At 38.1% G+C, this 72,089-nt stretch overlaps 1 protein-coding gene, 1 long non-coding RNA gene and 1 pseudogene across 2 annotated transcripts; 2 read left to right on the plus strand and 1 right to left on the minus strand.

Annotated features, from left to right (window-relative positions):
* The first annotated feature begins 31,192 nt into the window (after window positions 1-31,192).
* LOC145795603 (TMV resistance protein N pseudogene) lies at window positions 31,193-31,720 on the plus strand (annotated as a pseudogene).
* A 953-nt stretch (window positions 31,721-32,673) lies between these two features.
* LOC114309184 (disease resistance protein RPV1) lies at window positions 32,674-37,126 on the plus strand. Its single transcript, XM_082877418.1, has 3 exons — window positions 32,674-34,241; window positions 34,494-34,925; window positions 35,015-37,126. Exons 1-3 carry the CDS (start codon window positions 33,093-33,095, stop codon window positions 35,648-35,650), a joined length of 2,217 nt encoding a protein of 738 aa, XP_082733544.1. The 5' UTR covers window positions 32,674-33,092; the 3' UTR covers window positions 35,651-37,126.
* A 1,138-nt stretch (window positions 37,127-38,264) lies between these two features.
* On the minus strand, window positions 38,265-45,080 carry LOC145794952 (uncharacterized). The gene is made up of 4 exons (XR_014334964.1): window positions 44,663-45,080; window positions 40,427-40,603; window positions 38,783-40,314; window positions 38,265-38,704 (listed from the first exon to the last, which is right to left on the minus strand). It is a non-coding gene; the product is annotated as an uncharacterized LOC145794952 (long non-coding RNA).
* Window positions 45,081-72,089: the final 27,009 nt, after the last annotated feature.

Consider the following 72,089-nt stretch of genomic DNA (forward strand, 5'->3'; position numbering starts at 1 on the left):
ATGACAAATTGATAGCACTTGTATAGTCTACTTGCAGACACCGACCTAGGGATCACCAGAGTCGTATTTACCACCCTTGAAATAAATTGTTAAGTTTTGAACAATTGAAATTGCATGATATCATTGAGCATGATGGTTTTCAAAACATGAAAATATGATTTATCTTCAAAAAAGGCATAGCATGGCATGTGCATTTCATCTCTTGAGACTTGTATAAAATGCATATATACTTTGTGTGTAGGTAATTTTCTGATCACACTGCCCGCCTAGTAATTAGCTGGAGAGCACTGGCAGAATAGATGGCTTCAGCAAACTTGTAACAGAAAGAAAAGGCTCTGGCGGTGGCTCTTCCACCCGGGGGCACTCCAACGATCAAGTCAGTATATCTCTCAAAGATAATCAAGTGCTAAACTCACAAGCTTAAGCATAAAATTACGTACCTTAGACCCATGGGGGTGCCTCTCTTTTATAGTTAACTCAATCCTAGTCTTACTAGAAGCCTGACTTCTATGGACTCCAATTCAGTACTTACTTTGGATTCCTCAAGAGATAAAGATAAACTCCTTAAGAGCTTTATCCTTATCTTTGCAAAAGTCTTTTCTTTACTCTAGGATTCTTGCCCCTTATCCATTATCCGCTTATCTCGGATTCCGATATCTTCGGAGGCAACCTCGACCTAGCCGAGATAACCTCGGCGTTACGACCAGGACACGTGGCACCTTGGCTGACACGTCGGCGTCACCTTGCCACGTGTTGGTATTCAGAAAATACATCCTCACACTTTGTTAAGAACTTCCTACTGGGCTTTATGCTCACCCTACGAGATTTTTGTGCAGGAAAAGATTTTATGATCCCACCCAATTAAGGGCGTGGAAGTATGTATGTTGGGAGTACAATACTCTCATTTTGCTGTGACTTTGTGTGTAAGCCAATGGCTGTGTTTGTGTGGGTTTGAATAACCGTTTTGTATAACCAGGCTCTAGCTTTGGAAACTTGCAAACCCTTGGGGGTATTTATTTGTTTATTTACTTGTTGTTGGATTAATGTATTGTTGCATGAAGAACTATTGTATCATGTAATGTAAGTTTGGAGATTTATATTCGATTTTCCTTGAAAGAGCCATGATTGTTGTATTATCATTTGGGCTAGAAATTTGGGGCATTACAGTAGTAATCTATAACAGCCCGGTATGATGATAACCAGTCCATACCCAAAATGACATCAAAACCAGACATGTCTATCAATACAAAAGAAAAAGGAAGCCGGCAATCGACGACCTCTATGTCACAGCCCCGACACCCCTGTTTCAAAACCATCTCACTCCTAACAGGTGACATAACACAAATAGAAAATGCTAACTGTGTCAATTCCAACCCCAAAATATATGCAAATGCAGAAAAAATAAATGAATGGGATGCACCCGTATCAATCAACACATTAGCAACCGAGTTTCAAAACAAAAAGATACCTCTCACAACAGATGGAGTCGGTACAAGATCTGGTGCTCTAACAGCATACACGCGCCTCGTAGGTCTCTGATCTACCTGCTCACCTCTCGGAGCATAAGACTGCTGCACTGGCTGAGCCGAAGAGGCTCCCTGATTGGCCCTCGAGGCCTGTATTGACTACGTTGGCTGGTGACTTTGTGTCTGCCTCGGACCAAACGCACCAGATGTGCCACCCAACTGTGGGCAAAACCTCTTTAGGTGCCCGCCTGCCCACACTGATAACAAGTGAGCAGCTGGCCCCTGCCCTGACTCTGGCCCTTAGAACGAGCCGAAGATAAAGCTGCTCGTTGCCTTCTACCCTCTGTGGGCAAGCTGGAGACTTGTGGCCCAACTGACCACATTTGTAACAGGTGATGTCTTCCTGACCGCCTCTCCTAGAACCCAAACTCGGCACTGGAAAGGTAGATCTCGAATGCGCTCCGGGGGATTGCTAAGGGTTAGAACCCCTCAGCCTCTTACTGTCCCCCTGACCATCCTGACTCCTCTTGGAGCCCTTCATCATCTCTTCCTCTGTATGCATAATAGTCTCAAGATGGGCTGCAGCCTCCACAAGATGCCCATAATCCCTAATCATGGACCCGACCACTCTAAACATGAGTCCGGTCCACAATCTTTTTTCAAACTCCAGACAACGGCGTTTCTCGGTCGCCACTAACTCCATTGCAAACCTCGACAAACTAGTGAAGGTGACCTCAAACTCGGCCACTGGTGTATTCAACTGCACCAACCTGGAGAACTGATCCTCAACTTCTCTCTCACCGTAGCAGGTAAGTACTTGTCCTGGAAAGCTTCAACAAAGGCCTCCCAAGTCCCTCCAATGCGCCCCCGCGCATATTTCAACCACTGACTCGCGTCTCCCTTCAGCTAAAAGGACTCCAAGGTCACCTTCAAACCTCCGTCTTTGATGCCGAGCATCTCAAACGTCTTCGTCGTCTGCTCAAGCCACTTATCAGCCTTCAGTGGCTCCTTGGGATCACCCAAAAACTCGTTCGAATTCGACCGGAAAAACTTCCTCTTCAGAAAAGACGGCCCAGATTCAGCTACATGTGCCTGGACTTGGTTCTCAGCTCTGAGAATGTCCATAGATTCTCTCAATGCTCCTACCATTTCACGGGCTAAGGCGTCTATGGCCTGTTGGCCTACTGGTTCGGCCACGTTGGCTTGACCAACTCCCTCCTCTTGCACCGGAATTTCATCCGGTATAGGCATCTTGTGCCTCTTAAACCTACCACGCCTACTGCCACGACCTCATCCTGACATCCTAATGAAGGTAACAAAGAGATTAGCACACTTACAAATGTGCCGAAGCTATCTCACTCGCGTCCTTATACAATGGACAACTGTAATTCACTCCATCTAAGCATATAATCACATAAACACATACGAACTCCATTTTCGGATAATGACCGTCCCGTGGCGTTGCTAGAGTTCCAATTAGAAACGACAATGATCAAGTGCCTTTCCAACAGGACTCCTAGAAACCCATGCACTCGATCAACATCCTAGAAATCAAATACCATACCCATATAACCATATAAGCATGTTATCATGTAAGCATATAACATCTATAGTTAAGTCTCTAACAAGCGAGACAAATCCATTGTGGTACTAACCATTTCCCATGTACCCAAAGTATTCAAACCCGGTACACTTTGATACCAAGTTGTAACGCCCTTAAAATATGATATAAATCAACCATTCATAAGATCTAAAAATATGATAGAAATGTCATAGTTTTATTCATCAGAATCTTCATTACAAAGGATATTACATGCATTACACTTTCATAAATGTTCATCTTGAAACTATAGCCTGTAACTCTAATTGATAACAACAAAATAAATGCCCTACGGGCTTACATCTTCCCAAGACTTCGCTTGGTTACAACAAAAGAAGAGTCCAAGTCTCTATACAAACAAAGCCCTCGACTTGAATAAACATTTAACACAAACAAAACAACAAAAATGAAGCCTTCAGCTCTTAAACCTCCCAAGTTATGTTCTTGGGGGCGACATGTCACCTGTACCTGAAAATGATTTCCCAAGTAGGGTGATCCAAAACCCAGTAAAGATATGCTAAAACAATACATGGGATTTAACTAAGATATAAGTATAAGATAAATGTGCAATATTCTTAACCAACACATATTCTTTCCAAGACCATTCAATATAGATAACCAATACTTCAATTCATTTCGGGTAAATCTATTAACCAAATTCATTATTATCAAAACAACCAAAATGAGACTACAACTCAATGGTTCACAATTCAATACATTCATCAATCCAACACTTCTGTTCCTTGCTATTTTACGGAATCACATCCGAGGGAACCGACACCCATATGTATATAAGATTTCGGGACTTTCACCCTAGACACTCCGGCCAACTTAATTTTCAATGGAGTCCATCCCCTATCGCCTCCCAAACAATGGAGTACATCCCCTATCTCCTCCCAAATAATGATACATATACAATGTATTTAAACACGTTGTCATATACAATGACTAATTAAATCACATATTCAATGGTTTAATCAAACCGTCATATTCAATGACATAATTCAATTGATTAATTTTAATTCACCTAATCCACATGCAATTTCTACAACAATCATAACTATCCTCCACCGATAGCCCAAAACAAATATTTCTAAATAAATATACAATCTATCAAACAGATAATTTATCAAATTTCCATAGGTGAGTAATTTAACAAACCCAACTACACCATTCAATCATATACCCTTCCAATTTCATATTTCTTATGTCAATTTCATTATTTATTCAAAATAGTCATTTAAGACAAATTAGTGCAAAACCTTCCCCTTTTCCCAATATCATCTCTAAGACCCAATCTCACCATTTATTTTCTTATAATACCATAATCAAGCCCTCATCTACATATATGAAGCCAAATATTGGAAACCCCTCTTTCAAAATTTAAACCTAAACCCTAACTTCACCCAAATCCCACCATTTATACAAAATGACAAATATCTAGGTTAAAACCCATATTACCTCAAGCTTAGATGAGAGAGAAAAGGGAAAGCTCAAAAGTCGGTGGTGACTAAACCACGTTTTGCGCCGATCAAAACGAAGCCCTTGACAAGCTCTATACTTAATCTCAAAGGAGCAAGGTGAAAAGATCACTCTAGGTGAGTAGATCTAGAGATTTAAGTGAAAAAATTTGAGTTTTAGAGAGAGAAGAGAGAAATCACAGTTTAAGAGGAAAAATAGGAGGAAAATCATGAGAGAAAAATGGTTTGGGCCTATTTATAGTAGTAAGGAATAGCCCTAAGGTCAAATAAAATAATAGGCTCAAAAATTCCCTTAGATAGGGCCCATTTGGACCTCAAAAATCTGAAAAAACACACAGGGGTCGACCTTTTAGGTAGAAAAGACAATCTGCACAAGCAAGAGGGGTCGACCCTTAGACAGAAGGGGGTCGAACCTATTTTCCAGCAACTAACACACAAACATAAAAGGGTCGACCCTCCCCAGACTGGTGTTTACCCTATTTTCCAGCAACACTTCTAGAAACTTCACCAACAGGTAAAGGTCGATCCTTAGGAAAGCTAGTGTCGACCCTAGAATAGAATTTCTAAGTCTCTAAGGAACTTTTGACAAGAATAAGTGCGAACAATCAAATCCAACAAGTTTAAATCAGATTATACTCTTCCAAAACCAACCCATAACAACACCAAAGATTTCCAAAATAAAAATAAAGGATTCGAATACACTTTCCCATAAGCTTTGAAGGATACAGGTGCTACACAGTTCAACACAATTCAATTCAACACCACTAAATGTAATTCAACATAATTCAAGGTGAACTCTTAAGTCTCCATTTCATCATTTTATCCCAAGGCTCATGTCATCCATATCATTAACAAATTTTTTTCTCCAAATTTCATTTCATATTATAGCATGATTTACAATGTCCATAATAAAGGTTCAATCGCTAATTTTACATAATTTTCAAACACTTCCAAAATTCAATTAAATTTGTATATATATAATTCAACCTTTCAATTTCATGATTCTACTTTCAATTTAGGCAAAATCATTAATTATCATCATGAATCAACTTAGAGTTTTTCAAGAAAAATCAAGACTTTCAAGAAAAATTAAAACTTCTCACACGACTACTTTTTATTCCAATTTTTCCATTGATTATACACCTAAGGTTCATAATTCACAATCTTAACCCAACAATTGAACCCCAACACTTCAAACCCTAAGCCCCCAAATCTCATGATGTAACACTATATGCTCAGAAATATAGATTTTGTATTTATATAATCAAAATACCACAAATCTATCTATTAATGCAAGTATTGAAGAAGAATTAGGACCTCTACCTCAAGAATCAAGCAAAAGAGCCAAGCTTTAGTGAGATTCCTTCACAAATCCAAACTTCAATCGTTGAAAAGTGAGATCTTCAAGCATTCTTCATTTTTTGGTGAGAGATCTTGGCCAAAACTTTAGGGAATAGAAGGTATTTGGGTAAAAAATCTAGGGTTTTTCGGACCTAGAATGAGACGGATGAAGAGAGAAGAGGAAAGTGCAAAGAATGATCTAGAAAATCACTTTTTAAGTTGTTGAATTTGCACAGTCCACTTGAGCGTCGCTTTCCACGCTCGAGCTTACCTGCTTCCAGCATAGATACTAAAACTTCAAACGGGTATAACTCCCTCATTCGGACCTCCGTTTTAGGTCGTTCTTCTGTCCAAATCGAAGCCCTAGAAACAAGCTTTCCAATGGTTTTAGTCTCACACCCAAATTCAAAGTGTGGAACAAGAAAATGGCAAAAGTGTGATGGCTGCTCGTAGAAAAATTATCCGAATTAAAGTTTTTGGTCCAATCTTACTTTACCATCATGTTACCACTTCAATCAATACCCCAAAATAAAATAGGGAGGCTCCAAACACAATAATAAAAGGTCAAAAACAATCTCACTAGTCTCAAAAATTCAAACTCAACCAGGCAGACCGCTCGAGCGCCCAATCTTGCGCCCGAGCGTGCAGACCAACAAAGCCTTCCGCTCGAGTGACCACTCCTATGCTCGAGCAGGAATTCACAACTCTCAGAATTTCAGATAGGCTGCAAAAGTGCTGAGAGCCTCTTAAGTCCGCTTGAGTGTCAACCCCCCCGCTCGAGCAAAGGGAAAAATTCTGGATCGTTACAATTTTCCCTTCTTAAGAAATTTGGTCCTCGAAATTGCATATGTTCTAACAAAAATAACAACAACCTTATACTCACCAATTCTTAACAACCCTTAGTCCAAAAATAAAGCATGAGAGCACCCATATATATCCACCAAACCTTAACAACTTTCAATTACACCCTACCTCAATTCTAAACCCAAAAGTACAAAGTGTCACACACACCCTTCAGCAAGGAGAGAAAATACAGAAGAACGTTCTAACACATTGATGTCGTTATGAGATTCTGGTAATCCAAAAAATGCATGCCATATCCATAGATCATAGGAAGCCACCGCTTATAAAATAATAGTTGGTTCATGGATGTGACCACAATACATACTTTTCTATGCAGTAGGACAATTCTTCCACTTCCAATGCATACAGTCAATGCTCCCCAACATTCCAGGAAACCCACGATTTTTTCCCACCGCTAGTAATTTAACAATGACATCTTTGTTTGGTGTCCTCAAGTATACATCTAAAAAAATTACAACCACTGCCTAAACAAACCTTTGTAGACTCTCTATTGCAGTGCTTTCTCCAATCCTCACATAATTATCTATAGAATCTACCGCTACTCCATAAGTGAGAATCCTCATAGCAGTTGCCATCTTTTGAAGGGAAGACAGACCAAGAATTCCAACAGCATCTTTTTTCTAGGCAAAATAAGGATCATATGCTTCCACCGTAGATAAAATACGAAGAAAGAGACATTAACTCATCTGGAACCTCCTTCTGAATAAATTGGGAGGATATGCAGGAGTTTTAGAGAAGTAGTCTTGATAAAGTCTCTTGTGGCCTTGAATTGGATTATGATAAATAATTGCATGACCTTCAATGGAACCATGATGTAATCCCAATCGTCTCTCATTATTTAGTCACTCTTCTTCTGAAGCAGCTATTGCAATTATCTCCAATTCATTATCAAAATCAGAGTCATCAATAATCATATTCATTACACTATTGTGAGCCATGGAAATTAAAAGAGGAATGAAAGTGAGAGATAAACTACTAAAAATAAATATAAGGTTGTGTTTTGCTTCTTAAACTTTGCAAGTTCCTGCCTAACAACTTCAATTTTCTGCAAAATCAAATTTATAAAACATATCAGACAACTTCCAAAATCAAAACACTAGCAACTTATACAATCTGTATTTAATTCATCAACTAATAGAAATGTCCTGTAAATAAGTAGCACTTCAATCCAACATACAACAAGCAATTATATTTAGCCATGGAGTACTTTAGCAATCATTCAACAAGAATTCCACTCAGTAATTAAATTACTACTAGTTCAACCGTTCAACAATAGGTAGTTCCAAAATAATTTTAACATATAATAACTAGTTCCAACACAAATTACATAAAAAAAACATAGTTCTGCCTACAATGTAGAATCAAATCCAACAATAAATAAAGTCAAAAACATAGTTCCAATAACTAAATCTTTTTTGGGTAGTTCCAACAACTAAACCTTTTTTTGGAGAATTTCCATTTGGCGGCGATGAACGTATTCTGCTTGCAATGAAGGCAGACCACTCGTATCTATTGACATTATTCGCTTTTGCTCCTTCAATTGTTCCATTCGCATCTTCTCTTTCTCATTGTCAACCTTTTCTTGTTCCGTTTGCGTCCTCTTTTTCTCATTATCAATCCTTTCTTGCTCTTGAAGATACGACCTTTTATACATCTCTATTTTCTTGTCATTCATTTTCTATCTTTTTTCCTTTAAATCCTTTACTAATATTAAAATAAGCGACCCTCCTTCATTTCCATGATCTTTATTCTTTCTTTTATTCAAACGTTCCTTTTCAATCTTCCTACCTAGTGGTCTTTCCAAGTCTACATTGTCATTATGTGAGGCATCATTGTCCCCTAAATTGATTGAATCCGGTGTACAAGGAGAACAAACGCCGGGAGTTGCCATTTTTTTTGGTTTTTGTTTCTTCATGCTATATTCTTCTTGCCATTTTGGTTGATCTTTTAACTCATGCCAACAATGTTCAAATGGAAATGACGATTTGTACAACTCTTTGTATAATTTCTTCATATCATGAATCTGAATAATAGATAAAAGAACACTAATTATCATGAGATCAGACAATTCCAATGAAAGCAAGTATAAAAATCTCAATGGCATTAATACCTTGTCTTTTTCAGTCTTTCCACTTTAATTTAACCTTTGGATTTGGGCAAAGCACCCACTGAACTTATTCGTGGCAAGTTGAATCGCTGACCAACGATTCATTAAAGAAGTTTGACTACGATTAGATGAAAATGTTTTGAACTGGTGGAAATACTCCCACACTCTTAGCCAATATGCCTTTGATTTTTGTTCATTCCCTTGCACTGGATCTAAGCTAAAGTTAAGCCATGCCGATATGAGCATACTGTCTTCTTTTGTAGTGAAGTTGCCACCTCGTTGTGATTTCCTAGTGGTTTCTATTTGAGGAGAAATTGGGGAAGATTGATCCCCTTGGTCAAAAGGTTCATCCATCAATTCATAGTCAATCCCATCATTTATTAGGTTGGTGGAATATGCACCATTTTGTTGATGATTCATCTATAGACAAGTTAAAGAAAATTATGCAACATATATGGGGTTGGAGTAATGACTAAACTGTAACGCCCCAAATTTCTAGCCCAAATAATAATACAACAATCATGGCTCTTTCAAGGAAAATCGAATATAAATCTCCAAACTTACATTACATGATACAATAGTTCTTCATGCAATAATATATTAATCTAACAACAAGTAAATAAACAAATAAATACCCCCAACGGTTTACAAGTTTCCAAGGCTTGAGCTTGGTTACACAAAACGGTTATTCAAACCCACACACATATAACCTTTGGCTTACACACTAAGTCACAGCAAAATGAGAGTCTCGTACTCTCAACACACATTTCCTCGCCTTTAGTTAGGCGGCATCACCACATCTTTTCCAGTACAAAAATCTCGTAAGGTGAGCATAAAGCCCAGTAGGAAATCCTTAGCAAAGTATATACATTTTATACAAGTCTTAAGAGATGAAATGCACATACCATGCTATGCTTTTTCAAAAGAAAATCACGTCTTCATCTTTGAAAACCATCATGCTCAATGATGTCATGCAATTTCAATTCTTCAAAACTTAACAATTCATTTCAAGAGCGGTAAATATGACTTTGGTAATCCTTAGGTCGGTGTCTGCAAGTAGACTATATAAGTACTACAAATTTGTCATTTTTACCAGCATTGACTGGAAGGCTCGACACCTATAATCTGTCATTTTTACCAGTATTAACTGGAAGGCTCGATACCTATTCAATTTCATCTACACCACTTGTCAAGACTTACCACCTTATTTACCCTAAAACCAATTCATGGAAACGTGTTTCTCAACATTCTTTTCTCAATGCAAGTTTTCAAATCAACTTTCAAAGTTTAATGTAATCAAATGAATTGATATGCCAATAACACAAGATGAATATAAATACTTTTATTCCAATTGATCATCCAAGGAATAACACGATTCCCTCTTCTCAAGTATCCTCAACAATTAGTCATTTGAAAACTATTTCAACGTTTTGAACAATAATTTCCAAAATGAACAACAATTTTCATATTCTTTGAAATTCATCATTTATATAAATATAAATAAGAAATTTTCCAAACATCAATTTATTTTGACACATAAAAAAAATATAACAATATCATTCATGGATTTTCAGTCTCTTTTTAAAAATCTCAAATTTCTAAGTTTCCTCATCAAAACTATACAACTCAAATTTTTTGAAAGAAAACTTTCCAAAATCGTTTTTTCTTCAATCAACGAAGATCAAAACCCATAAGATTATTTTAAAAGAACAAGAGACAAATCCACTTTCAAAATCGCTCAACTTCTTGAATCAACAATCAATTTTCAAAGCTATCGAAGGATGATTTCGAAAATCATCTAGATTTTGCAAAAATATATATATAACTCTAAGAAAATCTCTACCTCAAGTTTTGAAGAAGAAATGAGATAAAACCTCCAAAATCAACGGTGTCGAAACTCGATCTTCACCGCACATAATGAAGCCCTCGAGAAGTTAGCCGACTTTGATGAAGAACCTAGAGCAAAACTCTAATGGACCTTGAGAAATCAAGGTTTTGATCCAATTTGGCGTAGGAAAACGTAGAGAGAAGGGAGAGGAAAGGGTATTTAGAGAGAGAAAGACCTAACAAGAGTGAGATACACTCAGCCTAAAGAGAAGAAAAGACCAAAATTTACCATCGCACGTGCAGCGCTTCTCCTGTACTTGCACTCCCACACCTGCATTTATTGCAGTGGCCAAACAAGCCCTCCCCTGTTTTCTGCATGTGTGGCTCAAGCAATTTCGAATGTATTTTGTATTTTTACTTCGGGGGTGCTGCCCCTCGACCTCGCCAGGGCTCTGCCCTCGGACCCACCAAGCGGCACTGCCCCCTGGACCCTCGCGAGCTAACCGGGCAGCTCGATCCTCAGCCTGCCCAGTCAAAGTGGCAAAACATGAAAGAAAACATGAAAGAAGGATCGAAATCGGGGTCGCTACAACCTTCCCCCCTTAAAGAATTTTGTCCCCGAAATTTCAAATCAAACTACCCAAACAAAGGGGTTTCTAGCGATCAAAGCCACGCGATTTCATTTTCAAATCACAATACTAACTCTCAACTAAATTCCACCATTTCCACCATGGTTATCTCATTAACAACAACCTCCTAAATACGCATAAATGTGAAATTTCCTAAAAAGTAATGGTAGCTCTCAACAACCTTATGTTTAAAACAACAATGCACATATCAACATGTGGTTAACAACTTTGAATACGTTTCCTTCAACACCAGGGAATATTACAAAGGAAAGCAACTTAAGCATTTTCAAACAAATCCGAATATTTGGAGCAGACTTCCGCCTCCCGTTCCTACGTTGCTTCTTCAACCCCATGGTGTCTCCATAACACCTTTACCAACGGTATAGTTTTGCCTTGTAGCACTTGCTCCCGAGTATCTAATATGTGAACTGGTTGTTCTTCGTAAGAGGCATCCTTATCTACCTCCAAGTCAACCCAATCAAGAATATGAGAAGGGTCGAGTTCATACTTCCTAAGCATAGATACATGAAATACGTTGTGAACTCCCGAAAGTTGTGGTGGTAAAGCTAACCGGTATGCCACTTCCCCAATTCGCTCTCAAAAGGCCCAATGAACCTTGGAGATAATTTACCACTCTTACCAAATCTCATCAAACCCCGCCTTGGTGAGATTTTTAGAAACACATGATCACCAACTTCAAAAGATAAAGGTTGTCTCCTCTTATCGGCATAACTCTTTTGTCGGCTTTGGGCCGTAGCTAACCTCTTCCGAATGAGAACAACTTTCTCGGTTGTCTCTCTAACAATTTCTAGACCTAGTAATGGTGCATCACCCACTTCGGCCCAACAAACTGGTGATCTACAAGTTCGGCCATACAATGCCTCAAATGGTGCCATCCCAATACTAGCTTGATAACTATTGTTGTAAGTAAACTCAATCAATGGTAAGTGCCTTTTCTATGGCCCCTTAAAATCAAGGACACAAGCTCTAAGCATGTCCTTCAAAATCTGAATGGTACGTTCCGATTGCCCATCGGTTTGAGGATGATAAGCAGTGCTAAGAGTCAACTTAGTTCCCAATGCCTCTTAAAGGCTTTGCCATAACTGGGCAGTAAAACGAGGATCCCTATCCGACACAATAGTCACAAGAACTCTATGAAGTCGAACTAGCTCTCTAATGTATAACTTTGCCATGCGTTCAACTGAGTCGCTTGTGCACATCAGAATAAAATGTGTAGACTTAGTCAACCTATCAACAATCACCCAAATGGTATCATTGCCTCGTTGTGTTGTAGGAAGCCCAACTACAAAATCTATGGTAACACGCTCCTATTTCCACTTGGCTATCGGTAAGGGTTGTAACAAACCCACTAGTCTTTGGTGTTCGGCCTTCACTTGTTGACAAGTAAGGCACTTTGATACAAATAAAGCGACATCTCGTTTCATACCCCTCCACCAAAATTGACGACTAAGATCATGATACATTTTGGGGCCTCCTGGGTGTTCCGCAAGGCATGAGTGATGGAACTTCCGAAGTACTTCATCTCTACAAGATTCTGGTACAAACAAACGGTCTAGGTAATGTACACTCAGATCTGAGTGAACGTTCAAACCTTTCTCTTCCTTCCCATTGCACAAACAAACGGTCTATGACCTTACTTACTAAGGTAGGTTGAGCATTCAAAGTAAACAAGGTAGCACTCTCTCTGGACTCACCCAAGTGCAAATCAAACTTGCTAATAACATCTAACATATCCCATTCCCGAATGGCCACACTTGCCAAACTACTCATAGATTTTTGACTCAAAGCATCAACCACCACATTGGCTTTCCCCGGATGATAGTGTGACTCAAAGTCATAATCCTCCATAAATTCCATCCACTTCCGTTGTCGTAAATTCAAGTCTTTTTGAGAAAACAAATACTTTAGGCTCTTATGATCGGAGAAAACCTCAAACTTCTCACCATACAAGTAATGCCTCCAAATTTTCAAAGCAAAGATCTCTGCTGCTAATTCTAGATCATGGGTGGGATAATTTTTCTCATAAGTTTTCAATTATGATGAACCGCAGGCCACAACTTTTCCCTCTTGTATCAAGACACAACTAAGTCCATCCCCAGACGCATCACAATAGACAGTGCAATTCAAATCCCTTTTTGGAATTATCAAAACCGGTGCAGTAGTCAATCTAGTCTTAAGCTCTTGGAATGACTTTTCACACGCCTCACTCCATACAAATTTGATACCCTTTCTAGTCAACCTAGTCAAAGATGCAGCTCGTCTAGAGAAGTCCTTTACAAAACGTCGGTAATACTCCGCTAATCCCAAGAAACTTCGGATTTCAAAAACATTCTTGGGTTGTTCCCAATCTTGTATGGCATCTATCTTTGAGGAATCCACAGTTACTCCCTCTCTAGACACTACATGCCCCAAAAGCTTTACCTCAGTTAACCAAAACTCGCATTTCTTAAATTTGATATATAATTGGTGCTCACTAAGTAAACCCAGCACTACCCGCAAGTGAGTCTCGTGTTCCTCATCGGAGGTTGAATAAATCAATATGTCGTCCACAAAGACAACCACAAAACAGTCCAAGTATTCCCGAAAAATTCTATTCATCAAATCCATAAAGGAAGCCAGTGCATTGGTCTACCCAAAAGGCATTACAAGGAATTCATAGTGGCCATAACGAGTACGAAAGGCCGTCTTCTGAATGTCCTTCTCCCGGACTCTCAATTGATGGTACCCCAACCTCAAATCTATTTTTGAGAAGCAACGAGACCCTCTAAGTTGGTCAAACAAATCATCTATTTTGGGTAGAGGATACTTGTTCTTAACTGCAACTCTATTTAACTTGCGGTAATCAATACACAACCGCAATGACCCATCCTTCTTCTTCGCAAAGAGGGCTGGCGCTCCCCAAGGCGATGTACTAGGGCGAATGAAGCCCTTGTCTAAAAGTTCTTGGAGTTGAATCTTCAACTCATACGATTCGGCGGGTGCAAATCTATACGGTGACATGGAAATTGGTGCTGTTCCAGGCACTAATTCAATGGAAAATTCGATCTCTTGGTGAGGTGGTAAACTAGTAAGATCTTCTAGAAAGACATCCGGGTATTCACAAACTACCCTTGGTAACTCAACACGAGCCCTGTCACTCTCACTATCCAAGAGAGTTGCAAGAAGGCCACTAAGCTTTCTCCTACTATGAGGGTCAACAACTGGTGACAAGGCTCTATCAACTCGGTTCCCCAGAAAATAGAAACGATCACCACCCGAAGTGCACCCCGTAACTCTCTGACGGTAACAATCAATCACCGCTTGATAAGAACACAACTAGTCCATGCCTAAAATGACATCAAAACTTGACATATCTAACAACCCAAAAAAAAACGGAAGTCGACGCCTAACAACTTCTATTTCACAATCACGACAACCCTAGTCTAAATCAACTTTACCCCCAACAGGTGACTCTACTCTGAGTGGAGGCACTAACCGTGCTATTTCTTACCCCAATGCTGAAGCAAATGTAGTAGATATAAATGAATGAGACGCACCCCTGTCCATTAATACATTAGCCAAATAATTATACACAACAAAAATACCTCTCACAACTGAGGATTCTAGCAACTATTCTGGCACGATAACAGCATACACACGCCTCTGTGGCCCTTGATTAACTTGCTCCCCTCTCGGAGCATAGGCCTATTGTACTGACTGAGCCGAAGTGGCTCCCTGATCAACTCGCGAAGCTTGGACTGATTGAGCTTGCTGGTGGATCTGAGTCTGCCTCAACCCTGATACGCCAGATGCATCTCCTAACTGTAGGCAAGTTCTCTTCATATGCTCCGGTTGACCATTCTGTTAACAATTAAACCCTTGACCTTTATTCTGAAACTAAGGCTGACTTTGAGATCGGTTAGATGGTGGTAACATTAATTGCCCTCCTCCCTTCTAGGGGCATGAGAAGGATTTGTGACCCGGTTGGCCACACTTGAAACACGAGAAGCTACTCGATGCACTTTTTCTCGGACCAGCACTAGGCAAAGGAAAAGTAGATCTAGACTGCTGTGGTTGGGACTGGGATGGATAGGTGTTCTTGCTCTTCTTGTTCTGCCTATAGTCTCCTTGAAACTCCTGGCCCCTAGACCTCGAACTCCGAAGCCTCTCCTCCTCAGCTTGTATGGAAATTTCTACGTGTCTCGCGGTCTCCACAAGACGGTCATATTCCCAAATCATATTTCCGACAAGCTTGAACATAATTTTTGTTTTCAATTTTTTTTCAAATTCGATGTAACGGTGCTCTTCCGTTGCCACCAACTCTGGTGCAAATCTGGACAAACTAGAGAAGACCGCTTCAAACTCAGCCATGGGCATGTTGAGTTGTTTGAGGTCTTTAAACTCTTGCCTCGATCTCTCCTTAGAAGTGGGAGGTATGTACTTATCTTGGAAAGCAATCGCAAAGGCTTCCTATGTGGGCTTCACTCTACCCTTGGCATATTTCCACATTTGACCCGCGTCTCCCTTAAGGTAGTAACTCGCCAGAGTCACTCTTAGTTCACTATCTTCGATGTGAAGCATTTCAAATGTCTTCACAGTTTGTTCGAGCCACTCATCCACTTTCTTGGGCTCGGGACCACCATGGAACTCATTCGGTTTGGCCCGCAAGAACTCTCCAATAAGGAAACTAGCCCTTGACTCTGCGGTGTTCTTTCGGGCTTGATTCTCCACCCTCAACAAGTTCATAGACTCTCTTAAAGCCCCTGCCACTTCTCGAGCTAGGGTCCCCACTGCGGTTTGACCCGCTTGTCCCACCTGCTCGGCTACATTAGCTTGGCCTGCTTGCTCGGCCAAATTAGCTTTGCCGAACCCTTCTTCTTGCACTAGAACCCTATGGACCGGTACCTCATGCACACCTCGGCGAGCCCTACCACGCCTCCCGCCTCTAGCACCACAGACTTGACCCCTTCCTGACATCCTAATAAAGGACACAAGAGAAATAATTTAGCACATTAAGTCATATGTGCTCGTAACTTGACTCACACGTTCGACTACAACAATTCTATATATTTCTCTACCATATACACAATTCATTTCACTCCACATAAGCACTTAGTCATGTAAACACATACGAACTATTCTTTTACGATGAAATCCGTCCCATGAAAAACCAAGAATTCTGAGTAGAACGAGTATTGATTAAGTACCCTTCTAATGAGACCTCAAGGAATTTAACAGGCGCAAACAACATCCCAAAAGTCTAATCCCATACCCATTTAGTCACATAAGCATGTTATCACATAGTCACATAAGCATGTTATCACATAGTCATAAAATGCAAAACACTTCCTTAACATGCTAAATGAACCCATTGTGGTCAAACAACCACTTTCCATGAGCTCCAAGTATTCAAACCAGGTAGCTCTGATACCAAGTTGTAACGCCCCAAATTTCTAGTCCAAATGATAATGCAACAATCATGGCTCTTTCAAGGAAAATCGAATATAAATCTCGAAACTTACATTACATGATACAATAGTTCCTAATGCCACAATAAATTAATCCAACAACAAGTAAATAAACAAATAAATAGCCCCAAAGGTTTACAAGTTTCCAAGGCTTGAGCCTGGTTACACAAAATGGTTATTCAAACCCACACACATACAACCCTTGGCTTACACACAGAGTCACAGCAAAATGAGAGTCTCGTACTCTCAACACACATTTCCTCACTTTTAGTTAGGCGGCATCACCACATCTTTTCTAGCACAAAAATCCCGTAGGGTGAGCATAAAGCCTAGTAAAAAATCCTTAACAAAGTATATACATTTTATACAAGTCTCAAGAGATGAAATGCAAATGCCATGCTATGCCTTTTTGAAAGAAAATCACGTCTTCATCTTTGAAAACCATCATGCTCAATGATATCATGCAATTTCAATTCTTCAAAACTTAACAATTCATTTCAAGAGCGGTAAATACGACTTTGGTAATCCTTAGGTCGGTGTCTGCAAGTAGACTATACAAGTACTACCAATTTGTCATTTTTACTAGCATTGACTGGAAGGCTCGACATCTATAATCTTTCATTTTTACCAGTATTAACTGGAAGTCTTGACACCTATTCAATTTCATCTACACCACCGGTCAAGACTTACTACCGTATTTACCCCAAAACCAATTCATGGAAACTTGTTTCTCAACATTCTTTTCTTAATGCAAGTTTTCAAATCAACTTTCAAAGTTTAATGTAATCAAATGAATTGATATGCCAATAACACAAGATGAATATAAATACTTTTATTCCAATTCATCATCCAAGGAATAACGCGATTCCCTCTTCTTAAGTATCCTCAACAATTAGTCATTTGAAGACTATTTCAACGTTTTGAACAATAATTTCCAAAATGAACAACAATTTTCATATTCTTTGAAATTCATCATTTATATATACATAAATAAGAAATTTCCCAAACATCAATTTATTTTGACACATAAAAAAAATATAACAATATCATTCATGGATTTTCAGTCTTTTTTTAAAAATCCCCAATTTCTAGGTTTCCTCACCAAAACTATACAACTCAAATCTTTTGAAAGAAAACTTTCTAAAGTCATCTTTTCTTCAATCAACGAAGATCAAAACTTATAAGATCATTTTAAAAGAACAAGAAACAAACCTACTTTCAAAATCGCTCAACTTCTTGAATCAACAATCAATTTTCAAAGCTATTGAAGGATGATTTCGAAAATCATCTAGATCTTACAAAAATATATATACAACTCTAAGAAATCTCTACCTCAAGTTTTGAAGAAGAAATGACATGAAACCCCCAAAATCAACGGTGTCGAAACTCGATCTTCACCGTACACAATGAAGCCCTCGAGAAGTTAGCCAACTTTGATAAAGAACCTATAGCAAAACTCTAATGGATCTTGAGAAATCAAGATTTTGATCCAATTTGGTGTAGAAAAACGCAGAGAGAAGGGAGAGGAAAGGGTTTTTAGAGAGAGAGACCTAACAAGGGTGAGATACACTCAGCCAAAAGAGAAGAAAAGACCAAAATTTCGGACTCACCTACCACCGCACGTGCAGCGCTTCTTCTGCACTTGCACTCCCGCAGTTGCATTTATTGCAGTAGCCAAACAAGCGCTTCCCTGTTTTCCGCATGTGCGGCTCAAGCAATTTCGAATGTATTTTGTATTTTTGCTTCGGAGGTGCTGCCCCTCGACCTTGCCAGGGCGCTGCTCTCGGACCCGCCAAGCGGTACTGTCCCCTGGACCCCCGCGAGCTGACCGGGCAGCTCGATCCCCAGCCTACCCAGTCGAAGTGGCAAAATATGAAAAAAAGATCAGAACCGAAATCGCTACATAAACTTCCCAGTTGGAATTAATTAATAAATGCAGATCATGTAAATTAAAACACTAGTTGTTTTGTGAAAATAAGTTTCCAAATAAATAAATAAAATCAAACTTCTATTTTATTTTACTACTAATGTTTATATGGGGCAAGTCAGATTGGTAGTTGTATTCAATATCAGTTAGGAAAGGTTCCAGTTAATATTATTATGTAAACAATAAATATATTATTTTGGAGTTAAGTGAAGCTTCAGTTTTCAATTGAATCTGACAGATACGCAGACATGCTTCATGGTTTCAATTTTCATAAACAATTGAGCTATGACCCAAATTTTATCTAATTTCAACAGCCACACCCATGTGTGTCTCTATGATTCAGAATAAAATTAAAAAGTGTTTTCAACAGCCATACTTGTGCTGCTGTAAAAGAACAAAAATATCCTTTTTCAACTTTCATAAACAATTGTGCTGCGGTAAAAGAACAAAAATATCAATTAGAAAGAAAACACAAATTATCAAAACTAAACAAAGCCTTTGGAGAATTTAGATTTTTGAAGATCCAGACTATTCAAAGCCAAGTATACTATATTCTTGAAGCACTTAGGCCTTCATCTACAAAGTTAAGATTACTCACCCTATCTATGTGACTAATATACATATAGGTGTCCAAATCAAGAAGTGAAATATATTATTGAACTAAACTGATAATTGATTAAAAATGACACAGGAGGTAATGTTCTCAAGTTACTGGGTATTTAAAGCTTGGTTCTAATAACTTAGTGCAAGAAATTGGCATGGGTCATATATATTCTTCAAGGTGGGTTCATGAGAACATGTAGAGTTTTTAAAGAACTATCATTATTTCTCCCCCACTTTCATTCCCAATCCCAAACTCTTTTTTCACTTTATATTTATAATTGGACAAATTACATTAACGGTCCCTATAGTTTGAGGCTTGCGTTACTTTAGTCCTTGACTTTTCAATTGTGACACATTTGATCCTGAATTTTGAATCTTGTTCCAAATAAGGACAATTAACATACCATTGCTTAATTTTAAGGCAAAGTCGTCAATTTGATAAAATATAAACTAATTTGACAAAAATAAATGTCAAAAAAATATTTTAAAATTTTTAAAAATTATTTCTACCCACCAAAAACAAAATTATGTAAAATTGATAAAATTAATAAATTAATTTTTAAAAATTAATTTTACATGATCATCATCCAAATACATAATAAAAATTAATTTGGTTAAAAAAAAAGAAATAAATGTCTAAAAAATTTATCAATTTTATATAATTTTATCTTTAGTAGGTAGAAATAATTTGAATAAATTCAAAAATAAATTTTTAACATTTATTTTTGTCAAATTAATTTATATTTTATCAAATTGACAATTTTTCCTTGAAAAATCTAATAGTATCTTCAATTGTCCTTATTTGGAACAAGATTCAAAATTCAAAGTCAAATGTATCACAATTGAAAAGTTAGAGACTAAAATTACACAAGTTCTAAACTATAGGGACTGTTAGTGTAATTCACCCTTTATAATTTGTATGAATGCCAACAAAAACACATGTCCTTCCCTGTTTCTCCCCTTCTCATTTCATTCCCAAACTCTTTCACTTTATATTAATAATTTGTATAAATGGCAAAAAAAAAAAAATGTCCTTTTGCTTCTTATAGAAAGCAAAATAAAAATGATCCACAAATATAATTGTTAGTGCATTTTAATGTTTGACTATCTATAAGATGTATAATTGTTAATACCACATGGGTGCTCTGAGAGTATGTTATAACTACCTCTAAAAGTGAAACAAAAAAGAAAAAAAAAAGGAAAAACATTCTCTGAACTTTTCTTAATTTATATAATAAAAAATAAAATTTGTGTTAATGCTGTAGCTGCAAACATACTGTTCATTGATGATGAACCAGAATCATACTTACCTTAATATATTAACTATATTGCCATTATGTTGACTAAACTCACAATTTCATAGTATCACCAAGCTTGTACATTAAAAACTGAGGCCTCAAACGTCATAAGACCATCTATGTACTAAGTTAAAAAATAAATATGTAAAAGTATACACAAAAATAAAAATGGGACTCTTGTTAAAATGTTGGCCATGTAAGCTAAAATAAAATGAAAAAGTGAAAGGCAAGAGCATGGGGGGAAAAAAAAAATTAAATGGAGCATACAATTTTTATAGAGAGAAACCTATTTTGTAGATACAGAGGGAGGGAGAGTGAAGCATTGTCCATATTGCTTCCCTGCAATTATTACTAGAGTCTAATTTTCAAGGCAATATCACAGCCAAATCAATATTCCTTGCAGAAAATCATTTTCCTAACTCATTGAGCTATACAATTAGACTCTCTCACTCTCTCATAGGAGAGAGAAACCTACCTAACCAAGATGTTCATTTGCTATGAAATTTCAGTGAATTGTAGCTCTGCGGGTCTTTATCTAAGTTCAATAGTGATTGCATCCTAACATCTAACCCCACCATAAGTACTCAATTAATTTGACTACCCCACTGTGATTACTCGCTTAGTCCAACTGTTGACCATGATCTTTCTGTTCCTCTTGTCTGTAACAAGCTTGGCTACACCAAAGTTACCTGATCCTATGTCTCTCAAATCTCATACCTTTCCATGTTTGTTTATCACCAAACACCCTTCCCTTAACAAAAGACATGCGGACTAACAAAATTATTCCCTCATATGAGATGTCAACCATGAGAGTAGAGTCCTATATTGAAGGCTCTTGAGAAGGACATCAACCTGCGAGTTCTCAAGGATTTTTTTTCGAGTTTGACGGAGATGAAGCCCACCATCACCGATCCAGTCTAGCCCATAAGTTGTCCATTTACTACTTTCATCGTAAGTCTTGAATGGGCCTCATGCTAAGTGGTGATAAGGTCTACAAAGATTTGAAAGTGCTTACTATTTTTGTGTTTGATATAATCCTTTTTTTTAGAAAGGACGATATAATTGTTAAAAGACTTCAATTCATATATTGAATTATACACTATAAAAAATTAAAGTTTTAGAAATTAATATTTAGAGACAAAATTATTTTTTATGGACCAAATATTTTTGTTGCGAAAAATGTCGTTATTCTATTTTTAGTAACGGAAATTAGACATTAATGATGAATTATTATCTTTTTGGGACTAAATTTTTTGTCTCAAAAAATAAATCATTTTGAGACCAAATTATTTTGTCCCTAAAAGTCTTTTTATTAGTGACATTTTCAAAATTTTGATGTTAGAAGCCTTATTTTTTATTTTTCGGGACGACTTTTTAGCGACTATCCTCATGATGATAAAAATTGGTTTCTAATTGTCTTTTACAACAAAATTTTCACTTTTAAAGAGCAAAACATTTAGTCCCTAAAACTCTTATTTGTTGCAGTGATACAAAATGACTAAATTATTTTGTAAATACATGTTTTTTACACATTGACAAATATAGCAGTTTTCAAAAATATTACAATATAAAAAATAATAATAATCTTACTTACATTTTTCGTTATAAGCTCAAAATTTTCAAATCTGATGTTATCTCTAATTTACTAATGAAAATTGCTTCAAATCGTGCTATTGGGTCATTTTTTAAAGAAAAATAAGGAAGGTTATAAGAAACATCGAAAAGCTAAAACTCAAGTTTTGAAAATTTCCAAATAGATCATTGGTTAAAACCTTAGAAGACTGTAACCTAATGATTTAAATAAGAAGAAGAAAAGCAAAGGACATAGCGCAATTGTCAATAGACATTAACGTCAATCACATCTTTCCCCCTTATATTATTTCATTGAGTTTATTTTCTTTTTTGGAGGCATAATATGGTTTGCTCCAATCTTAATAGAGTTTGGTGGTCAAGATCAGCAACCCGACTAGGACCAGTAATGTTTTGGCTCCATGTGTGCAGTCACTCAACCACCACTACGATATATCGGGGTCTTTTGAGAAGTTGCCCAAAAGATTAATTTTTTTATTCAAAATAACTCAGTTTTTTTGTCAAAAAAAGCTATTAAAAAAGTAAAAAAACTACTAAAAAAGTCAAAAAGTCAAAAAATAAGCTTTTTACCAACTTTTCAAAACACCACATCATGTCCCGTCACTATTTTTTTTTTTTTTTGATTAGCAAAAAAGCTTTATTGATGAAAAGATCAAGATACAAAACAAGACTAACATCAACAAAATAGGGCTGTGCAAAAAGCATCATAGCTAACCCAAACAATCCCAACTAGATTGGCACCACAAAAAAAACCCAATCACATGCCAGCACAAGACCCAACCGACAGAAAAACAAAGAAAGCAGAAGGACCACACAGCACCAAAACAAAACTGCCACATAGAAAAACCTACAACAACATTACAAAACCAGAGGTAGCAAAACATCATCCCACAGCAACAGGAGCAATCTACCCAGTGACACAGCAGCATATAGCAGATCAAAACAAATTGCAAAGAGTTCAACACCAGCATGATCTCGAAATCCACCATAATCAAACAGAGGACCGAGCTCCAACTAACCCAAGCACCAATATATCTATTGCAGATTAGACTCTAACTCAAGCACTGAGTAAAAACATTCTATGGAATCAGATTTACACCAGACTGCAATTCTAATATTTATCAATTCAGTCAACTCCACCATCCTAGATTACTTCCCTTTAAACACACACTCAAACCTCAACTACCATATAGATTAAGAAAGAAGCCAATGGGATTGCCTATGGAAAGAACAAGATGAATGCAACTTCAGCATCACAAAGCACTGATATCTGGAAAGCCTTCTTAACAAGCCCAATTACACCAAACCAAGCCAGTACACCACACCAAACAAACCCAGCAACAGCAACAACACCAAGACACCAACACATCCATATCAGACCTTACTATTGGCCTTGGTAAAGTGATCAGACAGTAGAGTCTGTCCTGCTCTCCACCCCACGCCAAAACAACACAAAACAGACCCATATCAGAAATATCAGCTACAGCCCCAACTACTAACTACCACGTTCTCCTAAATCAACCAGGATGCAGCCTTTTTCTACACACACAGGCCTTGATCTGTTGAAGATTCGTGACTATCTCCTGTACTGAATACTGCATCCCCTTAATATTCGATTACCCCAAAGTGCTACCCTTACTTTCACCAATTCTGATAGTTCATTCCAATCCACTGGTTTGCCACTAAAAAAACATTCATTCCTTGTTTTCCAAAGTGACCAGATAACTGCTAAAGGAACCACTTTCCACAATTTAAGAACCACCTTGTTGAAATTTATTCCTGACCACCAAAGCAACAAATTCTCAATTGAACCAAGCAGAACCCACACCAGATCCCACCACTTTATCATATCAGTTCATAGTTTCCAAGCTAATGGGCAAAACAACAAAAGATGCTGGACTGACTCCTCCTCTGTTTTACAGAATGAGCACAGTGCATTTGATTCCTCATTTAACACTCCAAAACTCTTCAAGACAGCTGCAGTTTTAAGTCTACCTCTTCATGATAACCACCCACAAAACTTTATACCTTGGGTGGAGCAACATTATTCCATAACTCCTTAGTAACACTAACAGAAGGACTTTTTGAAGACATCCACCACTTCTATGCTGCTGCTACTGTAAATGATCCACCTGAATTGTCCACCTATTTACACGAATCCTCAGTCTCCATAGAAAGACTAGGAGCGTCCCTTAGCAAGTCATGCAACCGGATGGTCTCCTCTTCTTTCCAAGCTAACAATGATCTTCTGAAACATAAATTCCACTCATTTGATTGACCCCTCCTCTGATATATCTGCTGCACAGTGCTACATTTCTCCTCAGATAAGCTATATAGTTTAGGGAATTTTTCCTTCAGGCATATATTGTTTAGCCACTTGTTAGCCCAAAATTGAATTCTACCCCCATTTCCTACTGTTAGTTTCAGATTAGATAAATAAAAATCAACTAAAGCAGGGCTATGTGAAACAAGGTGAAGGATATCACCCCAAATCCTGGACACTGCAGCATTCTCTGGATTACTTAGAACCCATATGCCCCCAACCACACAATGCTTACTACATACAATATTTTTCCACAGAGTTGTACCCTCTATCCCAAACCTCCACCACCATTTGAGCATAAGGCAGATGAGATTTAATCCTTCAGCAAAAATGTGAGAAACCTTCAACGTTTGCAGTTTGAGCGGTTAGGTGTGGCTAAGAAGAAGAATTGAAATTGCATGACATCATTGAGCATGACATCATTCAAAAATGACAAATTGGTAGTACTTGTATAGTCTACTTGCAGACACCGACCTAAGGATTACCAAAGTCGTATTTACCGCTCTTGAAATGAATTGTTGAGTTTTGAAGAATTGAAATTGCATGACATCATTGAGCATGATAGTTTTCAAAGATGAAGATGTGATTTTCTTTCAAGAAGAATTGAAATTGCATGACATCATTGAGCATGAAGGGGATGATTGGGGATCATTGGTTAGGTGTGGCTAAAAAGAAGGGTTCGCCGAGGGGTTGATCTCCTCTTTGGGATTTTTCTCATCCTCAGAGAGGTCACCTCCTCGGACAAGGTGTTAGAGAGAATATTCCCCATGTGCCTTGCACATGGGCTCCATCCTACATCATGAGGTGCCTATAAATAGCACCCACCCATAGCCTTACAAGGATGGATTTTGGAGAGATGACTCTTGGGAAAGAACTAATTTCCCATCTCCATTATCAACCTTGAGAGTGAAAGTGGGAGATCCATGGGAGAGCCTTGCCATTATTCTCTCTCTAGCTACTTTGCCTTCTTCTTCACTCAATCTCTTATCTCCATCATCTCCTTTACTCTTGTGTTCTTAAGTTGAGACTATTGAAAAATCTAAGCCTGTGTTTGGTTGTGTTTTGTAAATGTGATTTGAGAGTATGAATTGTATTTAGAGTTTGTGTGTTGTAGAACTATGATTTGAGTGTAGAAAATTTGTTTAGTAAAGAGTTTTGAAAATAGTTTTGAAAAAGAGGTTTGATTTGAGTGGGGAATTGTTGATGTGATATTTGATATACAACTCAAAATTATTTTAAAGCACATTAAAAATTAAAAAAATTTCAGAAAATATTTTTTCCAATTATATAAATCAATTGCAAAAAAAAAAAAAAAAAAAAAAAAAAAAATCTGTACAGCGGAGGACATCTGGGTGGATGACCCGAAGGACATCCGGGTGGTCTTCCCCTGGGCAAAATTTTCAAAAAAGCAGCGGTTGATGCACAGAGCTCTCTGTAGAGCTCGTGAAAATTGATTCCAAAACAACAACCAAACATCATACTCAAACGCACGTGTAGAAACATGTTTACAAATCACAACCAAGCAGAGCCTAAGCCTCTCATCATCTTCTAGAGAATTCGAAGTTCTTCTTCAAGGATCTTCGAAGATCTTCGAATTTTCCAACGACGTTCTTGAACCCTCCCATACATACCCATACTAAATCATAGAAAAGTTTTTTGTTTTTTTTTTTTTTTGGGTGAGAACCCAAAAGGTTTGCTATCTTTTTCACTCTCATGCTCACTATTATCTTCTTTTCCAATCATCTCTGACTTGATTGTCAGAGGGCCTCTTTAAAAAGGATCCTACTGATAATTTTTCAAGGATTTTTTTTTTGAGTAAATTATGTAAATGGTCTTTGTAATTTATACGATATGTCAATTTGGTTAATATTATTTTAATTTGCTCGATTTTATCCCTTAATTTAAAGAATTGTGTCATATTGGTCAAATAAATAACGGTCGTTAGTTTGGTGGACGTAAACTCAAATAATTTATCAATTTGGTATCTTTAGTTTACATGATGTATCAATTTGATCAATGTCAAAATCGAGCAAATTAAAACAAAAAGGGCTAAATTGACACATTGTGTAAACTATAAGGACCAAATTGACATATCGTTTGAGCACATGACAACTTTCCATCCAACAAACCTCACGACTGTTATTTGTTGGACCAATATGACATAATCCATTAAATTAAAGAGTAAAATCGAGCAACTTAAAATAATAGGAACTAAATTGACACATCATATAAATTAGAATGACCATTTGCATAACTTACACTTCGTTTTTAAATCTTACAGAGAGGAGCCCACCAGCATTGATCCAGTCACTATAAGTCGTCCGATGTCATCTTAAGTCTTTAGCGGCATGATGCTAAGTGCTAATAAGGTCTTCAAATATTTGTAAGTGCTTGGCATTTTTGTGTGTATCAAGTATTGATAGTTGGTTTAACGGGTGTAATTATAATGTTAAAAACTTCAATTAATATATTGAATTGTGTATGCAAGTTATGACATTTATAATATTGATTAGTATAAATGTCATAATTAAATTGGGAGACATTCGCACACAACTTCCATTTTGTGAATTTATACTAAATTAACTTTTAGATAAGACTATTTATTTCTTCAAGCCTCATTAATTTTTAATATACGAAATTATCCTTCAAACAATTGTTGTTCATCATTTATAATTATTTTAAAATTGGAAAAAATTGAGAAATTTCTTAAAAACAAATAATATTCTCAATTAATACTGGAAAAAATTGAGAAATTTCTCAAGTTTACTGGATGGTTTTGCAAATTGAGAAATTGTTAGTTTGTATAACTAAAAAAATAATATTTTATTTTTATAAAATTTTAAATTTAATATTGGTCTTGTTTGGTAGATCTCATTGTGTAGACTCCAAAAATATAAATTTTATTAAAAATAAATTTGTATAGTAAAATTTATGAAATTTTTAAGTTTTGCAATAACAAAAGAAAAGTAAAATGCTATATCAACAATACCATTTCAATAAGAGAAAATATCTAGTGTTTTTGAGGCATTGTTAGTTGATTACCAAAAGATTTGTGATTGGTAGAGAGGTTTTGGACTCACAATTTTGTATTGGAACATGAAGCATAATTCTTGGTGATTGATGGATAACATTGTCATGTATGGTGCAACTTGGGTGGACTCCACCCGAGCCCAGTCCAAATTTTTTAAGGGCTTGAGCAATCTATTATTGAATTCGGTACATACTTGGGCAAAATTTCAGAAGCTTGAATAAAATTTGGACAGGTTTCGGCAAAGACATCAAACAATCCGAAATCTAAATTGTATATGTAGATATATATAAATATTAAATATACATAAAAATTATTAGTCATTACATGATACATTGATATTAAAGTAATTTAAATCATTAAATCATATTGAATATATTATGTACACAAGTAATTCTCACTCATAAATTGTAAAGACTACCATAGCGGCATCTCTCTTACATTATATAAATTATTCGTTTTGATGTTATTAATGATTTTCTTAAAAAAAATGTAAATAGAGTCTAATTTTAATAAATTAATAATTTAGCTAAAAAAAAATTACTAATATTTTTGGGCAATCTTGGCAACTTGGACAATTCAGGTTTAATTCGGGTTGGGCTTGGGCAAACAATTTCGGGTTATAATTCGGACTTGGGCATGTCTCATCACAACTTGAACTAGGCTTGAACAATCTTCCAGTCCGACTGAACTTGTCCGAATTGCACCCCTATTGTGATATGGTGCACTTGTAACGCCTAATAATTTTTTATTAGCACTTCTCAATTCCTTCCGCTTTTAATAAGGGTAAAGCGGTTATATATACATAAATATTTTGAAAATAGGACTTCATGCCTTCCCAGTAAGACTTTAAGTAATTAACCCTTAAATTATTTTCAATCATAACTAAACAATGCATGAAGTATAACAAACGATTTAGGTCATAACTAACATCCCAATGAGTCATAACTAATATCATAATGAATTATAATTGCGTCATAATCAAATCATAATTAGCACCACAATAAGTCATAACAAAAAAAAACTACAAACATCATAATTGGTACATATGATACACCCCAAAATAGAGTGTAAATTATAGAATCTTCTATTGAATTATATAAAAAAATTAAATTATTTTTTGAATGCATATATTATTTATATTGACAAAACTAACATTTGCAGAAAAAAATCATAATATATAAAAATACATAAACAAATCTCATTAAAATTTTCAACGTAGGCCCCAAATCTTCAATTATGATGTTGTAGATAGGCCTCTAATTTACTAATAAAAATTGTTTCAAATCATGTTATTGGGTCATTTTCCAAAGAAGAACCAAGGAAGATTGTAAAAACATCCAAAAACTAAAACTTAACTTTTGAAAATCCTCAAACAGATCATTGGCTAAAACATGATAAGATTGTAACCTAATGGTTTAAATAACAAGGAAAAAAAGCAAACATATCACTTCTTGCTCTCTTATATTATTTTATTTCATTGAGTATATTTTCTTCTAGGGGAGGTATAATCTGCTTTGTTCCAATCCTAGTAGAGTTTGAGGGTCAAGATCAACTACCCCATTGGGACCAATGTTGTTTTGAATTTACTGGCTACACCATTTTCAACGGTTCACACCATTGAAGCAGACATATTTTTAATTGCCGAAAACGTTGTTTATTAGGATTCCATTCATTTTGTTGATTGTGGTAGACAATCTTCACTGTATTTGGAAAAACAACATTCTCTTTATGCACTAAACACCGAATTTGATTTAATAAGCAATAAAATTAAAATGAAGATTCTAATTTATTACTGAAACAAATCACAAAGGGAAGAATAAATGTAGATTCAATAAAACCAGAAAAACAGGAAAAATATAGAATATTTTTTCTGAAAGGATTAGTCCAGTGTTTAACATTGTTTTCTCAAGACAGATTCGTCCTCCTCATGATGCTATCGGAACGTCTATCTCCAGTATAAAATGATCCACGACAACAATTAGCAGCATTACAAGCTGTTTGTCCAGTAAACATATGTTTATACTCTCTTTGAATGGAAAATAAATGCAGATATATGTATGGAGAAAGAAGGAAAGAAGGCAATAAAATTCAATGCCTCGTCTATAATACAATTATTTTTTTTACTGTCCCACTAATTTAGAATTTTCCCAATTACAAATATATGAAATATAAAATCTCCAATATTTTTTGTATGACCGTAGTGGTTGAAATTTACTTTATTAATCACTCCAAGTGAATATTTCTGTCTGGATTACTTTGGTCCCTAAATATGAAATCGTGATAGTTAACCCTCTGCACTTTTAGTTAAATCTCACTTTGGTCTCTACACAAGTATCAATGTCTCTCTTCTGTTACTCCATTGTTTAAATCTTGAACATAATCCCATTATGTGACAAGAATGTGAATACGAAATAAAGGTACGAGAGGAAAATCATCCTTATTTCCCACTAACACATATTTTGTCCTATATGATAAGCACAAGGGAGTTATATAATATAGTATATATGTTCATATGTTGAAAATTTGGACAAAAATGCAACAAAATAAGGCTTTTGAAATCAAAAAAGGCAGCAAAGAAATCAAAGAATTATCCTTACACTTTTCTGTTTGTAAGGAAGAGTAATGCACAGAAAAGTGTACTACTTCAGAAAACAAAATTATGTAATTTCGATTGATGCAAAACCTTGATTAATCTTCTTAATCATTTACAATATGCGTTTTATTTTATCCTAATACAGTCATAATTTGGTATAAATTTTGAGATAAAGTGCATATTGGTGAAAAATTAGGATGATTTTTCTCTTTTATTGTCTTTTCGTAGTCACGTTTTTGTCGTATGACTGCATTCTATTAAAGATTTAAATAATGGAGTAACAGAAGGGGTACACTGACACTTGTATAGAGACCAAAGTGAGATTTGGCCAAAAGTGCAGTGGGTTGACTGTCACAATTTCATGCATAGGACCAAAGTGAGATTTGACCAGAAGTGCAGAGGATTAACTGTCATGATTTCATGGTAAGGGTAAAACTGGGATTTGGTGCAAAGTGCAAGGGTACAAAGTGCAATTTACCCCTTAGCATCTTCTGATTCAGATTTATTTTATACATAGACCCCATACTATACAAATTTAATCTCCACCGGACATCTACCCACTCAAACAATTTTGGGTGGATACATTTGGGACTCTAGCCTTTTCCTTATTTTGTATTTAGGGTTAATTACAAATTCGCATTATGTAATTTATTTAAAATATATATTATCTCCTGTAATTTTAAATATTACATTGCATCTCTTCAAATTTCTAATAACATAACAAATGTCTAATTTTATTAATAAATTATTAAATCAATTAATAAGTTTTAATGATATCATAAATATATTTTAGTTACAATTCTGATATTTATTTCTTATCCTTTCACTAGCTTTGAAGCTTCCATGATAAATCATAAATCAACAGGTAAATTATGGTAGCATTTCCACACCTTATTTTATTTTATTTTTTACTCAGTCCTTCCTCTTGGATATATGGTTACATATAGTCACATGTCCCATAGAATATATATGATGCCTTGACAGATAGCATTCACTCCATCCCATAGCTTTTCTCTCCTTAATTCTTCGTGAAGCTTTAATCCAATGGAGATTGTTAGAGCCCAAGATGCCTCCTCTTCAGATTCTCCATGTAGGTATCATGTGTTCTTGAGTTTCAGAGGTGAAGACACTCGCATGACGTTTACTGACCACCTCTACACAGCTTTAAAGCATAGAGGATTTTGCACCTTTAGAGATGATGATGAGATTGAAAGAGGAGAAAATATTAAGTTTGAATTGCAGAAAGCAATTCAAGAGTCGAGGATTTCAATAGTTGTCTTCTCAAAAAACTATGCTTGTTCGAGCTGGTGTCTTGATGAACTTGTAATGATCCTCATATGTAGGACTACTGGGCATGTAGTGCTACCTATCTTCTATCACGTGGATCCATCCCATGTGAGGAACCAAATGGAAAGTTTCGAAGAAGCATTCACGAGGCATGAAGAGAGATTCCGTACAGAAAGGGCTGAAAAAAAAGACGAATGGAAGGGCAAGATACAAGAATGGAGAGCAGCACTCAAAGAAGCAGCAGATTTAGCAGGGATAAATTTACAAAATCAAGTTGATGGGTAATTTCCTTCCATGTCCTCTTTTAGCTAAGCATTATTTGCACCACCTTTTTTGGGATTTCATAATTAGAAGTATTTCATACGAGGGTCTTTAGATTTAGAATTATTTAATTGAAATTTGGGATGAATTTTTTTTTCTCAAATACAAGAGTTTGACATCTTTTAATTTTTAGAAGTTAACCTTTAAATACAGGAGTTCAATTGTCCTCGAGGGAATATCCCAACATACTACAAGTTGATTTCTTTTCAAATCGGTATGGACGTTCTTCATAATACTCTAAAAAAACTTGAATTTATTAACTACGATTTTTTTAGTATGCTTCTCCCTTTTAATCTATTTGAAAAATGATATGAAGTTATTCATTTGCAACCATAAAAATTTGGGTCAATTACACCAAGACAAACCCCCTCAACTAGTAGTGTACATCACTTTACCTCATCTATGAATCTGTACCTATTGACCCTCTTTAAGTATAAAAAGAAAATTGGGTGATAGCTCGAAAATTTAAGGGTCGAATGGCCCGAAATTTGAAAAGGGAGAGAAGAGAGGGAGACCAGAGAAAAGAGGGAGAGAAGAGGACGTTGTCGCCTCTGCCGACGCCGTCGCCTCTGCCGCCGCTCGTCGCTTCTGCCAACGTCGTCGCCTCGCCGCCTGTGCCTCCGCCGCGAGGAGCTCGTCCAATCCTTCAGCCTCGCTGCAACCCCGCCTCCTCCTCCAGCCAATTTTTATGGCCCCTTCCCCTCCCTCCTTCCTCCTCCTCCCGATCTTCTTCTCCACCCTTCTTCTTCTTCTCCCCCCCTCCCTTCTTCTTCTTCTCATTTCTTCCCCTCCTCCTCTGATTTTCTACTTCTGATAGGAAGACGAAGACCCCAAAAAAAAAAAAAAAAAAAAAAAAGAGGCAAAACGACGTCGTTTTGCTTTTTCAACCCATTCGACCCACGGATTTTCGAGCTACCAACCAGGGTTGGTATAAAAATCATACAAATTTACTAATTCTAGAGGTGGTCTAGAGGGGTGAAAATGATACACCTTTATAGTTGAAAGGGTAAAAAAAAAGTATGGATTCATAGTTGTGGAGCGAAATGATATTTACTAATAGTTGAGGGGTTTGGTATAATTAACCGTAAAAATTTTATTGAAAAAAAATTACACTATTCTGCAAAAAGTTTAATAGCTTAGCTTACTATATAAATAACAAATAAAAAAAATTGCAAAACACAGAAAACAATTTATATTAGAAAAAGAATATTGATGCAGAACCATGAATGTGAAAACCCTTTTCTTTTCATCTAGGACTCGTCCAATTGTTTCATCAAAGAGAATAACATAGTCATTTGTTCATTATTGCATGAGAATTTATAATTAAGTTCTAGTCATGGCACTCTTATTGTGCTTTATTTTTAATCTTGATCTTATCTTTAGGTTCGAGTCAAAATTTATCCACAAAATTGTAGAAGTGGTTGCAGACAAACTAAGATGCACAATCTTGGGCAATTTCCCCTACTTGATTGGAATGCATTATCGAGCCAAAAATATTGGGCTTTGGTTACAAGATGAGTGTAGTGATGTTGGTATAGTTGCAATTTGTGGGATAGGTGGAATCGGGAAGACAACCAATGCCAAATTTTTATATAATTCGAACTTCTTAAGATTCCAAGGTAGTAGTTTTCTTGCAAATGTAAGAGAAACTCTAAAACAACCAAATGGTTTACTTCAATTACAAACACAACTTCTTTCAGACATTTTAAAGGGAAAAATGAAAAATTTGTACAGTGTTGATGAAGGAATTGTTAAAATTAAAGATGCATTATGTTGCAAAAGAGTTCTTGTAATTCTTGATGATGTGGATACAATGGACCAGTTAGATGCAATACTGGGAATGCGAGATTGGTTTTCTCAAGGTAGTAAAATCATCATAACCACTAGACGTGAGCGGTTGCTAAGGGCTCATGAAGTTTACCAGGTTCACAAGGTTGAAAATTTGAATTACAATGAATCCTTGGAGCTCTTTAGTTGGCATGCCTTTGGGAAAAACTGTCCCATTGATGGTTTCATGGAGGACTCGAAAAGGGTGGTACAATATTGTGGAGGGCTTCCACTAGCTATTAAAATTTTGGGTTCTTCTCTATTTGGGAAAAGCTTAAATGTCTGGAAAAGTCAACTAGAAAAATTGAAAGCAATCCCCGATTATGAAGTTGTCGAAAAGCTCAAAATAAGCTATGACTCTTTACAAGATGACCACGACAAAAATTTAATCCTCCATGTTGCTTGTTTTTTTGTTGGGATGGATGAAGATTGGGTAGTTACCATTCTAGATGGATGTGATTTTTTCACAATAGTTGGGATTCAAAATCTCATTGACAGATGTTTGTTAACGATTGATGAAAGCAAAAAGTTGGTAATGCATCAATTGGTTCAAGAAATGGGAAAAGAAATTGTTCGCCGAGAATCACCCAAGGAGCCAGGAGAACGTAGTAGACTCTGGAATCATAAGGACTCCTTCAATGTCTTGAGAGAAAATACTGTAAGAATTAATCCTACTTCTAATTTATATTTGTATGTATTTGTATAGTTATTTACTATAAAAAAATGATCCGAACTTAGAAACTTCATACAAGAAAATAAAAAAGTCATTCATAAATTACATTGATGGTGTTTTTATTAGAAATGAAAGTTACATCATTTTGTATGACAATTTTGTACCCAAAAAAAAAAAAAATGTTTGTATAGCACTACTCTTCTAGATCAATGTCATCTCCATCTCATTCTTTGTCAGGGGACAGGAAAAATTGAAGGTCTCATAGTTGATATGAATTTTTTGGAGGATAAACATGGCAGGACAATCTTTGGTGTCAATAGAAAACGTAATTTTGAAGAATTCCTCAGCACATCGGTGTCAAATGTAGGAAATTCATTTAAAAGACATTGTTTTGGCATCTTCTCCCGGCAAACAGTAGGCATTGCTCTACGAAATTCAGATAAGATAGCTTTGGAAGTTGATGCATTCGCAAGGATGCACAAACTAAAACTTTTGCAGCTCAACTATTTACAAGTCAATGGAAGCTTGGAAAATTTTCCTAAAGGATTAAGATGGTTGTGTTGGCATGGATGCTCTTTCAACTCTATATCTGATGATTTTCCTTTGGATAACCTGGTTGTTCTTGACATGCAGTATAGCAACTTGCAAAAAGTTTGGGACAGAACCAAAGTATGTTAATCATTTGTTTGTTTTCATTTCAATTTTGTTCAAGAATTAAAAGAAGCAATAATAACCAACATTTTTTTTTTCTATTACAGTTTCTCGAGTCATTAAAAATCCTCGATCTTAGTCATTCCCATTGCCTTTCCGAAACTCCTGATTTCTTGGAAGCACCCAATCTTGAGCGACTAATACTTGAAAATTGTTCGCGACTGGTAGATATTCACGAATCTATTGGACACCTTCGGAGACTTGTTTTATTAAATTTAAAAGATTGCAAAAATCTAAGGAAGCTTCCAAGAAGCATTGTTATGCTAAAATTTTTGGAAACACTTGACATCTCAGGTTGCTCAAATATTAAAGAATTGCCAACAGAGATTGGGAGTATGAATTCTTTGACAAAGTTCAATGCAGATGGAATTGCCATAATTCAATTACTCTCTACCACTAAGGAGGTCAAACCATGGTATTCATTCATTTGGCCTTCTCTATCGAAACCAAGAAAAAGTGTAGAAATTTCTTGTGCTCTTTTACCACGATTTTTGGTACACTTAAGTCTTGTGGATTGCAATTTATCAGAGGATGCTTTTCCAAAGGATCTTAGCAACCTATCCTCATTGCAGATATTAAATCTGAGCAATAATCCAATTCGTAGCCTCCCGAATTGCATCAGAGGTCTTACTGGGCTTCAAATCCTTGAATTAGTAAGTGTAAAAGGCTTCAATCTCTTATAGTGGAGCAAAATGTGAAAGTATTGTTGTTCTCTGGCTGTACATTGTTGGAGAAAGTAACATTTCAATCAGTTCCATCAACCATAGAATTAAATAACATTCATGATGAATATATAATGTGGAATAAATTGGGAGAATTGTACAGCTCAAAATGTTCACTGGGTTCAAATCCATATAACCTGGAACGCAATAGCATTAGGGAGAATCAATTCGTTGTGAACAAGAGTTGGAGACCATATCTAGGAGGTGGTAATTGTAACAATTTGGTTGAGTTTACGGGCGAATTGAAGTTAGAACCCATAGGGAATATTGATATGAAGATACTAAATAATTTGGGCTTCTCTAGCTTTGGATCCAACGAAAGCCCAACTGTTACGCTTTCAAGCTGGTTCTCAACTAGAAGGAAGCTTCCTTTACAGCTCTCTCTCTCTCTCTCTCTCTCAATAAATAAAAATAAAAATAATAAAAAATTGTAATGGTTAAATTATGGTTTCTTTGGTACAGGGATGTCATGAACAACATATATTTTACACTTATCTTCCAGGAAGTAAGATTCCTGCTTGGTTTAGTCTGAAAAATATAGGATCTTCATTGTCTTTTACTGTGCCATCGAATTTCAGAATTCAAGCCTTGAGTGTGTGTTCTATGTATGCACTTCTTTGCAATAATCCAGGGCATCCTAGATATAATTTTTGGGCACATACTGTTATCAGTAATACGACCAAGAGTTTGATTTGGAGTCATTCCCCGCGAGTCTTTGGCATTCCAGATGCTGATGACGATATGATGTGGTTAAGTTATTGGAAGTTTGAAAATCAGTTGGGAGGTGGGGATGAACTGAATATTTCAGTGGTTGGAGATAAATCTTTTCAAGTGAAGGAGGTCGGAGTCTATCTTGTGTACAAGGAGCAAGAACAGAAGAGTAGCCAATCAACTAGTGAAGAAGCATCCCAATTACAATTCTCTCTCTATGGAAATGTCGTTCCTGGAAATGCATCTGCAGTGCATCCAGCGAGCAAAAAGGTCTACCAACTTGGCATGGATCATCTGAATTGTTCAATTTGTAATAATCTATAACCTCAATCTTTGTGCACTACCTCGGCAATTGGTTTCTTTGGGACTAGTGAGAGATTCAGTTGGCAATAATTCTTGCTCTTTCTCTTTATAATTATGTTATGTTGTGTGACGTTAATTTGTTATGTGTTGGAGATTCTTGAGGATGCTAAGGTTTTTGAAGCATGGCAGAGGAGGTATTCTGCTTTAATTGGTTCGGACATGGATGTGCTCTCTAGGGAATCAATTCATTCATTGGAGAAGACAGTTTGCTAATGACTCACTCTTCATCTTGGTTTTGCTCTTATTCTGGTTGGATTTTATTGCTTAGTCTCTTGATAGTAGACTTTGTTACTGATTGGTTTAGTTTAAGGGAGTGCTATGTAATTTATTTTAATGCAGGTGCGTATGCTTTGTTTGTCTCTTCTTTCCAAATATGCTCATTGTCTTTTTTCTCTGTTTGTGGTTAAGGTGTTTGCTCACAGTTGGTTTAGGTTGTGTAACAACCTAATTGAGATGAGCCTTTTTTCATAAAACTTTCTAATTATCTGGGGTTTTATATAATTGGAAGTTAAATTTTTAAGTTGAGCAATTGTTTGATAAAAATTTAATTGATAAATTCAAATAGCTTGTTGAATATGAAAAAAATATTATATTTGAATTTTATTTTCCAATTTTGTATCGTGGTGGCAATGGTAGTGACTATGACGATAATTGTGGAGGTGGAGGGATAGTGTTGTGGTGATGGTAGGATGGTAGTGGTGGTAGTAAATTCAATTGGCATTAAATAAATATTATATTACTTCAATTTTTAAATTTTTTTGCTTACACTATAAAAGTCACTTAAATTTTTATTTCATATATAAATTATGGTTATCAAACCAACTTGATTAATTTCACTTAATACATTTCATTTTAATTTTAAATATTAAATTAGATATCAAACATCCTTTATTAACTCATTCTAATCCTCTACGTTGACCCCTTATTTAGTAAACTTTTAAGAAGAAAATATATATATATATATATATATATATGTGCGCGCGCATGTATAAATCAAAATGTTGATAACCTTGTTGGAATTCACCTTCTTTCTTCTTCTTCTTTTTTTTTTTTTTTTTTTTAAATGATGACAGGTCAGTTATTCTCAATATTAGACATGTAACATGTTTATCTTTGAAGAACCTTTAAACTGCACATTCTCTTTTAAGCTGTACATTATTGGCATGTTTGATTGGAAGGATTAAAGCATAGGATTGGGATTATTAATCCGTGGGCCCAATCATCCTATGTTTGTTTTGACATTTTAGTTTAGGATTATTAATCCAATGGATAATTAATCCAACAAATTTGTAGGATTATTAGTAATGGGGTAGGGGTGGGATAACTAATAACACACTAATTTAATAGGATTATTAATACCTCATTATTAGTATTGTGAATCAAACATGGCCTATATGTACTCCATTAGATTACAAAAGCTTAATATTGACCCTTACATTTTTTTAATGCAAAAAAAAAAAAAAAAAAAAAAAAAAAAAAACAAACAAACAAACAATGGCAACCGACTCTGAACCCCTCTCCCGTTGTTCTTTCCACTCTCTCTCAATTTTTAAGAAGAGTAGCAAATCTCCCATGACAAATTTCCACTAGTTGAGCAAACAAAAGACGTTTGTGGTTGACATTTGAGTTTGTGTGATCATACAGAACTATGAGAAAAATGGCTACAATACAATCTAACTTTTATGGTGAAATGATCCATTGGAACAATAGAACAAAAGCATTGTATGTGAATGTCAAAAGGTAACCTCCAAGAAGCGAACGGGTAGGTGACCTCTGCTCTTTGCTTGAAGGATTGACTGGACTTCCTGAACATTAGTAAGGAAAGCAATCCTTCCATCTGTGGTGGAAGCCAACCATGTCCCTCCAGCAAGCCCATCTCTTCCACCCAGCATCTCACAACCACCGCCTTCCACTTCCCACCATGCCAAAGGCTTCGTAGGCCTTCCAAATTACAAAGAAATAGCCGCATTTGGTAAACAATTCAGGCAGTTTATTAATCAATCAAAAGTAAAAACTCACTGATTATGATATTTGTCTCTATTGAGCAACAAAAGGAATGGTTAGAGTGGGTGAACTTGCCATAGATGAAATCGGTGGTATAATCATTCAAACACAAATTGGATAAGGTTTGTAGTCCAAATTGACATCATAAACCCAAATAAAAACCAATTGTATATTTTGGTTATGAACCCAAATTGACATATCATAAACCCAAATAAAAACCAATTGTATATTTTGGTGATGAACAATGCATTTAACCCTAATTTTGGTTTTAGTATGGGGGTGTTTTTGAACCGTCAGACATTAGCACATTGCTTTCCAAACATACACAGAAAGAAGCAATTGGTTTGATTTGGTAAAACTGAGAAGAAGTAACAGAAGGCGGCTCACCTGGCCAATTAAAGAAATATGGAACCTAATTTGTGTCTCTCTTTTAAACTTTCTTCAATAGGCTCTCTTCAATTTTACCTAGTCTACAGAGAAACAGTAACTGTAACATTTACCTATAAGCAGCAGTTTCATTTGTGCCCAAACAAATCCCTTTGGCATTATTGTATGCTTTTAAATTTTATAAAATATATAATATTAAAAAAAACTAATATTTTACATGGTCAAACACAAAACCTTATTTTTAGTCCAGGTAATCCAAACACCACATAAAAAAAACTGCTGACAGCTCGTCAAATTGCACAAATAATGCTGTCAGCGCTCCCTATCAAGGCCATAAAAGTTCCGATCTCATCATATGTCAGCTATTTTTTTATAGGCAAATTTATGATGTCATCATAATGTCATCTCAGCCATATTTTTATATGCAAATTCAATAATCTCATCCGAGGGTGAGGGTGAGGGTGAGGGTGGAGAAGAAAGGCACACAATCAATAACAGTGAAAAAAATATAGAATAGCAAAGGATAATGAACAAAAATGGATGGGAACATTGTTTACTAGGGGGCCACAACTAAATATTTGGAGCATTGTCTAGTTGAGAAAAAATATAGAATATGACAATCTGATGCATATTACAATATACTATATTCTAAAAGAAAATACAACATTACGTTTAATGGTAATTAGGCTAAGAATATAATAGCAAACTCTAATTATCATATCATGAAAGCTAACAGAGCAAACGGCAAAATAGTTACTCTGTCATCATGAAGGAACCAACCATTCTCCAATCAAATCTCACAATCTTCCACAAGTGACATCAAACCACATCAAAGAATAACCCATAATGCCCAAGTCACAATAGTGCAACCATACCGCTGCGCCAAGTCCTGTCCTACTCTTAAATATGTTCAGAACAACCCAATTTTAACTCTTCGGTTGAGAAAGTTGTCTAGATATTTTTTTCCTTACACTACAGGTGACTTGTATACTTAAAAATGGAAGGAGCAAGCTGCTTCTAGAGCAAAAGTGCCTCATAAAATTGAGGCCTCAAGAACATTACCAGCAGCATTCATGAGAGGTTCCTCACTGCTAAATTTGGCATGCTAATTGCATAATTATAGATGAAGTTTGAGGTATTTTCTGCCCCAATATCTGCACCTGACAAGATAACCAAATTATAGTAAGCATAAAATATGAAGCTCAAGAGAAAATGAGCACTTGATCTTTGCCATATTTATAAATCATAAAAATGAAAGAATCATGGACATACCACAGCTTTTTAATTCCAAAATAAATTTCTTCACGAAAGACTCCAATAAAAGCCTCCCCAAGGATCTGAAACTACGTGGTAGATGACCTCGAGAAATAATCTTTATGTCAATGATCTGTAGTAGTAGCAAAAGCTCCTTCTTCTGGTCACTTTCACACAAGGCCAGCAAATAACTTTCTGCAACATCAGTCAAATCAATAAGTTTCCCATGTACACCAAATAGAAAAAAATAAATAATAACTAAGAAAAAACACATAAATAGATTTAAGACCTTAAGATGCACAGACTTATAGCTCAAAGCTTCGATTAATTTACCATTTTGAAATTACTTCTGAGCAATACGTGCAGATGCAATAGCATATATTTGTGTTCCAACCGCGTGCAGATGTAAATGTTCAAGAATAAAACTAAAAACATATTGACCAGAAACAAATAATGGTAACAACACATAATTCCTTGATTCCATAAACTGATTTAAGTCATATGCACCACATAATGGTTTCAACTTTCCACTTTTCCCCTACAAATCCACTTGATGGCAACAAAACAGTGATATAGATTGGCAGCATGAGACACAAAACAGTGAAAACTAATTTTATCCTCAGAAATTGAAGGCTAGAACAAGATTACTCAGAAAAAGTAGCTAGATCCTTTCTATACATATATATACACACACACACACACAACACAAATAAGCAATAGGCCAGACAACTTCTGAATGACTGCATGTCTAAGTTAAAACATGTAACAACAAATTAACTAAATGGAATGAAGAAAATCCTAAAGCTCACCTTTACAGAGAACTCACCCAAAAACAGTCATAAAATAAAATAAAAAATCATAACAAGTTCAAATCCTGATTAAACTTGTAGTTTCTTGCTTACAATTTCAATAACCAAATCCAGAGAGACGAGGAGGAAGAGCTTGAGAGCGAGAGACAGAAATCAATACCTAGCTGGTGCAGATAGTGGTGGCGGTGCAGATGGTGGTCGCGGCGGAGCCTCGAAATCGAGAGAGAGAGAACTTCAAAATCGAAATCACTCTGAGATGAAATCTCTGAGACCGATCTGAATCTTTGAATCTCAAAGATGAATCTCTCAGAAATCAAGCACAGCCTCTCTCTTCGCAAGCTCCCAGTCCCTGCCCTCCACCCCCCTCTCCTCTCCCAAAACTATGATTACCGGCTAGATCTAGAGAGAGAGAGAGAGAGAGACCGTGGAGCTTCGAAATCGAGAGAGAGATCTTCAAAATCGAAATCGCTCTGAGATGAAATCGAAATCACTCTGAATCTCAAGATGAACCTGTATGAATCTAAATCTCAAAGAAAATCGCTCTGAATCGAAATCGCTCTCGAGGGTTTTGAAGCAATTGGCGTGAGCAAGAGAGAGGCAAGATTTGAAGGCGTAAGGATTCAAAATAAGGGTTTACAAAAGGCTTTAACAATCATTCACAGCTTCAAAATGGGCACTGAGAATGAGAGGGTTGAGAGAGAGAGAGAGAGAGAGAGAGAGAGAGAGATGTGTGCGTATGAGCAAGGATCCCCTCCTTGCATTATTTCTTACTTGGAGGTCATTGGGCCAACTTTTAGGTCCAATTTTGATAATTCGAACCGTTCATATTTTAAGATTTGTTCAGTATATTATACCTGTAAAAAATCAAGTTGATCGGATATTAGAAAGCATGTTTTTGGAAAAATCAAACTAAAAACTATTTTTTTTTTAAATTTAATAAATAATTTTCCGAACAAATACTTTCTGATATCCGATCAACTTGATTTTTTACAGGTATGATATACTGAACAAATCTTAAAATATGAACGGTTCGGATTATCCAAATTGGCCTAAAAGTGGGTCCAATGACCCTGTAAGTAGGAAATACAAGGAGAAAGTGCAAGGAGGGGATCTTAACTCGTGTACGTATAACATGTCAGATTCAAAATAAGCGTCTCAGCAAAGAGGGAGAGAGGAGGCGCGTGAGGCTAACGAATTTGGAGGCATTTATTATAAAATGGTGTCGTTTTGTTTAAAAGAATAGGTACGTTTATAAAACGCCGTTAAATATTAATAAAAGTGACGTTTAAAAAAGTGTCGTTAAAAAAATGCCACCATATCCCATTTTTCCTGTAGTGGAAAAGAAAATAATACTGAGTATGAGAGTGTAAAAGATAGCAAATCTTTCTTTTTTTTGTTTTTTTTTTTTACAGAAAAGAACTTTTCTATGACATAGTGTGGTTATGTATAGGACTCACTTTTCACGGTCAAAATTTCACATGAGGGAATAATTTTGTTAGCCTCTTGGCTAGCCAAAGTGTGTATTGATAGAAAATGGAGATGATTTTCTTTTTTTGTCCTCATTTCATAGATACATACTTGTCACATAATTGATTCTGTTAAAAATTTAAACAATATGGAGCAATAGAAGGGGGATATTGACACTTGACTAGAAGTGCAGGGGTTACCTATCATAATTTTTTATATATGGACCAAAGTAGGATTTAGAGCTAAGGGTGTAAAATATAATTTACTCTAAACTAATTAGAGTCAAGTCACTTACATCACTCAATTGTTCTAAATGCAAAGGATTGAGTTACGGTCAGAGAAATGTTACCTTAATTGACCTGTTAGATTTATGATAGCAGTAATATCACAACTTAGCTAATTAATCATGTTTGTACGTGTCTTGACAAGTGTCAAGACAATTCTAAGGCTATATTTGGATTATGCATTTAAGTAGATATTTAAAATTTAAAAAAAAAAATTAAGTGAAATGTGTATAAAATATATAGGGCAAATTATCCAAATAGTCCTGTAGTTTACACGTTGTGTCATTTTGGTCCCTCTAATTTCAATTTGCTCGATTTTGACCTTAAATTTTGAATTCTGTATCATTTTGGTCCAATTGAAAACGAAAGTTAAGAAATTGGATGGAAAATTTGCACGTGGACAACATGTGCAGAGTTTTTAAGGGCAAAAAAGTCAATTTGCTCTCACTCTCAATTAACTCAATGATTAATCCATCTAACTCAAAGTGAGTTAACTCACTCCCATTTAACTCAATGATATATATGTATATATATATATATCTGTACACACAGAGAGAGAGAGAGAGAGAGAGAGAGAGAGAGAGAGAGAGAGAGAGAGAATGGGGAACCCAAACCAGCACACCATTGGCGCAAAACATAACCTCACAACGTCGGGAAAACCAGCAAGGCAGCCATAAATTTGAACCAAAACATAGCCCGAGCCAGAGTAGAACCAAACCAGTATCGAAGAAGAGGCAAGGTTACGCCGGAGAAGACAAACTTGCATCGGTCAGCCGCCGGCAAAGCCAAACCCACCTACACTATAAATCAGTTCCAGCTACATGGCTGAACCAGTTCAATTGGCAATTCCACTTCAACAATGTCAAACAAACTGTATACATCAAATTTTCACTCAACATTTTCGCCATACCAAATAAGGAAAAATGGTTCACCGTAAAGTTGCAATAAAGATATCCACCATCAATTTTTGCTGAAAAATTGGTTCCTGACAAAAGAAACAGAACTCTTCCAAGAGCAAGTCCTCCTTTTCAACCAAAACCAAATGCATAGTTTTCCATTTTTATCCCTCTTCAAATGAACACAAAATCTGAGAATATGAAACTAACAATTACACAAACTTGGATCAGAATATATTCATAAACAATTGAATTATTTCCCTACCATCACCATCACCATCACCATCACCATCAAAATTTTCCCGTCTAAAAAAACAGAACAATTCGAATAGAAAAGGCCTAATTTTTATCCTTCTTCCAATGAGAGGACATAACCTAATAATATGAAACGAGGCAAAGTTTGGGAAGACTAAATAAGTGCACTTTTTGTGTTTTTAGACTAAAAATTTGAGGTTGAAAATATTTGTGTTTTTAGACTAAAAATTTGAGGTTGAAAATATGAATGTTTGGGTTAACTTTTTGACTTTTTATGGAAAAATATGGAATAAAAAATTGTAAAAATTAGTTTGTAGGGAAAAATTAGAATTGGGAATTGTGCAGCCGTAATTGTTGACTTTTGGTAAATAATAATGACTTTTTAACTTTTTGAATAACTTTTTGACTTTTTGGCTTTTTTTAAACTACCCAAACTTGGCCTAACAATTATACAAACTTGGACAAGAAATTTCATAAACAATTGCAGTGAATAACAGAGAAGTTGAAGAAGATTATACGAAATTGACTGACTGACTGACTGACCTCGGAGAGAGCCAAGCGTAGGGAAGCAAAGAGAGGGGTGAAGCTGTCAGCGATTCCACTCAGAGGAAGATGAGTGGCAGAGGCGGACGTGGTGGTGGTGGTGGACCCTACGAGGTTCCTTCACCCGCCGCCGGCGCTAGTGACAGAGAGTAGAGAGACGATCGAAGAATGTGTGAGAGAAGAGGAAGAGGAGCGGCGGAGGCGGAGGCGGAGGCGGAGGTGGTGGACCCTGCGAGGTTCCTTTGCCCGCTGTTGTCACCATGGAAGAAAGCTTCAGTCGGTCTCGACTTCTTCAAGGCAATGGCGCTGCTAGGGTTTTGGGAGAGAGAGTGAGAGGGAGAGAGAAGCGTAGGAAGAAGCTGAAAGGGAAAGGGAAAGGGAAAGCAAAATGTCTAAGGATGTGATTGATCGAATTTTGTAAATATGATTTAAGAGGATGGGTTGTATTTTGAGTTTGTGAGTTGTGAAATTATAATTTGAGGGTATAAAATTTATTTGGTTATGGATTTGAATAGAGTGTGAAATTGAGTTTTGAAAGTTTGATTTGACATGTGAAGTAAGAAAATTTGTTTGGTTATGAGTTTTGGAAAGAATTTTTAAAACTTAATTCAAATTGTTATAACTTATTACAAAACAAATTACTTTCACACTATTGAAAATTCTGATCAACATTTATAACCAAACTTTTTTTAAAATTCAATTAAAAAAATTTATTATTAACAGAAAATAACATTAATCAATTTTTTAATTGAAAATACTACAAAGGAAATAATTTTTTGTCAAAATAAATATTCAAAAAATTTAAATAGTACAAATTTAAATAATTTAAATATTCAAAAAATTTAAATAATTTAAAATGTTAATATTTTAAATTTAAAAACAACTGTACACTCAAATCATAACCAAACACATAAAACAAAACTCAATTAAGAAATTATTTTTAAAACTCATAACCAAATACATAACTCGAAACTCCATACTACTTTCACAACTCTTCACTCAAATCGTAACCAAATACATAACAAAAAAATTAAAATATTTAAAAATATTTTTATAAAATATAGTTTGAATTTATTTTTATAAAATATTTTAAATTTTAAAAAATTAAAATCGTAATATTTTGAAATTAAAATATTTAAAAATATTCAAAAAATTAAAAAAATAAAAAAATCGTAACATATTTAAATATTAAAATATTTAAAATCTTAACAAAATTAAAATATTTTTAAAATATTTAAATATTTAAAATATTAAAAAAATTAAAATATTGATTTGAATTGAGTTTTGAAAATAGTTTTGAATTATTTGTTTGGTTATGAGTTTTGAAAAGTAATGATTATGTTTTGAATTAAGTTTTAAGAAATGGGTATAGAATTATTATTTAAAAGCTCAAAACAAATAATACACTCAAATCAATAGGTGGAACTACAATTCAAATTGCTTACCAAACGGAGCCTAAATTTTCTGTCCAATTTCTGAACTTTCGCTTTCAATTGGACTAAAATGATATAAAATTTAAGATTTTAGGTTAAAATTGAGCAAATTAAAATTAAAAAAACTAAAATAACACAACGTGTAAATTACAGAGATTAATTGATGTAAATATTTTATTTTAAAATTAGATAAAATTTAAATTTATATTTAAGACTTATCAGTAAGTTATCAAAATAAAAAGGGATGCGTGTACCACATGACAAGCACTTGCTAAGCAATTCTCCATATCTAGCCGTTAATGGGGAAGTAGTGGCAAAACTTGGATTCCAAACAAGGAATCATGGCACAAGTTAAAATTAAAAATAAAAATTAAAATAAAAAAAGAAGGAATCATGGCCCTCTTGGTACAATCCGAAGCAGACACATCCTGATAGTTGGAGGAGAAGTCGGAGGCAGTTTCTAGCACGTTTTTACTATAAAAGATTTCATGGCCGGCATTTGAAAGGTCCACTACGAAAACAAATTAAGATTAGTTCTTGCACTCTACTTTCAACATATTTCTACAAATTTCTATCACTGCAACAAATTATATTTTTGGCGATTAAATTTTTAATTGTTAAAAATTATTTTTTAATCGTTAAAGATTTTTGCCGACTAAATTTTTTGGTAGCCAGCTTTGTCGCTGAATGATTGTCGGGAAAGATATTGGTGACTTTTTTTTTTTTTTGATCGCCGAAAGTCACCAATTGGCAATTAAAAATTTAGTCGCCCAAAGTTTTCAATAAATGTGTTTTTTTGTTTTAGCAACTAAAATATTTAGGCGCCAAAAACCATTGGTTTCTTTTTGGTTACCAATTATTTAGTCGCTAAAAACGTGACACTCCGATTTGGCTACCAATTTTTTAGTCGCTAAAGTCATGGTGCTGCTTTTTAGCTACAAATGTTTTAATAGCCAAAAACTTTTATTTTTATTTTTGGCTACTAACTGTTTATTCGCCAACAAGTTCCCTTTTTATTTTTTGACTACTAAATATTTAGTTTCTAAAAGCTCTATTTATTAATTTTTTTAAAATGCACAAATTGAATATTTTTCATTAATTTCTAAATTATATGTATTTCATTATCAATGCAACCTGTAACATGTACATATACAGAATAATACATCTATCAATTATAATCTAAATCCATCAATAATATCCATTTATTATCAACTATCCAAAAATTTTAACTTGTAACATCATATTCCAAATATCATATAAATCCATACCAACCAAGTATAATCCATCTAAATTAAATATTACATACAAAAATACTAGATTTCCAAAATAGAAGATTGTACAAAAATAAATGTCTTCTATATACAAAATAAATGGTCTTCGTACACAAAAATAAATATCCACAATAGACCATGCAAAAGCAATCTGTAATAATAATAATAATAAAATAAAAAAAAAAGAAAGAAAAAACAACGTTAGCACTTATTCAATAAAATAGACATTTCAAATTATAACAATTATAAAATTAATAATTCAAATATATTATACTCTACAAATTATAACAATTATAAAAGTAATAATTCTAACTTTCTACCTTGTTTGATCCTGTGGGAAAGTGGTTCTGGAAAAACTCTTTCGATCCAATGGAGCACTCGAGATCCTCAGCTAGTAACTTAAAAAAGAATGAACACTCCGGTCAGGGGTGTCGGAATTAGCACTCCAACGGATAAGTCAATATATACACTCGATTGCTTGTATTTTAAGTTAAGCGTACTAGTTCTTACATACCTCTCTCTGGCTGATGTTCTTCTATTTATATCTTTTCTTTCTTGGGCCTCGGGTCTGGGCCCACCTTCAATTCGCCGTATAACTATTTACTCGGCTCCTTTCGTTGCAAACCGCTCTTCACTCGGCCCCTTACTCAACTAGTTATTTGGCCAAATAGGGTAGGATTTGTATGTATAAGACGGGGCCGAATGCGATACATATATTTTGACTCTCCATGTCCAATTATTTGGCCTCTTTACGTCTCCCCATATTCGGCCCCCACAATTGCCCCCCAAACACTCCACTAACAACAGTTAGCTGGTGTGTTTGGTTTCAAACTCGAAAAGTCATAGCCGAAATTCGGCGGCTAACCTCTTTCCAACGCGGATGTCAGAGCACACGCATTTCGGTCATCATTTCAACTTCCCGCCCCTTCGTACGCTTTCATTTATTGTGATTTAAAATTTTGTCGTCTTTTCGAATACATACACATTTTTTGATGCTTGAAGTTTTTGGACTGCCTTCCGACTCACCTCTACAACTTCCCTTTATCCTTCATTGTCCTCTCTGTCTCTTGTAAGTTCTCTTCCTCTCTACTTTGAATCCCTTTTCTTGGTTTGTTTTTAGTTTAGTATACTCCTATAGGCTGACGAAAATGGCAAAGCATTTGAAAGACCTCCTCTCCGCGGATCGAGTCTTTGGCTTTCAACGCCATTTTTCTATTCCTGATGACGTCCGTCTGACAGACGGCACCCTTGATATGGAGAAGGCTGATGAAAGTACAATCGTCTTCCCTCTCTTATCAATTGCAGAGGGCGGAGTCCATTTCCCCCTTCACCCATTTCTTAAGGCTGTCCTTCGCCATTGGGGTCTAACCCCTTCCCAACCCAATGTCAACTTTTTTAGAATCGTAATGGGGATTATAAAGTTAAAGCGTCGCCTTAGAATTAACCTCGGCATACCTACTATTCGGCATTGTTATGCCTTGGCCAAGTCTTCTGGCCGGCATGGGTGCTACTTCCTTAGGGCCAAGGACACTGACCATCAATTAGTGACTATACTTTCTAGCTCTAGCAAGTGAGTCCATGATGTCATGGTCGTTATCCGAGGTAACTGGGGATTCGGCGAAGGCGAGGACTGCCTAGATCCTATTCCTAGACGGAGGGGCGAACCAGGTGGCCATTTAGCTCCTTGCATTTATTTTTCTTATATTTACAAGGCTTTATTTTTGCGGTCTCATGGTTTTGCTTGCGCAGGAAACGATTTGAAGAAAGTTTTACTTTCAATCGACAACGTCGTTCTCACGGAAATTAAAGTCGCGCTCAAATACTTCGGCCGTTCAAGCCTTCAGAAACAAGGGAGGGCGGCCCACATTCTACTTCGATACGAGCCGATATATATGATGTTTTCGGTGGCAGAAAACATCCCAATTCTGAGGGGTGAAGAGTTTCTTACGGCTCTTGTTTTAACCAACTTCAAAAACTTACGGCAAATTGGTTTCGGCGGATCTGACTCGGAGCGAGCGGAAGTAGCTGAGGTCGCCGAAGAGTCAGACCAATCTGAAGCCGAAGTAGACTGTGATACCCCTGTTCCGTAACACATTAATTGGTCCTTAATACGAATGTGATTATGCATTTTGATATGATTTTGTGTGCCATCATGTGAAAATATGTGGTTTTGAATTTCTATCTGTTCACCGTAGGAATATCTGTTTGATTATCTGCTTTGGAAATTAAATTGAAGGCCTTATTGGCCACAGAACCCGAAATTGATTGTGCCATTATGATTGGCATAATTTTTAGAGCCTATGGTGAAATTTAATTAAAAATTGTTTTGGATCAAATTAAGTTGATTAAATTAGCGAATTAGTGCCCATTGCTTTATTATTATTATAATGCCAATAGTGGGTTTTGTTGGGTAAGGGCACTACACCCTCTATTCTCTCTTCTTGCTTCATTTGACTGGTTTGAGACTCAAAATTAGAGGAGAGCCGGCTGTAGAGAGAGAGAGAGAGAGAGAGAGGGGAGAGAATTGTGCAATTTTAGCTTAAAGCTTGGGAACCTTGAAGATTATCCAAGAATTTGTTATAGATTATGAGAATTAAAGCTTCTAGGTGAGTAATTCTTGGATTATAGTCTGTAATTTTGTGTATTCAAGCTAGTTGGGTGATCAAGAGTAAGATTGAAATGAAATTGGGTTGGTTTTGTTAAATTGAAGCTTGATATGTGCATACATGTAAGAAATTGCTTGGAAATTGCATGTTTGAGCACAAATATGTATAATCCATGTGAAATATTAAAGGAAACTCATGTTTTGACCACCTCTTCACCAATTAAGTTGAGAATGATGAGCATCTCCCACATGCATGTACAAATCATGGGAGTGTAAGTCTTGAATGTTTGAATTTGAGCATGTTGGTGATGAGTTTGACATATTTTGGGACATGTATGTAGATAAATCAAGAAATTGAGCTTCCTAATGTTGTAATCTTGTATTGGTACCATGTTAGTATGTGTATATGTGAAATTTGAGCCTTAGCATGCATGAAATGTGGTTGGAATGTCAAATTTGAGCTCAAGAACACAATTTGGAAAACCCATAATTTTAATGTCTGCTCGAGCGGGGTAATGGCCGCTTGAGCGGGAAAAACGTGCTCCCAGTACTTTTGCAAACTTGGTGTCCGCTCGAGCGGGTGAGTTCACGCTCGAGCGGGGGAGCTACTTAGACAGGCATTCCGCTCGAGCGCCCTATTCCACGCTCGAGCTTATTTTTCATGAAACCAGTACTTTTGCAGGCCTTAAGGGTCCGCTCGAGTGGGGAAGTCCATGCTCGAGTGGGGACCCTATTTTTTGAAACTTTAAAAATGCATTATGTGTTCTGTTTTTCCGTTTCCCTTCACTTGTAAGCACTCTTAGGCATACATTGAGCATTGTAATTGAGTTAAAGAGATAAGAATGAAGCCTAAAAAGGAAAATGTGAATTTAGAACGGATTGAATTATTTGTGACCCATACGTGTTATGTGATGTATAGGGTCAAGCTCCAGGGCAAATCCACAAGCCGATCACTGTGAGTAATATCTGAAATACATATTGTTGTCCAATTGCTTACTTATGTGTAAGTTTTGTAAAGTTCATTAATATTGAATGGTGGACAAGTTTGAAAGGCTTAAATGCCAGTTTGATATGACAAGTTTGAAAGACTTAAATGCCAGTTTGATATGACAAGTTTGAAAGGCTTAAATGCCAGTTTGATACGAAAAGCCTATGAGCCAGTTTGATATAAAAGGCTTATGAGCCAGCTTGATATGAAAGGCCTATGAGCCAGTTTGATGTGAAAGGCCTATGAGCCAGTTTGATGTGAAAGGCCTATGAGCCAGTTTAACACGAAAGTGTATATGGGCCGAAGGCCGTTTCGTAATAAATGTGGGCCGAAGGCCGTTTGATGTAAATGTGAGCCGAAGGACGTTTGATATAAATGTGGGTCGAAGGCTGATTGACATAAACGATTGGGCCGAAGGCCGATGGACATGAATGAATTGGGCATGTATTAGTTGGAAATGTAAATTGGGCCCAAGGCCGTTTGATGTATATTGTTCCAATGTATATTCTTTATTTGATATTATTCACTGGGCTATCGCTCACGCTCATTCATGTATTTGTAGGTGGGCCCAGAGAAGTCCAAACCCAGCCCCAGTAAAATCTATCTGGAACAACAGAGGTTTTGGATAGTCAGCCCTTGCGTCTTACGCACGAGACTCGCCTTCGCCCTTTTGTTATGCATTTATATTTTGTCATGTTGGCGAAGTTTTTTTATATGTCCGTATATAGTTTTCATAGGCTGACTTAGTCTTGAATGATCTTGTCTGTACAGAACATTATGGTACTGTATTCTGTTGTGAGCTATTAACATGTATTTGTATGGAATGTTATGATGTGCATATAAGCACGGCTCTATGGACAAAGCTTTAAATTGCTTCTGTTTGGCCCCTCTTACTCTGATGAGTTTCATCTTATTTGTTTTGAGGCCGTAGGTAATCTTATTTGTTTTGAGGCCGGTTATGGCCTTAACCCATAGGGGTGGGTTCGGGTCAAGACATAGACGAGGCTTTGAAGTTGGCCTTTGAGGAAGCCGGCATCAATTCAACCAACCCTTCGTCCACTTCGAGCCGAGGGGACCTTCACTTTGATGACGTTTTTACTGGTTTAGAAGACTTTCCCGGCACATACCCCGAAGACATGGCCGGGTTGTCACTCACACAACTCGCCAAACAGAAAAACGCAGAAAGAATGGCCGCGAGGCGAAGAGTAGAGTCCATTCGATCTGAAGTGCCACCTGCCACCGAAGCTGAGTCCTCCCTGCTTGTTATCGATGAGAAGACGGCTTAAACCCGAAATGCCGAGTCGGAGACGGTTGTGCAGGCGGATCCAGAGGTTGAGCGAAGGGCAGAGAAACGTCCTGTCGAGGTTGAGGCCAGCTCTGAAGAAAACCCGGCTGACAAACGGCCGCGTTTAGATGAGTCAGATGTGGTTGTGCCTTTTATCGTTCAACCAAAGATAAAAAACATGCCAATCTCCTCTGACGCGTCGGCTATGAAAGATCCAGCCGTGGCGTTGAGCATGGCTTCATCGGTCTCATTGCCGGCTGACAAGGCGGCTTTCTGGGCGGACCCGGATCTGTTGGCAATAGTATTAGCCGCTCAATTGGCTCTTCTGGTGTATACCTTGATCTCGTCTTTCCCTTTTATGCATATATTATTTTGGCTTTAATTTCCTGTTTTGCAAACGGTCGGAAGGATAGTCAAGATATGTTGTCGCCAGCATGACGCTACCAAACGAATTGGCCGTTTATAATCGGAAGTTAAGGGCCAGAGGAGCAGGGCCGAGTTCGAAGCAGCGAGGGCGAAGATGGAAGGTGCAAGGGCTGAGGCCGAGATGGAAAGGGCGAGAACTTCAGACTAGCTCAGATTGGCCGCCGAGGAGAGGGCAAACTCGAGCGAAGAAGCGCTCAAGTTAGCCCGAGAGGCGATTGCCAAACTGGAGACTGACTTGGAAGAATCGAAGAAGGCAAAGGAAGTAGCTGACTCCGAGGCTTCCAAGGCGTACGAGGCTGGGCAAAACGCTGCCCTCACAAATTATGTGGAAGAAGTCCCCAAATTTGAAAATCGGAGATTCAAACACGACTGGCTCAAAGTCCTTGCTGCTGCTAATGTGACATTGGCTATGCCGATTCTATACGAGCAAGTGGACGTTGAGCCACTGGAGTCTGACTCCGAGGATTGATTAGGGCGACACTTTAGTTGTTTTTGTTTAAGGATTTTGAATGTATTGTTGCAATTTTTCGTTTAGTAGTTTTTATGTGTAAAATGACTACAGTTTTTAAGTTTTTGTTAAGCATTTCCATACAAACTTGTAGCTTTTTGTTTAGTATTTTTCATATGTAAAATGGCTACAGTCTGTGCCCAATTTACTAATGAAAATTTCCTTTGTACTTTGCTATTATTTGTACGTAATTTTGCTATTGATGAATGGTATTGCTTTTTGCTACTTTGGATAAAACATTCGTGTACACTTGCCGATTAGATAACTAGGCAATTTAGTAATTTATCCTCGTCGAATAGCGGATTAGATTAATAAATCTGCCCTTGCCCTAGCCAATGTATGAACTCCGAAAGCCGAATATCATTAGTTCATGGAGTGGCTGCGGTATAGATCGATCGGCATCGAGCTTAGATATTTGGCCGGTCAGATTAATAAATCTGCCCTTGCCCCAGCCAATGGATGAACTCCGAAAGCCGAATATTATTGGTTCATGGAGTGGCTACGGCACAAATCAATCGGCATTGAGCTTAGATGTTTGGCCGGCCAGATTAATAAATCTGCCTTTGCCCTAGCCAATGGATGAACTCCGAAAGCCGAATATCATTGGTTCATGGAGTGGCTGCAGCATAAATCGATCAGCATCGAGCTTAGATGTTTAGCTGATCAGATTAATAAATCTGCCCTTACCTCAGCCAATGTATGAACTCCGAAAGCCGAATATCATTGGTTCATGGAGTAGTTGCGGCACAGATCGATCGGCATCGAGCTTAGATATTTGACCGATCAGATTAATAAATTTGCCCTTGCCCCAGCCAATGTATGAACTCCGAAAGTCGAATATCATTATTTCATGGCGTGGCTGCGGCGCACGTCGATCGGCATCGGGCTTTTGGAGTAGCATTAATGAAATCACCTCAGGGGCACTGTTTGCGTTAGGAATAAATGGGGTGGGTTCTTCGCGCCCATAATTCTACTTATTATGTTCAGACTCAATTTAAACCAGTTTGTTATGGAAGGTTAGATAAGTGCGAATGTCAAATAGACTGTTCTTCAACAGTAAGGGAGAGGGTAGGACGCTGGCTGAGCTGGACTCAACAATGAATCGTGGTGGCGAGCTGCCCCGTACGGGAGGTAGGGCATCTGTAAAACATAAGAGGCGTTGCTCTCCACGTCGACGGAGCAAGTCATTGAGGAAGGATACGTGCCAACGGGGGAGCTCCTCTGCTCGCAAAATGAGGCCAGTAGGCCATTACGCCCATTGAGCTTTTCAGTTTTCGTTGGGAACAAACCGATGACAGAGGCAGATTCCATCATCCACGATCCGAACGTGGAGTCGAATTTGTACGACAGATTTTTCCGCCAGAAGTCTAGCAGTCGATGGTTTGCCGACTTGACTTCGAGGTGTTTCGAGAGGGCGTTCATGGGGCGGTGAAAGGGTTGTACACCGTCTATGAAATCGGCATACGCCTTCGTGCCGCGCGACGTGAAATAGAGAAGAAAGATGAACGCATTTGAAACTTGGAAGCTCGCGCGGAAGTGGCTGAACGCGAGCTGAGAAAGGTCAAAGCTGCTCAGACAGAACCAGTCGGACAAGCTAACCCAATTGTGGAAGAAATGGTGACCCAACAGCTTATCAGTCATGCAATTGCCGATCATGATACGGCGATCATGTTTATGATAGAGGCCGTGAAGGGAAGGGCTTATGAAAAAGGCTTCCATGAAGGCCAGAAAGTCGGGATAGAGAAGACCAAGGAAAAGCTCACCGAAGAAGTTTGCCAATGTGAAAACCGTGGATTTAGGCACCGTTAGATCAAGGCACTTCAGGCCGCAGAGGCTCTCCGAGCAACAGACGTTGATTCGGCATCGCCTCTATACCAACGTGATCATTTCCCATTTTCTGCCTTCGAAGTCGAGAAGAGTGATGATGAGGGAGATGCCGGATAAAAGTAGACATTGTAATGCTCAAACGCAGATTGAGCACAAAATTATGTAATTATTGGCTAATTTAATAAAACACTTGTTTTCAAGTGTTAGCGTACTTTCTACTTATATTAATACACCTCATGCCAATCGATTAATCTTAGGACACATTTCATTTTGAATGTTTGCATGTTTTAGCTTACCTTTATACGGCTTGTCCCAGTTCAATTAAATGAAACATTTCATTTTGAATGCTCGCATGCTTCAATTTTCGGTGTATTGTGATAGCCATGCAGGGCACTCCAAATCCGGGGTCTTTATTTAACCCAAGCGCATCCCGTACAGATAGGGCTCTGGATTCGGAGGTTTGCTGTCGGCCAATCGTGATACTGGTGAAGGGTGCTCCGAATCCGGAGTCTTATTCGGCAGATGGGGCTCCGAATTCGGAGACTTAAATCTTGGCCAATCGTGATACACGAAGGGCGCTCCGAATCCGGAGTCTTTATTCGGCCCAAATGTGACTTGCACGGATGGGGCTCCAAATTCGGAGGCTCTTTTGTCTTGGCCAATCGTGATATCCACGGAGGGCGCTTCGAATTCAGAGTCTTTATTCAGCCCAAACGTGACCTGCACAGATGGGGCTCCAAATTCGGAGGCTTTTTTGGCCAATCGTGATACACGAAGGGTGCTTCGAATCTGGGGGCTTAATTGGCCCAAAAGTGTCATACACCAATGGGGCTTAGAATTCGGAGGCTTTTTTGGCCAATCGTGATACACGAAGGGCGTTCCGAATCCAGAGGTTTAATCGGCCCAAACGTGACCTACACGGATGGGACTCCGAATTCGAAGGCTCTTTTGTCTTGACCAATCGTGATATCCACGAAGGGCGCTCCGAATCCGGAGTCTTTATTCGACCCAAACATGACCTGCATGGATGGGGCTCCGAATTCAGAGGCTTTTTTAGCCAATCGTGATACACGAAGGGCGCTCCGAATCTGGGGGCTTAATCGGCCCAAAAGTGTCATGCACCAATGGGGCTCCGAATTCGGAGGCTTTTTTTAGCCAATCGTGACACGAAAGGCGCTTCGAATCTGGAGGCTTAAACCAGAAGACTTTTGAATTGAATTTGGTAAAGAGAAAACAGGAAACTTTGCATTGCAACAGTGAAGTATATACATGGTGAACCATTCAAAAAAAGTATCATGCCCCACAGGTCGGGTTTAATGATAGAATTTACACAAGTGCGTTGAATTCCAAGGCCGTGTCAGACTTCTCCCGAACATGTCTTTGAGCCGATATGCCCTTACTCCCACTATTAAGTCGATCTAATAGGGGCCGTTCCAGTTAGGACCCAATTTTTCCTCAGCCAAATTCCTACAGCTGGGAGCACTTTCTTCAGGACCAACTCTCCTGGTGTATAGCGGCGTAGCTGAACACGTTGATTATACGACTTAGCAAGCTGCTGTTGGTACCGTGCCATGGATGCTAGGGCACGGTCTCTTCGTTGTTCAATTAGAATCAAATCCAAGGCCAGCATCATGTCGTTTCGGCCTATATCAAAAACTTTTGATTTCAAGGTTGGGAGGCCGATCTCCAAGGGGATGATTGCCTGCGTTCCGAAGCACCAAGCGAACGACGTCTCCACAGTGGACCGCCTCAGAGGAGTGCGATGAGCCCATAACACACTCGGTAATTCTTCGACCCATCTTCCTTTAGCTTTCTCCAGCCTCTTCTTGATGCCGTCCAAAATAGATTTGTTGGAGACTTCAGCTTGGCCATTACTCTGAGGATAAGCCGAGGTGGAAAAATAGGGCCGAATACCATACTTGTTGCAGAGTTCTCGGTAGACACCGCAATCAAACTGGGTGCCGTTATTTGAAATAAGTGCTCTCAAAATGCCGAATCGAGTTATGATATTTCTCTATACAAAACGCTTCACATCAGTATCTCGAATGTGCGCTAGTGCCTCCGTTTCCGCCCATTTTGTGAAATAATCTGTTGCGAGAATCAAAAAACGCTTGTTGCCCGGGACGCGAGGTAATGGTCCGATGATGTCAAGTCCCCATTGGGCGAACGGCCAAGGACTGGTTATAGAGCTTAACTCTTCAGCAGACAAATGGGTTAAGGGAGAGAACTTCTGGCACTGTTCACATTTTTTCACATAACATTCGGCATCAGCTCTCATTGTCGCCCAATAATACCCCTGTGTTACAGCTCGATGGGCCAAAGAGCGCTCGCCAGAATGGGCACCATAGCTACCTTCATGTATTTCAGTCAGGAGTTCCTCGACTTTATTCGGATGAACACATTCTAGGTATGGGCCAGAAAGGGATTTTTTGTAAAGCTTTCCTTGTTGATCCAAGTAGTATCACAGGGCTTTGTTTCGCAGCTTGTGCGCTTCTTTCTTATCCAACGGGAGCTGTTCGGAAGATAGGAATGCAGCAATGGAGTCCATCCAACTCGGACCTGACTCTATGACATTGATCTGGACTTCTTCTAAAGGGCCAATGCTCGGCTTAGGGATGAAACCTACTTCAATTGTCCGTTTAATCTTTGAGTTAATTGCGGAGGCCAGGCAAGCTAGGGCGTCTGCATGCGTGTTCTGATCACGAGTTATTTGGTTCAATTCATGATGATCAAAATTTACTAGCAATGAATTTGCCGTTTTCATGTAAGCGGCCATACGGTCGTTTTTGGCCGCGTACTCGCCCTTTAGTTGATTGATCACAAGTTTTGAATCACAAAATATAAGCAAACGTCGAGCACCTAGGAGATACGCATTCCGCAAGCCGGTTAGCAGGGCTTCGTATTCGGCTTTATTGTTCGATGCTTCGAAGCTGAGTTTGATAGCCTGCTCAATTATTGCTCCGTCGGGAGCCATGATCACTACTCCGACTCCGCTGCCGCGTTGATTCGACGATCCATCACAGTACAACTGCCAAATGTCCCTAACATAAATTCTCTAGTTCAACTTAGGCTGAATTTGATCAGACTTCAAGTCGGCAAGACCCCCAGTGAATTCAGCCACAAAGTCGGCAAGAACTTGCCCCCTTGATTGAGGTTTTAGGCAGGAATTGAATATCTGTAGACACCCCATTTTTGATCGCCCTTAAGACTTGGGCACCACTGATGTTTTACTTGGTGGAGAAAGGTGTGCAGGGCAAATGTTCAGTTTCTTCGGCAAGGAGAGAGGCAAATCCTTTAAAACACTTTGTTTAGGGGTTTGGAGTTGAAGAAGAGAGGAAAAGAGAGGAGAAAACTAGTTTGGGAGAAATTCGGCATGAATCCGGGTAGAAGCGAGTCGAGCAGCCCTCGCTGAATCGGGCTTGTCTGTCTGTACACTTGAATTTTAGCTATGGGGCCACCACCGTCGGAAAGCTTACTTCCGGGGCTTCATTTTGCACTCAAGAATCTCTTAAAGCCAAGTCCGGGTGGGGGAGATATGAGCAGCTGAAGTTGGGCATCATCCCGGTTGGATCGAATCTGCGCGGCTTCACCAAAATGGGCATAACTTTTTCCACAGGAGGAATTTTAATGCAAGGTTTGCGTCATTGGAAAGCTAACTTCCGGGGCTTCAATCTGGACATCCACTGGCACTTTTTGACCTCATCAGCCACCCATCGGCACTCTATTTATCCGACCGGCCAGTATAAGTTGCTGGTCGGCAATATATTGTGTCGACCGGCCATTTATTTTGCCGATGACATCCTTTCATGGCCGATATGCCCCTTTTGCATCCCTCAAGCATGGTGCATGCCAGCTGTGCCAGCTGGAGTGCACAGACCCGTCCCCCCATGCACAGGTGTGGCTATTTTGCACCTTTGACCACCTTTGACCCCTCTTTTTGCACCCTTTGCTCAAGGCTTCTTAAGGAAGCTTTGACCCCTTGTCTTGGCTTCCTCAAGAAGCTTACCAGCTGTCCTAGCTTTCTCAAGAAGCCTTGACTCCTTTGCCCCTTTCACTTAGCTTCTTTGAGAAGCTTAGAGCCATTTCCATTGCCTATTTAAGGGCCTCTCCTCCTCCATTGTTAAAGTTAGAGATTTTGAGCAAAAAAACCAGACCTAGGGCATATATATCTGATATATATACCCTCTCTTTATATATCTCCCTCTCTCTCATCCTTTGTGTGTGTTTTAGAGCCTTAAAGTGTGTTTTGACCATAGTATTGCACCAACACACACACCATTACACCACACTTCGACTTGAGAGGACTTGAGGGTTTGTTCTTGGAGTTTTAAGCTGGTTTTGATCACAAGAAGAGGTCTGACCTTGCTGTTCATCAAAGGTTCTTCAAGGGTAACTTCTTTGCTTTAGTTTCCCCATTTTTGCACACACTTTTAGCCTATCTTGCTTTCTGATTTAAGCTTTGTGTATAACTGAAAAAAGTCTTTTTTTGAGCTCCTTTTTAAGTTTGTTCAAGAACACTTTTGTGTTTGGGGTTGGTTGACCCCTCTTAGGCCTTATTTGGCCTCATTTTTGTGCATTTTTAGTGAGCCCCGGGACCACCTTGTTTGGGCCTCCTCACCACTGAAATCTTGAGGGATTTCAGTGGTGAGGATGGTGGTTTAAGGTCCTAAGAAGGAGAGGGCCATCCCCTCTCCTTGTTGTCTTGTTTGTTGCCCTTTTTGGCCTTACAAAGGGGCCTATATTTGCACACTTCTTGAGCTCGGTTCAGGCATTTTTCAGTGGGTTTTAGGACCTCCATAAGCCATTTCCAAAGTTTTTTTGGTCATATTGAGTGTCTACCTTGCATGTGCTTAATAACTCCTTGCATGGCCTTCTAAAGTAACTCATCATTTTTGCATGCCATGGTTGCATATCAGTGGTTATTTGGGCCTATTTTCACATGTTTTATTCACTGATTTTTGATGGTTTGGTGAGATTCCATGTGCATCATGCACTTACTTTGTATTCCTCTATTTTGCCTAGAAATGCATCTTGCCTTTGGACCACCATGCTTGCATATTTTGGCTTAACTTTGTGAAGTTTTTGGTCATGTTTTAACATGTTTAAGGTCTGTCTTGGGTCTTTGGATTCATGTTTTCCATGCTTTGTATAGCTTCTTTACATTCTAGCTTACTAGCCTTGGGTGTGTAGGTCACTAGTATGCTTTACTTGGCTTGTTCTTATGATTTGGCATCATTGGAGACCACATTTCAGTTCATGTTCCATGCTTGCATACTTGTATTTTCCATCCCTTTCATGCTTTAAAGAGTTGATAGCTATTGCTCCATGTTTGGCCCTTTTTGTATGCTTCCATGTATAGGCCATTTAAATGCCATCTAGGTGTATCTTTGACCTTAATTTGGCATGATTTAGGACCGTTTTGATTCACTTTGATCATTTGCTTCGTGTGTCATATGACCATAGTTTAAGTCCTTGGGCTTGGATACATGCTTTGCTTGCATTGGTAGGTTGATTTGGCATCATCTTCTACATGTTTTTCAAAGCTTATCATGTATGCTATGTGCCAATGTTTGCCCCTCTTAAGTGTGCTTGAAAGTTGCTTCTATATGCTTAGGTATTCAACCATGTTTGCATGCATGTTTGTATTCTTAGGTACTTGGCTCATGACATTTTGTTGCATGTTTAAATAGTGTTGCATTTGGCATGCATTTCTTGCTAAGTTTCCTAACATGTTACATGCCTTGCATGTGTGGATGGTTAAGATCACACTTTGCATGTTTGCTAACTTGCATACTTGTCCTCATGTTCATGTTGCATACTTAGCCTCCATGCCTAGGTTGCATTGCATAGAGCATGCATGCTTTGCCTCTTGAATTGAGTATGATAGAGGTTGGGCTTTATGTGTTTAATTGGTTTGCATGTCATTTGAAATCAAAATGCACAACTTGGTTTCTTGGGCCATCACGCATTGAAATGCGCGATTGGTGGTTCGAGGGTCAAGCACCATCCTCCTTTGAGTCATAAGCATGATAAGGAGTGTGGTTGGTGCAAACATTGCTTGAAATGCATTGCCATGCCATGTTTTGCCCTCTGCTGCTGTCAAAACAGGTTTCAACAGGAAGAATTGGCCAGCCGGCAGTGTTTAGTGCCGACCGGCAAAACAAGTTTGGCCGAGAGCATAATGTTTAGCCGATGACCATCCTAAATGGCCGGTGATGGTCTCACTCAGCCGGTAGTGTCCCAAAACACTCAGAGAAGCAACCTTGGAAGTTGTGCAATTTTCAGAGAAGCAGAACAGCCAAAGCAGAGGCAAACTTGTGCATGGCAGTGACTTTCCGAGCGGAGCCGAGCGCGCGTTGCATCGGGCCCTCTTCCCGAGGCCGTTTACTGCTTTCATTAGATTAGTTAATTTGTTAATTAATTAATTGGTCTGTAATAATTAATTAGCTTGTAGGTTAATTAATTTGTATTATTCTTTTGGACCCTCCGAGTGAGGGCAATTGTGTAATAAGTATACGTGAGTGTGTGTATGTCTTCCAACCCCACGTCTTTCTTCCCTTTTATTTACCCGCTTATAATGGTAGACTAGGGCATATTTAAATTAGCATATCTTATGCTATGCATGCGTGCATCATTCATCAGTATTGCATGCATCGGGCTCGGTACATCATGCTAACCGCATTTGTACTTCAATTCCAAAATGAATACGTGCATCAATTGATTGCATTTCACATGCCATGCTTAGGTTAGCCGAGCCTACTCTAATTGCATCCTGTATGTGTTGCATTAGTCAAAATTGACATGAACTAGGACCATGCATGATTGGCTAACTAGTTTATTGTTTTGGCACGGAGTACGATGTAAGTATTTTCGTGCTTTAGCATATCGCATGCGTGTGAATGCTATCATGACAGCATGCTTACCATGTGGCTAGATGCTTATGTGATAAACTGTTTGGTTGCCTGTGGGTGAAGGTTGGATTGTCTGAGTTGGAAAAACTCGTTGAAATTCGTATTTTACCCTACTTGCGAGTAGCAAATTCCAAAGTGTTTTTCAAGACAAACGAATATGCAATGCTTATTTCCAAATTAGGCAATCTAGTCTATACTTGTGTGCTGTGCGCATAACATAGTAATTCTAGGCTAATAAATGGAATAAGAACACATAACGTTTTCAAAAACGGATATCATGGTTAGTAGAGGCCGATCTTCGGATCGGGCGAGAGGGGGTGCTCATAGCTGACCTTCCCCGATCGTACCCAAGTTCCCGAGCCGAGGCAACTTTGGTGATGACGGACACGTGGCCTTTGGCACCGAGTTAGGGTTTCCTAAATTCCCCCATTTTAAAATATTTAGGTGGCGACTCTGTATCTGGTAAAGCAGTCCATGTTTGGCACTTCTTTTCAAAAATCTGTTTCTCAAAACGATTTGCCGGATTTGGACTCTTTGGTTCAGATTACGAACTGTGACACAAATCGAGTCCGAACTGTAGCGAGGGCCCCCTCGCGGGCGCGTCTACAATATCGTACTGGCCGAGTTCAAGAGCCCACTTTGAAACGCATCCTGATGCTTCTGCACTGCGGAGTACTGCCCGGAGGGGGTAGTCCATTAGTACCCCGATGGTATGCCCCTGAAAGTAATGCATCAGTTTTTTTGCTGCCATGACGAGGGCTAGGATGAGTTTTTCCAACGGAAGATAACGTGTTTCGGCGTCAACCATTGCCTTGCTCACATAATACACTGGTCGCTGCTCCCCGAGCTCTTCCTTTAACAATACGGCGTTGACGGCCCGGTCGGAGACGGCCAGATATAAAATAAGCGGGTCGCCTGCCGATGGTGTTGTCAATAGTGGAACTGATCGGAGATAGGTGTTTAGACCGTTGAAAGCGGCTTCACACTCAGAGGTCCATTCAAAAGCTTTACCCTGCCGTAGGGTGTGAAAGAATTGTCGGCAGCGGTCCGTGGAACGACTGATGAACCTGTTAAGTCTGACGGCCATCCCCATTAACTTCTGAACATCCTTGACCGATCGAGAAGAGCCGAGTTCAAGGATTGTTGTGATTTGGCTCGGGTTGGTTTTGATTCCTCGGTGGTTGACAATGTAACCCAAGAATTTCCCAGAGCCGATCCCAAACGCACATTTGGAAGCGTTCAGCTTCATTCTGTATTTGCGTAGAATGCTGAATGTTTCCTCCAGATCGGCTAGATGAGTTTGCTCTTTTTTGGACTTAACCACCATATCGTCAATGTACACTTCCATAGTACGGCCGAGTTGCTCCTTGAACATGGTGGTGACTGGTCTTTGGTAAGTTGCCCCTGCATTCTTCAGCCCAAAAGGCATAACTTTATAGCAATAGGTTCCTCTTGGGGTGAGGAATGTAGTTTTGTCTTGGTCCTCCAGATGCATGGCGATTTGACGGTAGCCTCTGTAGGTATCGAGGAAGCTCATACGCTGATGACGTGCCGTAGTATCTACAAGTTGGTCTATTCTGGGGAGGGGAAAACAATCCTTGGGACAGGCTTTGTTTAGGTCCGTGAAATCAACGCAGACTCGCCAAGTCCCATTTTTCTTCTTCACAACCACAGTATTCGAGAGCCATGTAGGGTAGGTCACTTCCCTGATGGCCCCGACATCAAGCAATCGGTCAATCTCTTCAACAACGGCAGTAGTGTGCTCTGCGGCTGACCACCGGCTTTTCTGAATAATCGACTTGCATTTAGGGTCAACATTCAAATAGTGCTGAGAGACAGACGGATCCACACCCGACATTTCATATGGTGTCCACGCAAACACATCAAGGTTGCCGAGCAAGAAGGAAATTAGCTGCTGCCTGTCGGCTTCATTTAAGGAGGCGCCGACCATAAAGAACCTCTCTGAGTTCCCGTCAATTTCAACTCGATCCAGGCCTTCGGTGGCCATTTCACTCGGGAGCCGCCCAACATTGTCGAGGCTCTCTCGATCCGGCACCTCAATAGAATTCACTTCCAACTCTTTTGGTGGTTTTGTAGCAAGGAGATAACATGCTTGTGCCGATTTTTGGGAACCGCGGATATGTTCAATGCCGCATTCTGTTGGGAAGCGGAGCAGTTGATGATAGGTGCTTGACACGGCCTGCATAGTATGCAACCAAGTTCGCCCTATGATGAGATTATACGGCGAAGGCAGCTTGACAACCAAAAATTTCACATCCACTGTTCGGGAGCCCGCTCGAACTGGTAGTGTGATTTTGCCCTACGGGTACTCTGGATTAGCGTTGAAGCCGAATAATGGATAAGGAGCCGGAGACAGGTCTGACTCGTTGAACTTGAGTTTGATGAAGGTCTTGTAATACATAACCTCTGAAGTGCTCCCCTGGTCTATGAGAATGCGTTCAACGGTAAATCGGTTTACGCGTAGTTCAATGACTAATGGATCAATGTGGGGGAGTGTTACGCCGATCAAATCAGAATCGTCGAAGGTAATATTCAGAGCTTCATGGGGCCATTTTGCTGGTGTGATTTGCTTTTGGGGGACTGGACGCGACTGAATTGCATGCACGGTTGGAGCTGTTGGCAGGCTGTATATCATATAGATCACGCCGAGCAGAGGTGAATCCTGTCGAAGGGCAATTGTTTTGGTTGAGTTCCTTTGGACATGTTACTGGAGCCGACCGCTTTGTACCAACTCCTCAAGGTGGTCTTTCAAAGCATAGCAAATGTCAGTGTCATGACCGTGATCTTTGTGATATTCACACCGCCTATCCCGTCTTCTCATGTCAGGAGGTCCCACCATTTTTTATGGCCACTTGAAGAATGGAAGGTGTTGAACCTTAGCCATAACCACACTGATTGGGTCCGATAACTCCGTGTATTTCTTGTCGGCACGCCTCGTGCTCCTGCTATGCACTTGAAGCTGCTCATTAGCTCGGTGTGGACATTGGTCGTTTGATCGGTGTGAATCCCGTCTTCTATCTCGCTTAGCCCGATTCCGTGATTCAGGGCTCCGTGGTGGTATAGGATTTATCGGCTGCATGACTTCAAGCTGGGCCGAATTAGCGGCTTTATGCCCATCTTTGACCCGGAGGGCATTGTTTTCTACTTTGCGGTATTCCTCAACTTTTTTCATCAACGCACAGACCATTTTTGGGGGCCGTCTGGTCAAAGAGCTGTGAAGGGCATTGTCTGGATGTAACCCCATTTTGAAGGCGATGATGGCCATGGAGTCATTGCAAGCATCATCTACCAGATTAAAACATTCCCAATATCGCGTTGAATACGCACGAAGGGTTTCCCTCGGTTGAATCTGCGTTGCCCACAGAGAATCGTTTTGCTTTGGTTGGACCTCATTAGTGATGAACCTTGCCCTGAAGGATTTTTGGAGTTTGTAGAAGCTGTTGATCGAAGCCGGCTCCAGTTTATAATACCACCTGACAGCCAATGGTCTCAAACTGCTGGGAAATATTTGGCACATGAGGGCCTTATCGTCTGCATGCAATGTCATGGCTTGCTTGTAGTAACGGATGTGATCGGTGGGGTCTGATTTTCCATCGTAGAGAGTGAACGACGGAGCTTTGAACTTTTTGGGCAGTATCGCCCTTGCGATCCGTTGCACAAAGGGGTCATGTTGATCTTCTTCGTCCAAGTCATCTCATCTTCATTCAGTCCGTGCACGCTGGCTCCCTTCGAAAGAACTAGAGACTGCTACTCGTCCCTTCCTTTTGGAATCTGGGGGTAGCGAGTCAGAATCACTGCTACTGTCTTGTTTTCGAATTCGGGATCATCAACCATCCTTTCTTAGAGGCCGTCCCGGGTCTTGGCGCGCAGTTTGTCGGGATTTTGCCACCTCCAAGGCCAAATCCTGTCGAAGGCGCTCGTTCTTAGCCAACATGTTTTTCAACCTCTGTTCGTTTTGCTTTGCTTGCTCCATAATCGCTTGCATTGCCTCATGTGCTGATATTGAGGGTGAATCGAAGTTCAAGGCCCTTCTTGCGGTAATATTCTCTGGCCCAAGCATATTGCTTGGAGTGGTTTCATCTTGCGGTGTAGGGTCGCCAGCGACTGCCGGAGGATCTTCCGTCACGCCCGCCATGGATGTGCTTGAGTATTCCCACAAACGGCGCCAATTGTGGGGAAGTGGTTCTGGAAATACTCTTTGGATCCAATGGGGCACTCAAGATCCTCAACTGGTAACCTGAAAAAGAATGAACACTCTGGTCGGGGGTGCCAGAATTAGCACTCCGACGGATAAGTCAGTATATACACTCGATTGCTTGTATTTTAAGTTAAGCGTACTAGTTCTCACATACCTCTCTGGCTGATGTTCTTCTATTTATATCTTTTCTTTCTTGGGCCTCGGGTCTGGGCCCACCTTTAATTCGTCATATAACTATTTACTCAGCTCCTTTGGTTTCAAACCGCTCTTCACTTGGCCCCTTACTCAACTGGTTATTTGGCCGAATAGGGTAGGATTTGTATGTATAAGACGTGGCCAAATGCGATACATATATTTCGACTCTCCATGTCCAATTATTCGGCCTCTTTACGTCTCCCCATATTCGGCCCCCACAGATCCCTCAGTGTTGCCAATTTGGTAAACAAACATGGTTCATCGAGTTGTAATTTTTCCTGGAAAATTGGCCTGCTCGCTCGAGTGTAGAAAGTCTGGCTCGAGCAAAGAATCGTTTGTCCCAGTAGTTTTCACTATCTACAAAAATACTAGGAAGGTCATTTAAGTGCTCAAGCGCACCTTGTGGTGGCTCGAACGAAGTCACCTAAGAGGAACGCACATTTCAATCTCATCGCTCGAGCGAGCATTCCTTTGCTCAAGCGACCTTCACGGCCCTATTTTCTATGAAGGTGTGATTCAATCTGTTCTAAGGTACGGCTTCCAGATCTACTTATTGGGGATTAGGATTTTTCTTCTGGAGGTTCTTGGTTTGTTTTTCCTTTGATTACTTTAAGAGTTTATTCATGAATTGAGTGAGTTAAATCAAAGGGTTGTGTATTTACTTTTATGAATATAGGAGAGTTCTTCTTCTATGGATTCCAGAGATTCAAGCATGGAGTCTTCGAAGGAGTTCGAAGCTACTTGTGGTTGTTGATTCGACATGGATGTTGTGGATTCAACATCAAGCTGATTAATTCTGAGACGAAGGCGGTGCTGAAAGAGACACAGATTGTTGAAGACAATTTTATAGAGTTTGGGTAAGTTGTTTGGTAAATTTGTGTTCTTTCTTTCTTCATAGTGGATTGATTAGTGGCGTTTTGCCTGGGTTTTTTTTTTTTTTTTTTATCACAATTGGAGGTTCTCCAATTGTGGTTTTTTTCACGTAAAAATCGTTTGTGTCGATTTATTATTGTGAAACAACAATCTAAATCACTTTTGTATGTGCTAGATAATTTAGATTGTTAGTTTTGAATGTTTGGGAATTGTTGCAATTAAAGCTATTATGAACCACGAGTCACGTATGTTTTTCAATCGGTATGAAAGCGGGTCACTCTTTGTTTTTAATAAAACTATAGGAGTGTGATTTTGTGTGATTCGTGTCATGGATTCAATTTGCGAAGGTAACTTGACCCATAGACCTCCGTTACTAGATGAGACAAACTATTCTTATTGAAAAGCTCGTATGAGGGCTTTTTAAAAATCTATTGATGAGAAAGTTTGGCACTGTGTCATCTGGGTGGAGTGAATCTGTTGTCACCATCGATGGTATTGATATCCCCAGACCACTTGATAGATGGGATGGAATTGATTATCAAAATTCGAGTTGGAACAATAAAGCACTCAATTCCCTCTTTTGCTCCCTCACACTAGAAGAGTTTCGCCGTATTTGTACGTGTAAGGTAACAAAAGAGGCTTGGGACATTCTTGAGACAATTTACGAGGGCACTACTGTTGTTAAAAGATCAAAACTTTAATGTCCAACCTCTTCTTTTGAAACTTTTTTTATGCGAGATGATGAGACGTTTGATGATTCTTATGCCAAACTTAATGATATCATGAATTCCTATTTCACAGTCAGTGAAAAAATCCCTTAGAACCTCAAGCTTGATCAGTTGGTTGGAAACTTGTAGACTTATGAAGCCCACTAGATTTCTATGAAAAAATAAAAAGATAGTGTGGCTTTTACTAGTGTTCATAAGACTGCTAAGAACCCTGAGGTTAAGATTGATCTATAGTCCGAAATGATGGCTAGGTTTACCAAACAGTTCAAAAAAAATTTAAAGAAAAAGAAACCTAATTTCAAGGACTCTAGGTCAAAAGATAAGGGTAATGAAAAATCTAAAAATTTTCCACCAAAAGTTGCTCCAAAAACTGAGAAAAAGAATGTGAGAGGACAAGGTGTCAAGTGCTATGAATGTCAAGGGTTTGGGCATATTGCATTTGAATGTCCATCGAAAAAGAGCCAAAATAAAGTCTACACAGTGACTTGGGATGATGAAAGTGGGTTAGAGCAAGAATCCGAAGAAACCGAATCTGGTGAAGACGGAGATAGTACCTACATGGCATTTTACTCTAGCTTCACTCAATCAACTCCAAAGCTAGTTGAGTTTGGTCGTGGGTCTAGCCGGCATCGTGCTCCTACCTTTGATGGGAGTAATTATCTATACTGGAAGTACAGAATAAGGGTGTACCTCAGAGCTTGTGATCCCGAAAGTTGGCGCGTAATTGAAGAGAATATTAAAAGGGCTGACAATCCAAGCAATAAAAAAGTTCTGAACACCATCTGCGAAGTAATTTTCGAAGAAGAACAACAAAGGATTGCTCATTGTACGAAGGCCAAAGATGCATGGGATGTTCTTAGTCAATTCGATGAAAGAGGAGAGTCATCTTCATAGTCATTCAGCAATCTTCATGCCTTAGTTGCTCGACTGGATGCCCATGAAGAGAAAGAGAAACAAAAACAAGATGATGAAACCTCGGAAGAGAATGATGAGATTGATGGTGAAGAACTTCATCAAGCCTATGAAAAGCTATACAGTAAATCTCTAAACTTATCCAAGATGAACGACAAACTCATTATCAAACTCAAAGCATGTGAAAGTGAGAATGCCAAGCATGTGAAAGTGAAAAGATTTCAGCAACTAGAAAGGATGTTATCAAGATCTCAAGTGATAGTCAAGATCTCTGTGCAAAGCTTTTGACTTGTGAGACCGAAAGGAATGAACTTCTAAGAATCTATGCCACATATAAAGAGAAGATTGAATCCTTGAGGTGACACAAGTTGCACTGGAAGAGCTAGTTGGTTAGAAAGAGAAAGAAATCAAAGATGCAAGAACCACAATTGATATGTGGAATAAAGGGTCAAAGACACTTGAAGACATCATCGGGTCCCAACAGATGAGTTGTGACAAAAGTGGGATAGGCTATGGTGATGCAACACTGCAAAAGGGAAAGGCCTCTACTTCTCGTGACATCAAGACTCAAACGAAGGGGAAGCTGAAGATCCAACAGGATGATAAATCTCTCCATCAACCTAAAGGGGGTATGATCAACAAAAATGAGGTAAAACATGTTTTTATTTGTCATCATTGTGGTAGGTATGGCCACATTCACCCTTATTGTCATGAGCTGTTTGGTAAGGTGTCTAAAAAATATATCTAAAAAATTTAGAGATTCTAATACTTCATGGGTTAGGAGACAACCTTACATGTCAAGGCGGACTACTAAGATTCATAATGGTATTCAAAACGCTAAGACTGTTACTAAGCCCGCCAATCCCACTTTTGTGAAGACTAAAAAGATATGGGTAAGAAAGAGTGACCTAACTTGTTTTGTTGTTCACACTGCATTGAAAGCATGTGACTCACACATGTGGTATCTTGATAGTGGGTGCTCTCGTCAAATGTCAGGTGACAAATCCTACTTCACATCTCTTGAGAAATATGAATGAGAAATTGTTACCTTTGGAGATGATGGCACTTCTAGAGTCATTGGTAAAGGCTCTATAAGTGTGGCCGGTCTACCCAAGCTTGAAAATGTTTTGCTTGTTGATGGCCTTAAAGCTAAGCTTCTGAGCATCAGTCAGATGTGTGACTTTCATCATGAAGTATTGTTTTCAAAAAATAAATATGAAATTTTGGATAAAAAGGGAAATACTATCATGCATGGAGTTCGCACATCTGATGATTGTTATGGGATTGTTACCACAAATGATCTCACTTATCACTCGGCCATTATAAGTAATCTTGACTTGTGGCATCAAAGATTAGGTCACACGAATTTCAAAGACCTAACTAAGATAGCCAACAAAGAGATTGTGAGAGGAGTATCCAAAATGGGTAAAAACGTGAACCATATGTATAGGCCATGTCAACTTGGGAAGCAAACTCATGCCCCTCATAAAAAGGTAGACAGCTTAACAACCAAGTGTCCTTTTGGAACTTGTTCACATGGATCTTATGGGACCCACTCGTACTAAAAGAATTTGAGGTAAAAGATATATTTTTTTAACTATTGATGATTACATTGGCTTTTCGTGGGTCGACTTTTTAAGAGAAAAATTTGATACATTTGTTACTTTCAAGTCATTAGTCCTTAAAATACAAAATGAACAAGTTGTGTTTTATTGGGCGTATTATAAGACTCCGAACTGATCATGGACGCGAATTTCAAAATAGCTCATTCTCAAATTTTTGTGATATGCATGGAATTAAGCATGAATTTTCTGCACCTATTACTCCAGAGAAAAATGGAATTATTGAGAGGAAAAATAGGGTAGTCCAAGAGATAGCTAGGGTCATGCTCCATAGCAAGAAAGTTCCTTCTAGGTTCTGGGTTGAATCCTTAAATACCGTTGTTTATGTTGTGAGTCGTGTGTATTTAAGACCCGACACTTTACAAACTTCATATGAATTATGGAAAGGGTTGAAACCTAATGTAAAATACTTCAAAACTTTTGGGAGTAAATGTTACATTTTCAAAGATAGAGAGCCTTTGGGCAAATTTGACTCCCGAAGTGATGAAGGTATTTTTCTAGGGTATTCAACCACCAGTAGAGCTTTTCGTGTCTATAACATGCGTACTTTATCCTTAATGGAATTGATTAATGTGGTTGTAGCTAACATAGGTTCTCCTACTGTATCTACACATGAGGAAGAAGATGGTGATTCTCAAATATTGGATATTGAACCACAAAGTCAAGGAGAAGCACAAGGCTAAGCTCAATAAGGTGAACCAGCACCAACTCCTACGGCAAGCTCAAGTCCAAAGAGTGCACAAAGAGACAACACCACCGATGCTCAAATCACGACCAGTCCGGTTTGAAGCCATCAACAAGGGTAAAATTGAATCATTCGATTCAACAGATGATTGGAAGTTTCTCAGACCACATGAAAACCCCAAAAAAAAAAAATCGGGATGAGGTATGTCATATGTGTTTTGTTTCATTAATTGAACCTAAGACTATAAAAGAGGCCTTACTAGATAATAGTTGGGTAAATGCAATGCATGAAGAATTAGGTCAATTTGATCGTAACAAAATTTGGACGCTTGTTCCCAGACCTAGAGACATGAATGTGATAGGTACCAAGTTGATATTTAAAAATAAATTTGATGAGAATGGTACAGTGGTCAGAAATAAAGCTAGGTTGGTTACTCAAGGCTACACACAAGTAGAGGGTGTTGACTATGATGAGACGTTTGCCCCTGTTGCACGTCTCAAATCTATTCGTATTTTACTTACTGTTGCTTGCTTTCTAGAATTCAAATTGTTTCAAATAGATGTGAAAAGTGCCTTTCTGAATGGGTACTTGAAAGAAGAGACTTATGTTGAGCAACCAAAAGGGTTTGAGGGCCCAAAATGTCCAAACCATGTCTATAAGTTAGAAAAGGCTTTATATGGGTTGAAACAAGCTCATTGGGCTTGGTATGATAGACTTACTACCTTCCTTATTGATAATGATTTTCAAAGGGGAAGTGTGGACAAGACATTATTTGTGAAACATACTAAGTCTCATATACTTGTTGCTCAAGTTTATGTTGATGATATTGTGTTTGGATCCACTTCTGAGTCTCTTGTGAAATATTTGTTGGATTGTATGATACATGAGTTTCAAATGAGCATGATGAGGGAATTGTCTTTTTTCTTGGGACTCCAAATT

This window comes from Camellia sinensis, chromosome 7 (genome assembly GCF_055761805.1).
Source record: "Camellia sinensis isolate YWXY chromosome 7, ASM5576180v1, whole genome shotgun sequence".
NCBI lineage: Eukaryota > Viridiplantae > Streptophyta > Magnoliopsida > Ericales > Theaceae > Camellia > Camellia sinensis.

Bases quoted from the DNA above. Each gene is read 5' to 3' on its own strand.
- LOC114309184 (XM_082877418.1), top strand. From the start codon at position 33,093: ATGGCACTCTTATTGTGCTTTATTTTTAATCTTGATCTTATCTTTAGG. The intron at 34,242-34,493 runs GTAAGAATTAAT...ATTCTTTGTCAG, and splicing joins ATGTCTTGAGAGAAAATACT to GGGACAGGAAAAATTGAAGG. The intron at 34,926-35,014 runs GTATGTTAATCA...TTTCTATTACAG, and splicing joins AAGTTTGGGACAGAACCAAA to TTTCTCGAGTCATTAAAAAT.